Raw genomic sequence first — 72,089 nt, 5'->3', positions numbered from 1 at the left:
ACCCAAGATTAGGAGACAGATTCATCTGCATGCTCCAGTATGATGAATCAGGAGAGCTATACATGTTCTATGCTATTCTACCTGAGAGGGAGCAGCAGGAGTGATTTAGCTAGTTCATGCTCTTAGTACTTGTCCTCTCTCATGTCCGTATTGTCCTGAACTTAATTAATCTCAAATAGTGATTTGCTTGTGAACGCTTATAATATCATGACCATGTTGAACTCGATGATATCTTTGCTTCTGTTACAAGTGAATGTTTCTTCTTTAAGCTAGTTAGTGTTGGTGATGATTAGATAGCGGTAATGACTATGACGATTAAATAGTGGTAATTAATGACGACTACGATGATTTTTAGCTAGCTAGTATATATATATATATATACTGTTGTTGGTGATGATATGATGCAAGAGTTTATTTATTTATTAATATGTGATGATGATGATGAGTTGTTAATATTATATATATCATTTATGAAAAAACCGCAAATTAGTTTGAACTGGATGGATCCTAGCTAAGTGATCTAGTATATATATGCCATATCCATATTCATATCAAGTATAACAACTCATTATAATGAAAAAAAAATCCTAAATTAAATTGATAACACAAATTTAAATGAAAAATAAAAAATAAAACAAAAACCCACAAACATTTAGTACCGGTTGGCGTTACCAACCGGTACTAAAGGGCTCCCGGCCCCCCGGAGCTGGCTCGTGCCACGTGGTTGCCCTTTAGCACCGGTTCGTGCTGAACCGGTACTAAAAGGGGGGGGCCTTTAGTGCCCACACTTTAGTGCCGGTTACCGAACCGGCACTAAAGGGCCTTACGAACCGGTGCTATTGCTCGGTTCTGCACTAGTGATCGATTCATCTCGCCGGTCGACTGCTCAGACACACACACACCATCCGCGGCCGCCACCCCCTGCGCCTCACAGATCTGCCCGTCGGCCTTCAGCTCCTGCATCGGCGACAACGTTTGCTCAACAAATGGTGGTTTGCTCACCGTATAATGCATTAACCTATCCCAACACGGTCAATCTGCTAGCGGGGAAGAAAGAAAAATCAAATGAGAGCCGATACAAGTGCCTCAGATTCATACCGCACAATTAGCTGCATCAAGAACTCCCTCCATCTTCACCGACGGCGGACAGACTTGTGAGGGCCTCTTCCCAGATGAACTCTATCGCTAATGAAAAAATCGAGCAGACTGAGGTAGGGGACGAGTCCACCCAGAGTCCCAGACCGGCATCCCCGCATTTACTCTGGATCTGCCGCAATAACCGAAAGCATGGTCCCTGATCCACGGATCGGAAAGGGACATGACGTCATGAGCCACGGCTCTGGTTTTATCCATCGACGGCGGACGTTTATTCGTCATGGTCCTGGCCCACATCGGCGTTCGTATATCAGTATTTTCCCATTTACCGACGCATCAGTCCATGGCCCGTGAATTAAATGCAACCTATCCCGATGCTCTACTCGGCGGCCCAGATTAAGAGCACATATGTGCTCGTGTGCAGATACACCACGTCCGTGTTGGATCTATATATTGCTGGACATTTAGCTTGCTGGATATATAAGCCATGTTGTCACTGGATCAATATATTGCTGGATGTGTAGCTTGTTGGACATTTGGCCTATAAACCGAGTGTCCCAGGGACATGGCACCCGGCTTATAGGCATATTATGCCACGGGAGATGTGTAAGCCGAGTGCTCCAGGTGCCAGCACACGGCTTATATGCAACTTTATATAACAGTGGCTGGACTATAAGCCGAGTCTAGTAGGAGTTGGCACTCGGTTTACATAAACCGTGTGGCTCATTTCGGCACTCGGTTTATATAAAAACCGTGTGGCCTAAGCATGCTCTCGGTTTAGAGATAAAACGTGTAGTGCTCACCAGCACTCGGTTTATATATAAACCGTGTGGCTCCAGTAGGTACTCGGTTTATAGAGACGGTGACACGTGGCCGTTATCTCCCGGCTGCCGTGATGTTACTTTAATAAGCCGAGAGCCTTGTATAAACACACGGCTTAAATGTAAACCGAGTATCTTTGTGAGGGCACTCGTTTTATACCTTATAAGCCGATGGAGTGTAAACCGTGTCATATAAGCCGGGAGTTTTACTCGACTTATATATAAACCGCGTTCATATCAATATAAGCTGAGTGTATTGGGTACACGGCTTTAAAGTTTTTTTCTGTAGTGGGGACAGACAGTTCACCACAGAAATATTCCAGTAGTTTTTTTTTGCAGGGAATATTCCAGTAGTTGTTCAACAAAACCTTACAAAGTAAAACAATTTGTTTTCTTTGCGAAGAGGCCAACTGTCGTACAACCGAGGAATCACTTCATCGAAAAAAATAACCCCTGAGCAATCGGTTAACCCTTCAAAGAAGATGCTTATATTCGAACGAACAAGTGCTGGACAAATAATATTGATGTTTTTTTTCCCGCAAAAAAAAATATTGATGTTTTTCTTAAGATGTGTGGAAGTTACACATTTTGCAATTGAAGAAATCATTAGGATGCACATATCAATAGAGTAATTTGTCAATTCAGCTGTGCAAACTCCAATTTGTTCTAAAAACGAGCAGGTCCGTCTTCTCTATGGATCTTGGTAAAATATATAATACTACTATGCACTACTTCATGTCTATGTAATCAAGCTAGGTCGCTGATGTATGAAGCGCCGATTATATTAGTCGACGGTTGGATCCAGACGCTACATATACGTATATTGAATTGTTGGGCGCAAGTGGTTTCGGCCATATATAGTTAATCAGGTCAAGCGATTAGGGTCTCGTTAGATTAATCGGTAGTTAGCATCGATCCACGTCGTGTTCCGCTACCAGCTGATTGATCATTGTCTGTCTGTCAACTCAGAAAAGAACAAGAAAAAAAAGAACATTAGAATGGCTGCCGGCCGGCAGCTAGTTGAAGTGGACCTGTTGTTGTACGTAAGGTTTGGTGCATGATTGAGTACTATTCCTGATTAATTGCTGACTGTTAACATTCGCTGTACTGTACTCCTTCCGTCCAAAAAAACTTGTCCTAACCTTGTTCCTTAAATAGATGGATCTAGCACTTTCGGGATGGAGGGAGTACGTGTTTGTATTGAGAGCAGCCACAGTGATACGTGCTCTTGTCACAGGGCAAGGCCAGTAAATTGCATTGCTCAAAAACAGTCAGAACAGTGAGCCGGCCAGTTGGGGCGACCTTCGTTCCGAGTAAGAGCTGAAACTAACCTGGATGAGGCTGCTGATATGTTCATTTTCAGTTTGGTAATCCATGCATGCAAAAAAAAAAATATCAGTCGGATGTCTTGGGTATACCTACTGCCTGAAGAAGAGCAAATCAGCAGTGGAGAGAAGAGCCTCATTCAGCTGTGCATTCAGTTCCAGTTTCGGTTTCGGTTTCAGAACCAAGTACTGCCTCCATTTTCTTATACAAGGCCACTATGAAAAATAAAATTTACATTTATACAAGGCCACTAACAGTAATCGAGGTAAAAATTAATGATGTTTTCTCGTATTCCAACTTGTTTAATACTTGTATGCATGTAGTCGTAAGGGCATCTTCAATGGTTGTAAGATAGTTGTTGGTAGACTTTGTCAAATAGAATTTTTGATGATGTATCATACAATAAATGAGGAAAGAGAGGAAGGTTGTATGTACATTAACCAACACCCCTTGCACAAGCTCCAGTGTAGAATGAGAGAGCACCTTATTTATTATCTCAGAACCTATTGGGAAAACTAGATACAATCCATTGAAGTTGTTGTATGTTAAGGTGTTGATTGATGACATGACATATTTTACCAACAAGTTAACATACTCTCTCCTTTCATCTATATAGGACCTAATGCGTTTTTCAATACCGCTTTTGACTATTGATGAGATTAAATAATACATGAGATGCATAATGTGAAAATTATATCATTGGAAGCTCCTTTCACGTACGAATTTGACGGTGTGCATTGTGTAACTTGCATGTCATATATTATTGCTCTAACACTTGATCAAAGTTAGCCTTGAAAAACATATTAGATCCTATATAGATGGAAGGAGAGAGTACAAACTATTGAAGATGCCCTAATGACACTGTGGTACTTCCCTCTAATTCCTTCCTTGCATGCATGCGGGCGTATTAACGATCTCGGTTAACGAAAAAAATTAGCTTGCAAAATAATCATTAAATTTTATCTTGATACATGTAATTTGAGTTTGTGACCTTGTATAAGGGAATGAAGGGAGTACTATATATAGCTAGGTATAGCCCCGTGTAATCTGTACCGAACACAGAAAAATCAATAAGAAAAACACAGGATCTACACGGCCATGTTTACCATAACTCGGCGGAGTCTCGTGTGTGTTTCGAGTGATCAATCAGCGATCCGGCCACTAGTACGTAGCGTGTAACTAGCTAGTACAAGCCGACGGCTGCAGTGGGTAGTGGCATAGGTTAAGGACCAGTAGGTTGCGTGTTCGATTCTTGGTAGCGTCCCGCTCATTCCTGTCATTTTTACAGATTACGCGGGTTCATCGCCTATGACGCATAGCTCATTCACCGCCTCTGTCCAGGCAAAGAGCAGACGCTACGCAATTTTGGCTGGGCCCGTGCTGGCGGTGTGTGATCCTAGGCATCTCTCTAGAAGAGGTTTGGGGGGGGGGGGGGGGGGGGTGTTAGAAGTACTCTCCTCGAATATTTCTTTTTCTAATCTTCTGGTTTTCTTTTGCTCTGTTTTTCGCTTTCGATGGTTCACCTCTATTTTATCTTTTCTTTCATTAGTCTTTTTTCTAATATTATGGTTTTCTTTTGCTCTATTTTTTCGCTTTTGATGGCTCACCTCTATTTTATCTTTTGTTTTATTAGTATTTTTACAAATATTTTACTTTCTTATTTCTCTTTTTTCCATATTTCTTTTTCTAATCTTCTGGTTTTCTTTTGCTCTGTTTTTCGCTTTCGATGGTTCACCTCTATTTTATCTTTTCTTTCATTAGTCTTTTTTCTAATATTATGGTTTTCTTTTGCTCTATTTTTTCGCTTTTGATGGCTCACCTCTATTTTATCTTTTGTTTTATTAGTATTTTTACAAATATTTTACTTTCTTATTTCTCTTTTTTCTATATTTCTTCTTCTAATCTTCTGGTTTTCTTTTGCTCTGTTTTTCGCTTTCGATGGTTCACCTCTATTTTATCTTTTCTTTCATTAGTCTTTTTTCTAATATTATGGTTTTCTTTTGCTCTATTTTTTCGCTTTTGATGGCTCACCTCTATTTTATCTTTTGTTTTATTAGTATTTTTACAAATATTTTACTTTCTTATTTCTCTTTTTTCTATATTTCTTTTTCTAATCTTCTGGTTTTCTTTTGCTCTGTTTTTCGCTTTCGATGGTTCACCTCTATTTTATCTTTTCTTTCATTAGTCTTTTTTCTAATATTATGGTTTTCTTTTGCTCTATTTTTTCGCTTTTGATGGCTCACCTCTATTTTATCTTTTGTTTTATTAGTATTTTTACAAATATTTTACTTTCTTATTTCTCTTTTTTCCCGCTTTTGACAGCTCACCTCTATTTTGCCTTCTAATTTATTAGTATTTTTCTGACATTTTGCCTTTTATTGCTCTTTTTTACTTTGGGCGGTTCACCTCTATTTTGTCTTTTCTTTTATTAGTATATTTCTCTATTATCTAGCTTTTTATGTTTTTCTTCTTTATTTCTCTATTTTTTCACTTTCGATGGCTCAGATCCACTTTTTATTTTCTTTTATCAGTCCTTTGTCCTTTTATTTTGCTTTTTTATTGCTCGATATTTTCACTTTCGACCGCACCTCTATTTTTCATTTTGTTTTATTAGTCTTTTTTTATTTTTCTTTCTAATTTCTCTATTTTTTTCACTTTCTGTCGCTCACCTCTATTTTTCGCTTAGGTAGCTAGAACGTAGGGTCTCTGACAGGGAAGCTTCGGAGCTATTTGATGTAGCGGTAAGGAGATATGTTGATATCATTTGCGTCCAAGAAATTGAAGATATGTGGCATCTAAAGTGGGGCTTCAGGAGTTTGGTTAATTTGTAACTTCCTTGATTGCCTTGTAATAATTATCTATCTAATCTATATCAAACTGCTATGCAACAACACTGGCCTGAGGCTGCGGCTGCTTGCTTCAGAAACTACACTGTGCAGCAGAAGCAGCAGCAAAGGTGTCGTTTGGAGAAGTTCAGTAGAATGGCATATTTGGACTAGTATGGATGATGTGGATTACCTTGTGAAGGCAACGCAATGGATGATTTTGCTTATCATCGGAGATGGATGGGACCCATGGTAGGACTACTTTTGAAAATGATCCTAATCAGTAGTTACTGAGAAGGGCAATCCAGAGTAGGATGGCACAATGGCGGTGCAAGCTGGGAACAAGTTGCAAATGCTGGGAATGATTCTAGTAACTGGGAGAACTCAACGGACAAGAGTGATTCCACTGTTTGAATGGTCATGGCATCATCCAGGAAGCTAAGAGCAAATCCCAATTAATGCCGACGATGAAACCTAGTGCTTGCGCGTGTTCTCAAGAACTTGAGCATTCCTATATTCATCAAAGTTTTACCAATATCCGTGTCAAGGAACCTGGTAACACAACATACTACCATGATGAATAGTGATGGAAAATGCAGATGCAAAGGAAGACAACACTTTCTTAGATTTCACCTTAACGGGGCCAAGGAAACGAAATCTGGATGATCGACCGAGAGACATTTAGCACTCCGCTTCTAATGTTCTCCTTGATGTGCTAGCGTAACCCATTCATTGAAATGGTTTGGTATCTAGAGCATCAAGTAACAGGTCGGACTTCGGGAGCTCAAGAATCCATAAGGAACAACTTGTGGAATAGGTCAAACCAAATCCTCATGGAGAAGATGGTCAAATTGCTAAACAAGAAGCTACAATAATAGGTCTTCCGACTAGGTGTGTCAGCCAACATCAACCCTGTCGGGACCTACATCATAGGTCTTGGAAAAGTTCGAACCATCATATCTGCCTGAGATTCAGATCTGGTTGGTAACGGAATATTTCAGACAGCATGTCTGGAAAAGTAAGTTTGCAACACAAATCGACGAGATGACGTTGCAAGATTGTCGGGAATGAACTACGATAGCAAGCTCCAAAACACGAGTTGGTTCTGCTACATACATGTGAGCATGTTGTCCAAGACAAGAATGACCACATAGTAGTCTTATAATAAAACACTACCGAGTTCAGGTTGGGAACCAACATAGAAGATAGCAAAGTCCTTACTTAAGTCATGATTAGCTCCTAAGAAGGAACTTCTTCTCCTTGAACAAATCAATCAGCGGCTTGAGGTGTTAGGAATTACATATGGAGTGGAGGTAATTAATCTACCAAACCATAGAATACTTCACACGTATGCATGATTGATTTGGGATGATTCCAAGGGAAACAAAACAAACCTTTCTCAAATTCATGGCGGCAGCTTACACCTAACGTACGTGAACTTGGAGAAAGTCACGTCTTTCACCAAAACATATACCTCATGAGTGGAACACGAAGGCAATGCTTACAAAGTTTCCAACACTAGCTCAATGTTCAACATGAATCATGGAGGAGACAAGATGCTGCTGACGGGCTCAACAGCAACTCATCAGAATTTCCATATCACTGGAATTCCACCATTATGTGAACAATGTGATAGTATTGGTCAGACCCAAAAGATATAATGGTGTATGCTCGAGGGATTGACCACGAGTAAGACAACACTATGAACATCGTTGGTTCTGATCTGATTTGACGATAGCCCACACTCAAATCAGAGTTTGGACAAAACAATAGCTCCAGCAATTGGTCACGGAGATCAATTGATGAAGATGTCATCTTTCTTCAACACACATATACAAAGAGATATCCCTTTGGAAAGAACTAAGTCGGATATAGCATTTATCTTCCAACTCTCCAAGTTGTTGTTTAGCTTAACCAACTAGCTCAGGGTATCCAACACAGAATCTTGGAGAAGGGGTGGTTTATAAGAAAACCAACTTAATCACAAGCTCAACATAGCGGTCAGGTGACAACCTGGTAACACTTCCGAGAAGATATTTGGAAAGTCACGAACCACCGATATGTTACTAAGCTCGAGAACAATCTTGCTTTTCAGGGCAAGAGGATGTGATCAAGAGAGTGATGGATTGACACAATCCTATCTCATTGACCGAGGAGTGCACCAGGGAAAATGGACTAGGTCGCACGACAAATCTTAGGATGATGATTCAATAACCAACACACTAAGAATAAGATTATTGTCCATTAACTACCAAGCAACGGGGTTGCTAGGAGTATTGATTTCACACATCATAGTTCACCTGTCGGCATTCCGGTTGCAGCACCACGGGGGCCGACAAATGAATAATGATGGCGAGCAGTATCACTGTATCAAGAGTTCATAGGATTGTGTGCAATTCCCATGATATTCCTGATATAAAGATGGTACTACTCCAAGGTAGAACAGAGTCAAAAGCTGGATTGGCGTTTGACCTGTGGAATACAACTGCTTTGACCCAATCCTAGAAATGGACAAGGTACTGGAGTTTGTTTCTCCTAGTCATTCCAGAATAGAATGGCTCGACGGACCACAAGAATAATAGACATCGATGAACATGAATGCACTACTACTCCTAACTATCAATTGATAGATGAAGGCCAAAATACAACTAAAGAGAACAACTCAAAGGAGCATATAATTGTTTGAGTTGTGGACGCATAGATTAGCATGTCGAACGAGTTCAACATATTCCTTCCGGATAACCCATGCAGAAAGGTAGGACTGGCAGAGTCACAACATAGAATCAAGAACTCATCAAGAGCACTCTGGTTGTGATCTTTTGGTTCAGGAGAACTTTTGCCATGATGGTTCATGGTATTGGAAGAATGATATACCATGGACCTTGAGAATTATCACAAAGGTTACTAATATCCTAAAGGAACGAGCAAACACTATCAACATGAGGTAAGTGGAATGAATCTTGGGCTCAAGAACCCAGAAATAGAAGGCCTACTAACTAAATGGCATCACGGGATGCTTTCGAGGATGGTGGCCAGAATCATCACACTGGGAACACAAAACATGGCTAGATTACTAGGTGACTCCCTAAAACACCTAGGGTCATAATAATATCTCCAACATATATGTCGAGGCAATAGAGTAGCTCAACTCGGCTATTAATGTGGTTAATATGGCCCAAAGGAACATCAAGAATGGCAAGAAGGGGTTTGCAAATGCATCAGACTATTTTGAAACCCGGGATGACTCGGGCAGCATAACGGCTGTAAAAGCTCAAAAGGATTTGGGACATTCTGCAAAAATGGTGGCATAACCACTCAGAAGCACAATATCAAGGTTTCGAGATCAACAGTTAACATACGGAAGTAATAGAGACTGAACTGAGGCTTAAATCCATCAATCCTATAAGTCTATGGATTAGAAACACGTGATCCTGATAGAAAGAAGAGAAAGCCTAGTTCTTAACCCCGTAGGAAAGTTAAGATGACTCAGATCAGAAGGGCATGAGGTATAAGGAGTAAAAAGAGGCTTACGTTCCCATCCACAATCAATTCCCTTATATAACTAAAGAATGTCTAGACTCAACTTCGACCAGTTTGGCTTGGTAATCCTACAGGCAGTCAGGCTCTGATACCAAAGCTGTCAGGACCCCGATCCAATGCCACACCGACCTAGCATGTAACACCTCATATCACTTTGCGGCCTCACGCACGGTATTCCCACGGGTGACGCCTTACCAAGCCCGGGACCGTTTGCGCCTTTTGGCTCACGTATATGATAGTGTCGCTAGCATCCATATGACAATGAACCCGGGCTGACATGGCTAGTCGTGAACCCAAAGTGGCACTAACTTATAGGGACAGACATACATGACCCAGCAACGAATGTGTCGATCAACGGCGAGTGAATCCCAAGTTGTAGCAAGCTACAAGGGCTTAAAGGATCACCGTGTGACATTTTCTCGAAGGGACAGACACAGGAACGAAGAAGGACACATGCCAGCCAGCCTAAGTGTTCTGGAGTAGTAGCAACTGGGCTAGCAGGACTCCGGTAATCTGGGCTGTAGCAGGCTACCATGGCTCAGTGGAAGCACTAGGAGATATTTCCCGGTAAGAGAGGCTACCAAGGATAAACAACTAGATAGTCAGATCCCACACATACCAAGCATTTCAAACATACACACAATATGCTCGATATGTGCAAATACAACATGGCATCACAACAAAACTCTAAGACTCAGAGTATTTATTTATTAGGCTCCGAGGAGCCAAGTATTACAAACATGGGTCTCATGACCCAACATACAGAGCATACAAGCAACAAGCACATGGGGAAGCTTAACTTGTCAGAGTACAGACAACCACAAATGAAAAAGGCTGAAAAGCCTGACTATCTACAAGATCCTGCCGAGGGCACAAGATCGTAGCTGAGGTAACAAGCTAAACGTCGAAGTCCATGCAGAACTACTAGCAAGACTGAAGTCTCTCTGCAAAACATAAAATAAGCAAACGTGAGTACAAATGTACCCAGCAAGACTTACATCAGAACTATCTACATATGCATCAGTATCAACAAAAGGATGGTGGGGTTTAACTGCAGCAAGCCAGCTTTGACTCGGTGGCTATCTTGAACTACGACTACAAGCAACTCTTTTGAGGTGGCGCACATGAGTCCACATATTCACCAATCAATACACCACTATGGATCTGCTCCCATCTCACTACGAGAATGCCATCCATAGCACTCACGCTTATCTTGCGCATTTTAGAGTATCCACTTTCACTTGTCTATGAACTATTATAGGCAACCCAGAAGTCCTTTACCGCGGACGCGACTATTCGAATAGATGATGTTAACCCTGCAGGGGTGTACTTCTTCACACACGCTCTCACCACTTACCGCCGTTTACACGACATGTACTCCACAACCTTCAAGCTGAAGCCCAACGAGGGTGTCGTCCACGGCCTACCCAAACACTCAAGTCTCTACTCCAGGTTTATCGCCTATTCAGGTTCCATCCGTAGGGAGTCCGGCCGAGGTTTCCACATACGGCCCCGAACGATGTGTACAGGGTTCCGCGACACCAAACGGGCGCCCGGCACACCCGGCCACGTGCCTACCGCATCACAACCCACCCCTCGGGTCAGCGCTACGCACGGCCTCCAGCATACTACAAACACTAGAAACTATTTGCAACTCCTGGACAAAGGACAAGGGTGCTTAAGAAGCCGAGAGGGTCAATTAAGGATCCCAATGCATGGTAGTAGCTGTTCATGGATCACAAACACAGAACTCAGTTCCTAAGGACGGCTTCAATGAGACAACCCACCATGTACTCCTACATGGCCTCTCACCGCTACCTTTACCAAATTGTGTTCACATGCTTAGCTCACACAGTAGGACATGTTCACAACTTTCCAATTCATCCCCGATGAATCATACCTGACACAACTCTAAGCAGTAGCAGGCATGACAAACAAGCATGAATGAGTAGGCACATTATGGCTCAAACAACTCCTACTCATGCTAGTGGGTTTCATCTATTTACTGTGGCAATGACAGGTCATGCAAAGGAAAAGGGGTTCAACTACAGCAGCATGTAACAGTTGAACCGTTGTTGTCCTAATGCAGTAAAAAAGAGCAGGAGCGAGAGAGTGGGATTGTATCAGAATGAACAAGGGGGGTTTTGCTTGCCTGGCACTTCTGAAGATAGTATAGCTCTTCATCGGTGTCATCGAACTCATCCTCGGAACACGTCTATCGAAAGGGAACAACCACCGGCAACAGAGAAGGAACACAATCAATGCAATGCACAATATGATGCATGATCATGACATGTCAATATGCTGTGATTTGAGCTCATGCAACTAGCAACAGGTTAAATGGAGTTGGTTTGAACCCAAGATTCAAATTCAAACTCCATATGTGGATATTCAGATGCCATTTATATGTTTGGTCCTAAACAGTAGTCATAAGTTGTTCTAACATGCAGGAAAATGGTACAGATGGATAGATTGGATTTTTCTGATCATTTTTCATATATAAATTATTTCATTCTAAGTAATGGTTGAATTTCTATGAATTTTAGAAGTTTTGGACATTTTCTGAAATAAATAAATCATTTTTGATTTATTCAAAATCCAGAAAACAGATTACTGCGTCAGCATGACGTGGTGTGACGTTAGCATGTCAACTGAGTCGGCCAGGTCAAACCTGACGACCGGGACCCACATGTCAGTGTCTAACTAATTAACCTAAATTAATTAGCTCTAAACTAATACTAAACTAGACTAGTTAAGGCCCTGGGCCCACATGCCAGTATTAACAGGGCTAATTAAGTTTAGTTAGCGATTAACCTAAATTAGCAGGGGCCTGGGAGCACTTGTCAGCGACCCAGGAGAGGTCAAACAGGGGTCAAACCCGGGTCAGCGGGGTCAAACCCGCCGGCGACATGACGCCGGTGAGGCCAGATGCGGCGGAGAGCATCGGAAACGCTGCTCCGGCCACGGTTCGATGCGCGGGTGGGTGCTACGGGTAGCTGGCGGTGTGGCGCATCCAACGGTGGCGGTGGGTGGTGCTGGGGTGGCCGGAAACGACGACGGCGACGAGCCGGGCGGTGACCGGAGCTCGGGGGTCGGTGGTTTTGTTGCTGTGGCGTGCCAGCGGGTGAATGGATGCACTAGAGAGGCGCTACAAGGTGCGGTGAGTGCATTAGGCACCAGCGCGTGACCAAATGGTCACCGGAGCTACGTCGGCGACGAGCTCAGGCGGCGGCAGGTGCGGGCGAGCAAGGTGCGGTCGCCACGGTGCACGGGGAGGCAAACAGAGCAGGGGGAGAGGGTCAGCTGCTCACGGCGATTCCGACGGGCAGGTCAGCGAGGTGAGGGACGAGCTGGAGCAGGCGGTGCGGCGAAGGGGATCTCCGGCGGCCGACGACGAAGATGAAGATGATGGCGTTGCCTCGGGAATCCCGCGGGCGCGTGCTTCGTCTTGGAGCTCCGTGGCGGCGAGGCGGAGCCGTTGGACAGCACGGAGAGGCGAGGTGGTGGCTCTGGCCACGGCAACGACGACGAGGCGATTGCGGCTGCGTCGGCCATGGTGGGGGGAGCGAGAGAGAAGCGCTGGGGGAGAAGTGAGGTGTCGGGGAGGTCGAGGGCGATGGGCAGGAGTTCATCCACGCGTCCAGCAGCTCGGCGGCAAGCAGGTGGAGGCATGGTGAGCTCGGGCGCGCCGGCGCTCACCTCCCTGCCTGCCTGGCGGGAGGAAGCAGCTGACTGGCATGGGCCAGCATAGTGCTGGGCCGCCAGGTGGGCCTGCTAGTTAAGTTGGCCAGGTAAGTGCTTTTCCTTTTATTTTCTGTTTTCTTTCATTTCTGTAGGTTTGTGGCATTTCTAAAAAATACCTAAGCACTTTCAAAAATCACCAAACTGCTTATGCCCACTGTATGGAATATAACCAAATGCAATTAACATATAATTTAATTCACTGACCCTATGATGTCCTAGAAATATGTCCACCATTTTTGTCAATGATTCTAGAGCAAGGCAAAGATGATGAACATTTTAGAAGGGCATTTCCGGTTCATTGAAAAAGATTTTGGTAAACCCTAGTTGGATTAAGGGGGGTGCTGGGGGTTTTCTGTCATCCCCATTTCATATTCATTTGAAAATTTAAACATGATGCACACATGAAGCTAGCCTAGTGCACTGCCAGAAGCTAGGGACGTGACAAGAACTCCCAACAAACAAAAGAAGAATGAGAAATCTTTTTGGATTTTCTTTTAATGCTACAACCTACTTAACAAATAAACAAAAAGTAAAAGACAAAAAGAAGCGGGAAATATTTTTGGATTTTCAAACTTTTTCAAACACACAAGAAGAAAGCAAAATAAAAGCTAACAGATCAATCAGTGTCAGTCGCAAGTACGAGACGTACACGGACATAGACACATATACATATATGAGACGTACACTATGTCGTGCTTATTCCTAACAGATCAATCAGTGTCAGTCGCAAGTCTGAAGGTAAGTCGACGTATGAGCAGGAGACCACCTTTTGTTGGTTGCAGAAGTCTAAATACCACAAATAATACCACTGGGCCATAATTAACCGAAATAACCAGCATGAGTTGTGTTGGTTTGTTCTTCAATACAACTGATGCTATAGTCTCCAAGTAAAAGGTCAAGTCAACCTCCACGCAGATACCATTTTCAGTGTTGTCAGCTTCCTGTTTTTGCTAGTCCCTTGCTGCCAAATTATAGCATATCTTGCGTCTTACAGGTCTCTTAGGATGGATGTCCTCCAGAACACTAGCAGGTCTCTGAATATCTTCACCAGGAACACTAGCAAGCTGTGCACAATGAAGTCCAAAGCACAAGCGTTCATGTCCAGGTACAAGTCTGCAAGGAATATGATATTTTTGTTGCTTGTCTGTCCATCAGGATTCAGAACACTCATGGTACAACATTTTATACGTTCAGACTGGGGTAAATAGTTTTTAGCGAAGATTTTCGGCAAATGTGTTAACAAAAGGACCTTTGGAGGATAACCATAATTTGCAAAATGAATGATAGTCCCTCCAATACAATCTTCTGTTAGAGTACCCTTGCTGAATCTATCTATTATATATAAGAAGTAAAATACGATGAACCACGAGGCTAGATAAATAGTTAAAAAATTCCACGTTAATCAGAATATACTGGCCCTTGATTTGATGGATCTCTTAGAATTAAGAATTTACAACCGTTCAATCTACGTAACATATGTAACCATGAGGCTAGATAAATAGTTAAAAAATTACGATGAACCATGAGGCTAGATAAATAGTTAAAAAATTCCACGTTAATCAGAATATACTGGCCCTTGATTTGATGGATCTCTTAAAATTAAGAATTTACAACCGTTCAATCTACGTAACATATGTAACCATGAGGCTAGATAAATAGTTAAAAAATTCCACGTTAATCAGAATATACTAGCCCTTGATTTGATGGATCTCTTAAAATTAAGAATTTACAACCGTTCAATCTACGTAACATATGTAACACAACTACGAGGCTAGATAAATAGTTAAAAAATTCCACTTTAATCAGAATATACTGGCCCTTGGTTTGATGGATCTCTTAAAATTAAGAATCTACAACCGTTCGATCTACATAACATATGTAACACGGTGGGCCTCAGAAAATTACGTGACATATGTACATTTACGTATGTGGACTCCTTGGTGAGCCAACGTCCAGCCCCCAACGTACAACCTAGAATTTTCTAAAAAGAACGTACAGCCTAGAAAAAACTTAATTTTTTTTTTGCGGGATAGAAAAAACTTAATTATAAGGTTGGTAAGAAGAAGTTTGACTCTATGAGTAAAAGTAACAATTTAGATGTTCCACCTTCCTCCCCCACGTACAGCCTATGCCTATTCAGATATTATATAAAAGTTGGACTCTACAGTAAAATAATTAATGTCCTACTAAAGAAAAAAAAGGCTGTCACGTTATTTGGACAGCACATGTACGCACACAGGGTCCTTCTACAAAAAATAAAAATAAAATGCATATATGTATGTACTCACGAAGTCATACATTATCATGTGTAACAACATTATATATGGTTATAATGAAATTTTTTGGGTAGTTAGGCATATAATAATGGAAATTTTTCGGGTATCTTCACTGGGCTAACTTGGTATGAGTGGCTGAAGGTTTTAATTGAAATTTTTGTTTTTTAAACATAGATTACAACATATTGCACACATGCACACGCTTGATAAATTCTAGCCACACAAATTTAAATTTGTACTCATGATTATTCCTGACGATAATATGTCAATAGCTTTTTACAATGGGTAAAATGTCCGGGTCATGCTCTAAGCTTTATTTATACGTACTAATAAATATTACGTAGACTATTAAATACCGCATGAACTGTTAGCTCGACATCCAAACTTGACTCTCTTTTTTTGCGATGACCAAATCTGACTTCTTTGTCCTAATCTAATATCCAAAAGTAATTATTTTGTCCGGAGACACGACATAGATTATATAGATTATACAGAATAAACAGTGCTACACATACTAAATACGTACAGTTAGTCATATGTAATAACGGAACTCTTTTTGGTATCTTCTCAAATTACTAACTTGATATTAGTGGCTTGCAGTATAAATTGAAATTTCAAAAATAAATAAATACAAACACGGATTAAGACATAGTGTGCACATGAACACACTTCATCACTTTTATCGCCTCGAAAATTTAGATTTCTACTCATGATTATCTCTGACAACAATAATTCAATGGCTTTGTACAAAGGATAAAATGGCTAGGTCACATTCGGAGCTTTACCTCTACGTATGAATATCATGTAGACAACTAAATGTCCTTTTTTGCGGGGAAGACAACTAAATGTCAGATGAACCAATAACCTGTTGTCGCAGCCTCTACTTCACTTCATTGTTATCATCATCCAACAAGAATTGACTGAATGTCACATGAACAAACCAGCTGTTAGCTCAGCATCCAAATTTGAATTCTTTCTCCTAATCTAATATCCAAAAAACTAATTTGTCCGGGACACCACATATACTAGCTTAAACACGTACAGGCAGTTAGGCATACAATAATGGAAAATTTTCAGGTATCTTCAAATGACTAACTTGATATTAGTGGCGTAATATTAGTGGCTTGCAGTTTAAATTAAATATTTTATTTTATTTAGGAAGACTGATGACAATATAGTGCGTGCATGCACAGACTTCGTCATTTTTAGCGCCACACAAATTTAAATTTCTATTTAGGAAGACTGATGACAATATAGTGCGTGCATGCACAGACTTCGTCACTTTTAGCGCAACACAAATTTAAATTTCTATTCATGTTTATATCTGACAATAATAAGTCAATAACTTTGTACAGTGGGTAAAATGTCTAGGACATGTTCTGAGCTTTGCTTTTACGTATTGATAAGTATCACTTGAACCAATCTACTGTTACCTCAGTATCCAAACTTCACTTCTTGCTACCAATCTAATATCCAAATATAATTGTTTTCTCTAGAGACATAGCATATACTATATAGGTTATACTGTATAAATTGTGTGAGAAATATATGTAAATGTCTATACAAAACTAATTGGAGGACAAAAATACCATCAATTATAGTACAATGAAATCTACAGTATAAATGTTTTGAAAAAAATAGTTTATGAAAATTTCCACCCAAGAATACAAATATTATATTCTTACGGGAGAAAAAGCTCGAAAAATAAAATCTTTTTACAAATGTCATCTATTATATAGTAAAAGTACTTAACGGGATAACTAGAAAAAAGATAATTCTTCAAGAAAATTTCACGATAATTGGAAACATCTGGCGATTATTTTAAAGCTCTCTAAGATAACAACAATTAGATTTCTATAATATCTCTTTCTCATCGAAGTTGGACAAAACCCATGTACGCCATTATAAAAAAATGTTTCATCTCTTTTAGTTTTCCCTAAATTTAGTTCTCCAATCGCTTTCATGTTTATATGGAAATATTATGTTCTTCGTCGGTCCATGCGGTGTTATTTCGGGTGTTCTCCATTAGTGCAATAAAACAATATGCAATAGGCTAAACAACATACAAATTAATTAGACCACTTTTTGTTAAAAATCTTGAGGTTGTAGTAAAAAATGTGATGTCAATAAATCGCTTCATTTACCATAACTTTGTTTACAAAAAAACTGAAGTATTGAAACAATATGTTATCATTACTGAACCTTATAAAATCCTAGCCCGCGCATCGAGCGGGCCACTTTTCTAGCTCCTCTAATAAGCACAGTGATCTCAATGTCCCATTCCTGAGCCTTGTTCCAACTTGATGTAAATAAATCATAATCGCTGACTTCTCAGTTGTCATTGATTTGTTTCCCATTGCACAAAATATCCTACGAGTGGTAATGATTGGATAAAGAGGCTGCCACACAGTTTCCAAGTGGAGTTGTTTGGAATGGTATAAAAGAGCAGCAGGTAATTTCTCATAGCTGTACTGAATGTCATCCATGAAGTAAATCAAACTGGTGTCCACATGTGTTGCATCAAGCATCTTTAATGACAAGTAAGGTCCAGGTAGTCCTTGCAGGCACCTTATACTAGCATCAGACTCGCGAATCAACAATGGTTGTCTTACCAATATCACAGCTCGTTTCTTCCTTGAGATAAACACCTGACCACTGCACTCCAAGGATGGCAATGGTAGTGGTCGCCGACAATCACCTTGCAAAATAAAAATTCCATCTCCAATTACCCTCTGAAGCTTCACTATCTTTTGCCAATAATTAGATACACTTCTCACGACAATATTTTGGAATTCTGATTCATTATAGGCGTCTCACTGATGCAGAGTGGAAACATGTTGAGGAGCGATTGGAGATACGGTTGAGCAGTTGGAAAGGCAGGTTGCTCTCCATTGGAGGACGACTAGTTTTGATCAATTCTATCCTCACAAACATGGTTCTCTACATGCTCTCATTTTTCCAACTTCCCAAAGGGGTTCTGCAAAGACTGGATTACTTCAGGTCCAGATTCTTTGGCAAGGAAACAATGAAAAAAAAATATGCTAACCAAATGGAGCATTGTTTGTCGACGGAAAGACCAGGAAGGATTAGGTGTTCAAGACCTCCAGATTAAGAATGATGCCTTACTTAGTAAATGGCTGTTCAAGCTACTTTTTTTTTACTATTTACTGTAGAGCAACAGCCCCACAGCCCTTTTTATTCCAGAAATTTTTGCCCAGGCCTATTTAAATCCGCTCCCACCGGGAGTCGAACCCAGGACCTGGGGTGCTACTAAGGTCGCTGCAACCATTAGGCTATAGGCCCGTTCGCCTGTTCAAGCTACTTGCCGAGGATGTTGTTTGGCAAACTCTGTTGCGCAACAAGTATTTAGGCCAAAAGGCGTTAACCCAGGCATATTGAAGCCCTATGACTCGCATTTTTGGGCTGGACTGATTGTGGTCAAGAAACATCTTTTCCGCTTCAGATCTTTCACGATAAAGGACGGCTCAGAGATACGTTTCTATGAGGACAAGTGGCTAGGAACTGCCTGCATTGTACGCGATAAGAATGGTACTCTTGCGCATGTGATGTGCTCTTCCCCATCAGATATATCATTTAGGATGGATTTGATTGGCCCCCGTCTTGTGTCATGACAACATCTGCTATCTCGTTTGGATTCAATTAACTTGACACAAGGACGGGATGTGTTCTGCTGGAATCTTACTACATCTGGGTCCTTCACAGTTGACTCTATGTACCGTGTAGTCTCGCATACAGAGAATTCAATGGACAATTATAAACAAATATGAAAATCGAAGGTGCCACTAAAAGTTGAGATTTTCATGTGGTATCTTCGAAGAGGAGTTGTGCCAACTAAAGACAATCTCGCTCGACACAACTGGAATGGAAGCAAGAAGTGTAATTTTTTTACTCATGATGAGACAATTAAACACCTCTTCTTTCAATGCAAGTTTGCGCGTTCTACATGGTTACTCATCCAAACAGCGTCAAATTTATATCCACCAACAAGTGGTGCCAATATATATGCCACTGGCTTGATGGAATACCAAATACGTTTAGCATGCTAATACGTCCCATGCTGCACTCTACCTTGTCGGTGGCCGGACCAACACTGAGGAGCGCGGTCGGCCACCGAACATGGCCACGATAGAATCGGGCGAGCTCCTGTTAGATTAGATTTCACGTTGCATGTAATAATATGAATTTGAGGTTTCTAATTTGAGGTGTTCGGTTAAACAATCAAACATTTGAGGGGTGACCGGGCAGTGTCCGCGAGCGCTTGAGGAGTCAGATTTGCGCATCGCAGCTGTAGATGCTCTTAGCATTGCTGATTATTTCTGACCCACCACGGACTTGGCTAATCTTCCTACGCCACCCTACCCTCCGGCCATGAGAATTATTGCTGATTATTTATATATACACGACCGTACTGCTTCTGCACAACACAAAGTTGCCGAATATTATATTTTTAAGCAAAAAGTTAATCTCATACTGCATCCTTTCATAATGTAGTGCGCTCGTATTTCAGTGGTATAATTTCAGCTGCCGCCGTAGTCTGTCTCGTTAGTTAAATTTATGGTTAAATTTAGATCTTGGAAAGTCGGGACGCACTACATTATAGAATGGAGAAAGTACTATACGTTTCTTTGCAAGCATAACCCACTAGGTCTTCATCACGTGTTAACTAATTTATCAATCGAACGTGGTTTATCGGTCCATTTCTCCTATTTATAAGCGAAGACGTGGTCACATGGTCCTGTGAAGTAGGAGTAATATGAAGAAGATAATGGAAATTTTTGGCGTGCCACACAGTAGAATTCAAACAAGTGAGCACATTGGCGTTGCACGCGCCTTTTCGATCGGCCAGGGTGTGTCATCCATTGTGTCTAGGGACCTCTTCGAGTGGCTCTTGCTCAACCGCAACATTGCCAAGAGGCCTGCGGGTACACATATGACTCCTTCCGAATCACTGGGAGCACGGTGGTGGGAGGTAGCAGGATTCCTTGGGATGACCTCCAACGAGACCACCGGAGGGTGGCTCACGTTCCCTGATGGCCCGTACTCCTGGGGCTACTGCTTCAAGCAGGAGCAGCGCTCGCCGGGAAGCTACTACGAGTCATCGTCAGAGTGACCATGTGCGTCAGGTGAAAAATACTACGGTCACGGCCCCATCCAGCTCTCATGGAACTACAACTATGACCCCGCGGAGCGTGCCATTAGGGTGGACCTGCTCAACAACAACGACCTAGTGACCACGGACCCGACGGTGTCGTTTAAGACGGCGGTGTGGTTTTGGATGATGGCGCAGTCAAATAAGCCATTGTCCCATGCTGTGATCACAGGCCAGTGGACCCCATCAGGCGCGGGCAATGCTGCTGGCCGGGTGCTTGGGTATGGCGTCATCACCAACATCATCAATGGCGGGCTCGAGTTGGCAGGGGGCAGGATGAATGTGTTGCTGACCGGATCGGGTCCTACAAGCGCTAATATGCTGTCCTCGGAGTTTCCTATGTTAGGATGATCTCCATCGTGTGGGCCCAACGGCCCACCGGGCCCTTAGATCTGCGCCCTGACCGGGGGCGCTCAGCCCACTATGGGTGACGGGCCCCTGTCACCTGCACTATATAAAGAGGTGGGGGCCAGCGGCTCGCAACACGAGGTTCGTCGCGATGCCTTTCACCCCACCTACATCTCCTACCGATCTAGGGTTAGTGCAGTGCTGACGGGAAGCACCGCCATCACCTTGCCATCTCACTGCAATCACCGCCGCCACACCACCACCATGGCTGCTGGTTCGAGCTTGCCAAGCCAAGGAGAAGGTAGTCAAAGAGAAGGTAAATCACCGATTGATCTAGCCTACATCGATCAAGAGTTCTATCAGCCTATGGTAACAACCTCGACTGCTACAACCAGACGTTCAGTAGTGGGCTCTTGGCGGGGCTTGCATATGAGTGACAACATACTAAGGCTGTTAGTGAGTCCTTCATGTATGGATTTATGACTTGATCACCCATAAATAAGCTTGACTATCTGAGTAAAAAAATGGGTGAATAAATTTGCCATTATTGTGTGAGTATCTCTCGACTCGCTCGATGTAGAGGTTGAAAATACTTGGATCTTGAGCATGTTTCGTGTTGGATATATTGATATATTTTTAATATCTATGCATCCATGCTTTCAATTTTCTTTTGACCTTGGAAGTAAATTTTGTCAGACATAACTGAGGAATAGAAAGTTGAATTTTATGATGGTCAACACAAGTTCGTCATCTTCTAGTGAATTAGCAGCGTTTGCCTATTTGGATACACCAAGTGTCAGCGAGGCTGGATTTGAGTCAGATGGTTTTATTTTGAGATAACACTAGTATGATCGTCATAGCAATGTCGTGCGATTCTAAAACCTTCTACTCAAAGGATGAGAGACGAGAATACCTTCCCCTCTACCTCACAACACCAGAGCAAACAGTGGAAGCCGAAGGGGGAGAGGAGTCTTACCTTGTGGAGGCAACAAGCATCACCGAGACGAGATTGGAGCAAGATGGTTTTATTTTGAGATGAGACCCCCATCATCATCATAGCGATGTCGGCACGATTCTAATGTTAGAGTTATATTAGTGATGTCTTTTGGCCTTTTGCATTGTAGTCTCTTGGCATTCTTTTGTAGTCTTTTGGCATCCTCATGTATGTGTATATATGTTGCCTTTGGCCTCCTAATAATATAAGTTGCTTCTTCTCCTAACATGGTATCACGAGCTAAGGTTTTTTCCGCACACACAACTCGTGCGATCCGATCATAATTCATGGCCGTGCTATCTCCTCGTGTGCCGGCGTTGCTCTTCTGCGCCTCCACTGCAGGTCAACCCTGCTGTCCACTCGTGCCACCCGCGACGCCTCTGGTCGCCCGCGTTTCAGCCGAACCACCCCGCTGATGTTCATCTTCGATTCGACTTCGTCCGCTGCTCCTCTTCAATTTGATCGTCGCCGCCCCCGCCGGATTCCGCCTTCATCCGCGTTCCTCGCTGGATCTCCGCCGCCAGTCACCAGATCCCGCCACCTCCGGCTGGATTCAATCCCCGGGCTGCTACTCGTCCCAGCGGGACTCTCTGGTCGTCGAGCATGAGCGCTCGCTCGACCCAATCCACCGCTGGCCGATTCAGCGCGTGAGCGTTTCGGCTGGTGCTGCTTTGTTCCGCCTCATCCCACTGGCTGGTTTCCCCAGGAGCCCGTCACCGTCTCTTCCGCGTGGCTGCCTGTTCGGGTCCCTACCCAGGTGCCGGATTGCGCTGCCGCCGACCGCCGATTCGGTCGTCGTCCGCCCGTTCGCTGGTGCGTGTTTTCCTCGTCTGAGCCGCTCCGTCCGTGTCGCCGGAGATCACGCTCGTCCACCCGTCGTTTGCCATCTCCACCCATCCGTCTCCTCTGATCTGCTGCTGATCGGGTGGTTTCCCGGTGTTCTGATTGATTACAATTACAATCGGGAAGGATTGGATCGTGTTGATCTGGCAGCTTACTTTGGGCCTCGTCTGGTGTATCCGGTACCATTAGAATTCAGATTGGTACGTGAGCTTAAAAAAAGAGAGAGAGATATTATGTTGCCGGTCTCCGCTCATCGCCGTCCTGTGACTATCAATGGTGTTCCCTATATTGATCCCATGTCGCATATGCGTCGCTGCTCGGTGCTTGGTGTTCGTCCGTCTTTGATGTTGCCCTCTATGGCGTCTTCAGCAGGCTGTGATAGTCGTTGTTCATCGACTATTTTCGCGGCTTCTGTCTGTGGTGGTGGTGGTGCCTGCTCTACACCGACTTCCCTTGCCGCTTCCACACGCATCGGTGACCGCTCTACGTCGACTCGCTACTCTCAGTCGACTCTACACACGGCTTTCACAGGTGGTGGTGACCGCTCTTCGTTAGCAGATGGTTCTACCTCGACGTCTGCCACTTTGTCTCTGTCTGCGCATGAGATTGTGCAACTCCGATGCCTTCTTGATACTTGGGATTCTTCACCAATAGGTTCTGCTGATTCTGCGCCTGAGTTTTCAGGCAATGATAAACCACCTTCTACTCATTCAGGTACATCCTCATGGATTTTTGATACTGGAGCATCTTTTCATATGACTTATGATTCCTCTACTTTGACATCCGTTCGACCTGTCGAGTCTCATGTTCGTGTTCATACTACTGATGGTACTCCCCTCCCTGTCGCTAGTCGAGGCACTCTTAGCACATCTTCTTTTCTTGTTCCCTCTGTTGCTCATGTTCCTCGACTTAGCATGCAACTCTTTTCAGGTAGTCAGATTGTTGACTCTAATTGTAGGGTCAATCTCAACTTCGATTCATGTTCTGTTCAGGATCGCTGCACAGGGGCTCTGCTTGGTGCTGGCCCTCGATGCCATGATGGTCTTTGGGAGCTTGACTGGCTTCGTCTTCCCTCTGATGCCACCGCCGCCAGTTTTGTGGCCCCTGTTGCCGCTTCTGCTAGCTCTTTTCAGCAGTGGCATCATCGTCTTGGCCATTTATGCGGTTCTCGTCTCTCGTCTTTAGTTCATCGTGGTGTTCTGGGTCTGTCTCCAGCAACGCTTCGTTGGATTGTCTAGGTTGTAGGCTTGGTAAGCAGATTCAGCTACCCTATCCTCACAGTGAGTCGATGTCTAAGCGTCCTTTTGATCTCATTCACTCAGATGTTTGGGGTCCTGCTCCCTTCACTTCGAAAGGGGGTCATCGCTACTATATTCTCTTTATAGACGATTTTACTCGCTACACCTGGATCTGGTTCATGTCTTCTCGTAGCGAGGTCTTATCTATATACAAAAACTTTGCTGCCATGGTTCGTACCCAATTCTCCACTCCTATTCGTGTTTTTCATGCAGATTCTACTGGTGAGTATATTTCTCGAGCGTTGCGAGGATTTCTTGTTGAACAGGGTACTCTTGCCCAGTTCTCTTGTCCAGGTGCTCATGCTCAGAATGGTGTGGCTGAGCGCAAGCATTGTCACCTTCTTGAGACGGCGCGTGTGATGATGATCGCTGCCTCTCTTCCGCCTCACTTTTGGGCTGAGGCTATTTCCACTTCCACCTATCTCATCACCCACTACACTAAGGATGACAGACGAGAATCCCTTCCTCTCTACCATAGAGCACCAATGCTACATTCGGAGCCGCAAGTGGCGGCTATGATTTATATATCAAAAATGCTACACCTAGGTAAAGCTACGTAACCAACCTACGTAATCTTCCTATTTGAACTCTCCACCCCCTTTGATTTCAACTGGGAGGGGCCTCCTCCCCTAATCTGTCCAAAGAATAAATGCCACCTGGCGATTACGTTAATCACGTAAAATTGAGTACGTAGATGTAGCATTGCTCTTTATATATAAGGGGGCGTTCTCTCAAAATTAGGGGTAGAGCAAGTATATAGTGGTTGGGATGAACCCAACAAACTTCGGCAAATCCCTCTACACTTACCGCTTATGTACTGATTACTACTAATAATTCTAGGTTTACCATATAGTGAAACAAATATACCAAATCATGAAATTTTCTAAATGATGTTAGTGAAGGAACTTCTAGTCTTTATTTTGGAACCAAGCCGCTTTGCTGACAATAGAACATAACATACAAGGTGCCCACAAAATCACTAGTACTAGTGCAGAACCGGGCAATAGCACCGGTTCATAAGGCCCTTTAGTGCCGTTTTAGGAATCAGCACTAAAGTTTCGGCACTAAAGGCCCCCCCCTTTAGTACCGGTTCAGCACGAACCGGTGCTAAAGGGGAACCACGTGGCACGAGCCAGCTCCGTGCGCCGGGAGCCCTTTAGTACCGGTTGGTAACACCAACCGGTACTAAATGGTTGTGGGTTTTTGTTTTATTTTGTATTTTTCAATTAAATTTGTGTTATCAATTTAATTTAGGATTGTTTTACGTTATATGAGTTGTAGTCGTCGTCATCATCATCATCATCGCATATTAATAAATAAATAAACTCTAGCTAGCTAAAAATCATTATAGTCGTCTAATTACCACTATTTAATCATCATAGTCATTACCGCTAGCTATCTAATCATCATCAACGGTGGCTAGCTTAAAGAGGAAACATTCACTTTGTAACAGAAGCAAAGATATCATCAAGTTCAACATAATCATCACCAACATCGAAGTTCAGGACACGGACATGAGACAAGTACTAATTAAGAGCATGAACTAGTAGCTACTGATCCTGCTGCTCCCTCTCAGGTAGAATAGAATAGAACATGTATAGCTCTCCTGATTCATCATACTGGAGCATGCAGATGAATCTGTCTCCTAATCTTGGGTTTGCGCTTCTCCTTGCTGCCCCCTAGTACTTCTCTGCGATCGTTAACAATTTTGCTCCAATCTTTCACTATTAAGCATTCTTCGCTTTCAAAAATCCTGAATGCACTCATGTGCAATGTAGGAAATCTTGGTCGTAAGCTAACATTGACATGCGACCTTTTGTCTCGATCCACTGAGGCACAACTGTCATCGGAAGTCCCTGTTGAAAAACATCGTATAGTAATTAATATACTAAGCAATGAAAGTTTAGCTTCAAAAATAATGTATGCAAAAGATGCACTAATTAAGGACAAATATTTAAAATCTTACCATCTTTCGATTATATATGTGACCGTAGTTCGATACGATCACCATTGGTCGCACGTTTTGAGTACTAACATTTCTAAGTTTAGGAAAAAAATTTGTCTTGACAGTATTAAGATCCTCAAGCCATGAAACATAATGACTTATCTCCTCGCAGTTTAGTTGAGCCCCGGGGCAGTAGTAGGTCCTGTCTACCAAGCGCCGGACATGTTTGCTTGAACCGAAATAAGCTGACAATACAAATTAGTTGTCAACTATTTTTGAATAAACTGTATGAAAGACATAAACATATGCATGCATGGTTGAGAAAAACTCACCAAATGGTAGAACTGGAGGCGTTTGCACATCGACCCAGATGTCTATATTACCTTCAATATCATCTTCCGGACGAATATCAAAGGTGATAACCATATCAGGCTCAAATGCATAAGCCTTGCATGGTGCTTGCCAAGTTTTGTATTCAAAATGGGTGTATGTGTCTCCATTATATAATTTGACGTTGAAAGTATACACATGCTCCATCTTCAAATAAACTCTCTTTACCTCCATATCATCTATAGCACTAAAACCTATCTTATCCAAGACAAAAATTCTTGCATGGCAGGGGATGCGCTAGTAGAATAGTGAAAATTTAAAATTATAAGTTGAAGCAAATGAAGCATAAGTTTTGCATTCAAATAATAATTGACAAAGTGACTTACTGTATCAACTTCGAATGTCTCATCCAGCTTGATGTTGAAGCGCCTACCATCAACAAGGAAATTTTGGTCGCACAGGCCGCGCTGGTCTTCACAGTGTTCGCACATAATGAAATCTTTTTCGTCGTCAGATGACATTTCCTATGTTCATATAGGTGAAATATTAAACACCTATATCTAGCCAAATATATATTCATCTAACATTTGACATTAATATATCTAACTATATTCATCTCTAACAATTGACATTACTATATATTTAACTTTTCTATCGAATTCATCTAACATTCGACATTAATGTAACATTTATATAAACTAAAAATATATAAAAAATTAAATAAACAGAAAAACTCATTAACAAATAATATTTTAATTAGATCATCAAATCTCAGATACCTAAATTTTCTTACTAAAAATAAACTAGTTATATTAATTATTCAACTAGTTCAAATCTCATATACCTAAATAAACTAGTTCGACAATTTTCTTACTAAAAATAAACTAGTTATATTAATTATTCAACTAGTTCAAATCTCATATATATACCTAATTAATATCTAGCTATATTCATCTCTAACAATTGACATTAATATATATTTAACTTTTCTATCTAATTCATCTAACATTCGACATTAATCTAATATTCGATCATCTAATTAACTTTTCTAAAAAACAGAAAACAGAAAATATGTAAAAAAAAATGTGTGTGTGTGTATGTGTGTGTATGTATGTGTGTGTATGTGAGTGTGTATACTGCAGTGCCGCCTCGTACGCCGCCGCCCCGTACGTACGAGCGGGGACGCCGGCGTACGGGGCGGGGGCGGCGGCGTACGTACGGGCCGGTGCGCGCGGCGCGGGTGCGAGAGAGACGTACGGCCGCGGCGATGACGACGGACGGCGGCGGCGTTCGGGGCGGCAGCGCGAGACGACGACGACGACGGGCGGCGGCGGGGACAGCGACGATGACGACGGACGACGGTCGACGGGCGGCGACGACGGGATCGAGCGGCGCGCGCGGCGATGTCTCGCGAGAGGTTGGAGACGAAGTGGGGAGATGAAACTGAAATTTTCGTAAGTGCTATATATATAGGATGGGCCTTTAGTACCGGTTCGTGGCTCCAACCGTTACTAAAGGCCTATTTTCGCCAGGCCAAGCGGCGGGAAACGAAGGCTTTTAGTACCGGTTGGAGCCACCAACCGGTACTAAAGGCCCCCCCTTTAGTACCGGTTGGTGCTACTACCCGGCACTAAAGGGGGTGCGCTGGCGCAGGTGCGGTGCGAAATGTTTAGTCCCACCTCGCTAGCCGAGGGGCATCCGCACTGGTTTATAAGCCCTAGTGCGGTAGCTCCCTCGAGCTCCTCTCTAAAGCAGGCCTACTGGGCCTAAATGTTCTGTGCTGCCCTGTGGGCCTGCTGGGCCTTTGCGGGCCTGCATCCTGGCCCAACAACAGGTTGGGTTTCTAGTCGTATGCAGGCCGCTGTGGCGCAGTAGGTGGGCTTTTTTTCTTATTTTTTTTGCTTTATTTATTTTTGTTTGAGTTGTTTTTTTTTGCTGTATTTAGAGTTTCTTTGTGAATATTTTTGCTTTAGGTACAAAAAATTACAAACTTTCTGTTAGTACCAGTAGTTTACAAATTTGAATAGTTTAAATTTTGATTTTTTTGAAATTTGTGTGAATCACTAGTTTGTGTATAACTAGTACCGGTTGGAGCCACCAACCGGTACTAAAGGCCTTGCGCTGCCACCCCAACTTTTATTTTCTGCATTATTTATTTTCTTCTATTTGTTTTCTTCTGAAAATTGAATGCTGCATACTGAACAATTAGGTAAATGACCGAAAAACAACAAATGATGTCAGAACATGTTGGAAATTCATGACATCGCTTTAAATGCTGGATACTGAACACAAAAGAAGTCCGGAGTTCAAATAAGTTTAAAAAACATTGAAGTGGCCATGTAACAGATGAAGTGCGTCCAGTTTTTGCCGTGACCCTCTCTACTCTTTCGCGCATGCTATGCGGGTGATATGATGATACCATGCCAAGTTTCAACATTTTCAGGATTCATTTTGTAGTGATTTTCAATTTCACGGTCATTTAGCTCTCTGAACAATTAGGTAGATGACCGAAAAACAACAAATGATGTCAGAACATGTTGGAAATTGATGACCCTCTCTACTCTTTCGCGCATGCTATGCTGGTTAATTTGCTTCAAGCCATTCGGAATAGTGTAGACTGCACTGCACATAGCTCAGTGCAATCTATGCTATTCCGCAAGGCTTGAAGCTAATCAACATGTAGGTGAGCATTACAACTCTTCGTCATTGTCTGTGCACTCACGGCTTATAAACCGCTCATACTGCCTCTCTCTTGGCGAAGATCACAAGATAGTTTGGTTAAATTGCATTACTTGTAAGTCCAGTTAACATGGATGCTTATGATGCAAGAGCAACAGCAAAAGTGAAAAAATTGGCACAAATAGGTAGTTGTGTAACTAAAATAGGTAGGAGGAGAGATAGCTCTTATGTCACAAAAAAGAAGTTGTATCAAACCTTTTATGTCGGATCTAGAACAAACCAATCGGTATCGCCATCATACAGCCCAACCGTGGCTCGTGATGCATATATATGCATATCAAATGCAGGGTTGGACGTATGATGGCGAATCCGAATGATTTGTATTCAGTCGATGAACTGGTAGATGTATGCAGTCGATGAACTGGTAGATGTATGTAGTCGATGAACTGAAAGACTTATGCAGGGAAGGCGAGAGGTGGGCTATATATAGGGTCGTCTGGCTCAAAAAAAGTGATTGTGTGGTAGTTTCGATCCAACGACTCACATGAGCTAGGAAGAAACACACCCTTGATCCAACGACTCGCAAGAGCTAGAAAGAAACACACGATCCGTGTGATTCTTCCTGATTGGTGGGATGCACATTAGTACCCACTCTGGGCTTCGGTGAAAGTTGTAGAGGGGCTAGGGTTTCGCCATAGAGGGGCTCCGGAGCATCGGGATGGCACGAAAAGCTAGGAGTTGGCATACCATGTGTTTAAAAGTGCTCTTAGGGTGGTACATGCCAAATATTCACTCACTCCTTGTGTAGGGTCTTCACCGGCATCGATTCCTCACTCCAAGTCTAAGTACTTATAGGCTGAAAGTACCATAACCGACGAACATGAGGGAATCTTGTGTAGAGGTGGTTCATGCCATTGTTTTGGGACTTCCTAGGGACCACCCTAACAAAACCAAGCAAAGAGTTGCACATTATTACCCACTCCGGACTCCGAAACCCTGATACTCGGAAAAAGTTTGTCCAGTTTATACACGAAGTGCGTCCAATTTTTGCCGTGACCCTCTCTACTCTTTCGCGCATGCTATGCGGGTGATATGATGATACCATGCCAAGTTTCAACATTTTCAGGATTCATTTTGTAGTGATTTTCAATTTCACGGTCATTTAGCTCTCTAAACAATTAGGTAAATGACCGAAAAACAACAAATGATGTCAGAACATGTTGGAAATTGATGACGTCGCTTTAAATGCTGCATACTGAACACAAAAGAAGTCCGGAGTTTAAATAAGTTATTAAAAATAAAAAAGAGGTGCAATGCTGGTTAATTTGCTTCAAGCCATTCGGAATAGTGTAGACTGCACTGCACATAGCTCAGTGCAATCTATGCTATTCCGCAAGGTTTGAAGCTAATCAACATGTAGGTGAGCATTGCAACTCTTCGTCATTGTCTGTGCACTCACGGCTTATAAACCGCTCATACTGCCTCTCTTTTGGCGAGGTGGGACTAAAAACAGCTTGCCATAACCTCATTAGTACCGGTTCGTGGTACGAACCGGCACTAAATGGTGATGGTGGGGCCATAGCCTGACCGCAGGCTGACACAGCCTCTTTAGTACCGGTTCGTGGCATGAACCGGTACTAAAGGTTCGCCACGAACCGGTACTATTGATCGCCGCCACGAACCGGCACTAATGTACACATTAGTGCCGGCTCTAATTCAAACCGGCACTAATGTGCTTCACGTTTGACCCTTTTTCTACTAGTGTAGAGCAAGAGCCGAAAGAGTTCTGTGTACACGCACACCACAACCCAGCAAGATTTAGCTAATGGGGGGCTCCGCTACTGTCGTTGGCCCTCGAAAAAAACCCCAGCAAGATTAGTCCAAACAAAGACACGTGACTTCATTTCAGTTAGTTCGAGTGGGCCGAGCCTGCGTTTTTTACAAAGGGTGGATTTTATTTGCTGAAAGAGGAGCATCAAGACGATACAAACCCAAAGAGCACACACCCGACCTCCCTAATGCACACAGCCAACACCAATACATAAAAATCATGCGAGATAGCAAACTCATATAAAAGCAATGCTATGTGTAGGCGAGTAAAAGAAAAACCCAAAGTGATTAGATCCACGATCGGCAAACTACAAAATAGACCATATCCGCACCAACCATCTCATGACACTAGACAGACTATGAGGTTCTTCAATAGCAACGCTTCCAAGAAGGGAGCGACACTCAAGTGTTGTCGTCACCGGATCCAACCACCAAGGCCCAAATCTAGGTTTTCACCCGGAAAAAATAATCAAAGCATATCCGAGCAATGCCTTCAACAAGGTAATGAGTGGGCCAAGCCTGTTAACTGCTCATTTTTATTGCTTGGATGCATCACCAGAGCTAAATCTTGCTTATTGCCAAACCAATGGTAGGGTCACCTCCAGAGCTGGAAGTTGTGGGACAACCCATTTAGCTCACTTGTGTGAACCTTCTATGCCACTTTGCATGGTTTGAGCAAGGTTTTGTGTTGGGCTTTTTTCTGGGCAGTATCTTAGCCGGTTTTCTGTTTTTTTCTTTTTTCTTTTATTTTCTTTGTTCTTCTTTTGGTTTTATTTTCTGGGTTTCTTTCCTTTTCCTTCTCTTGTTTTCTTGCCGTATATCATAGCTAACTTTTGTGTTGCTTGATGGGTAACTCTAGGCTAAGTGGGTATACACTTTGCTAAAGTGGATTGGCATTTACTACAACACAGGTTATTCCTAGCACTTACAAGCGACTTGTATTGCTTGACCACTGTGGTAAAGGAATGCATAGAGAATCAAATAACTATGTTTATCTATCAAGGAAAGTGGTTTCAGTGGAACCACAAGGGACACTGACAGTGGCCATAGAATCCTATGGCAAGTCTGGTCGCTGTATTGCTCGAAAAGGTCACATCGGCTTTCCTGTTGAACACCACCAAACAAGAACACGTTTTTGTTCATCTGGGGATGCCACAGTGGAGGTTGTCATAGCTTCGTCCTTTCTTGTTAGTGAAAAGGTGTACGTTTTGCTCTATTGATTACCCAGCCATATATAGTAAGAAGGATATATATGTAAGATGTGAAACTAACTTTTGTGTAACATCATCAGGTCTAGTCAAGCTTATCTTAGTCATATAACTAGCTATCGTACTAACAAGAACTTGTATGTTGTGACTCGTTGTGGTTTGTTAAATTCTGAGTTGGATTGTAACTCTATCTTTTGATCTGATTGTTTTACTTCCTTTTGACTATTATTTAAGTTGTTATATATGTCGTGTCTTTTGCCGAGGGTGTGCAAGTCTCTTTTGTATTCCTATGCATGTTTGTACACTACTTGGTCCACATAGACAGAGACATAGCAGAAACACGGCCAGCTTTGCTTAGGCTGGAAACTATAACTTCTATTTACTATGGCCTTGATAGATCTAAGCTGATATTGAAGGAAAGAAAAAAGAAACCCAATGGGACAACCATGCCCTCTAGAAACCTCTATCGCCTTCAGAGAACTAAGCCATGATATTTAAGAAAACTAAAGTAGATACAAAATTCATACATATAATTGTACTTCATCTAAATGGAATAAACTTATCTACAAAGACATCCAACTTTCTCCCTTTTCCGATATATAAAAACACTAAAGGCTTAGGCAATGATTTTGAAGTGACATTATCTGAAAAATAAATAATAATAATACTATGTGTTTGGGTTTATAATCCCTCAAAAAATAGTGTTTGCTGAATGTAATAGAAAATTGAACCAGTAAGACTATTCATGGAAAATGAGTTTTAACAATAAAAGGTAAAAATGTTTAGTATAAAATGGCCCAACCAATTTTGCACAATTTCTATGTGTGGGCACACAGAAAAATAGTGGACATATAAAGTTACTACTCCCTCAAGGAATGGATGTATTTAGATGTATTTTAGTTCTAGATACGTCCATTTGTATCCATTTCTACGACAAGTATTTGCGAACGGAGGGAATACATGGGTATAATTCTGCTCCGAGCTAGCTAAATTGAATCAAAATACATGGTCAAAACAACAAGCGGAGAGGAGGCAACGGAGATCAATAGACTCTTCATCACCAACAAAGCCTCCAATTCAGATCAACAACAACAACATAAGTCTTCTTCTTCTACTTCTTCTTCTTCTTCTTCTTCTCCTCTACCTTGAACCTTCAACTCAGACTCTCTTTCCATGTTGCCCCTGCCTGATACACACACAGCAGCAAAAAACCACTCATCAGGCTCACTTCAGTTTCATCAATTACTAGTGTTTGGGATGCAATGCACAGATATAAATCAATGTTGCAAGCCAATGTGCGCCATCGTCCATGTATACATAAAAAAATTACGCTTGTTTTAGGGAACTACAGACCTACGACATCTCACACTAAAACGACTCCATCGCAGCAGGCAAAATGAATGCAAATATAGCAGGGGCAATGTGCACTAGCCAAACAACAGGTAGCATAATCACATGTTAAAAAAAAGCGTCCATCCCATCTCAACATGGAAAATACGTTGGCCTGTGGGGAGGCGAAACTACTGGGTATATATATATACTAGATCAGAAGCACGCCTTGGCGCGCGTTTACCGGCTGAGCATGATGACCCACCCTCTAAAACTTCAATATAACAAAGCGTTTTAGAACATCCAAATAGAATAACCGCTCGGAATAAACGTGTTCAATATATATCACAGACACTACAAAGATATATCAAGAGCAAGAGATAGATGCTGCCCAGGATAGTTGATTTTAATATAGGGCATACAAATCAAATATATACCAAAAGCAAAGTGTAGTTGTTGCCCAGGATAACAGCAATTTCACTACAGATCATAAAAGCAAAATTTCTACCAAAAGCAAGGCACAATGTTTGTCAAGGACAACTGATTTGCATCGAGTAGTACAAAACATGAAGACATAAATTCTATAAATATAGCCAAGTAGTTCATATCAGCAAGTTTAAGAATAAGTGTTACAGGAGATGTTTTATCTGCTCATAAACACAATGTGACAGCAGACAATTGGAAACGATGCTCTGGAAACATCGATATCTACGGTACCTTATAGATAATCATTATTGATAACTCTACTTTCTCTTTCCAAGTTCTGAGGCAAAGCTAATGCAATTAGTAGTGGACAATACTTGACAGGCTTCATCAACCTAATGATAATACGAAAGATCTATAAATAATATTAGAATTAGCTCATGAACTTAGGCACTATACAAAATTCGGATAGATGGCATACTGATTGTTCTTCTATTAAGTTAAATAAAAGGCTGAAGAGTGTTCTTGTAAGCTTATCAAAGAGGAAATACGGTGGTCTCAATGCTATCCTAAGAAGGAACAGTCAACTCTTATGGTACTCCCTCTGTCCCAAAACTGATTCTAGGGAGCTTAGCATCATTGAAGAGAAGGAGTTCAATAGTTTATATCAACCAAAATGTGCATTTCATTTATAGTTGAACACCCTGGATGCATTTATGTGAGTGTGGCAGATGACCTGAATCGCTAATGTCGGCTGCTGGTTGCTGGTTCAACTGGCAACCAGTCGATGTCCAAGTAGGCTGATACTGTTCTAGTTGGAGATGGCATCTTCATCGTTGTATGGGCAGCAGTCTTCAGGTGTTAAATTTCATTAACTGTTGCAAAATAAAAAACCTACTGTCATTTCCAAAGGGAAACAAAAACCCACAAAACAAAAAAGAAAGTACTTTCAGCAAGAGAGTTGACATAGCCAGACACACGCGTACTGCTCATCAATTAAATATGAAAAGAACATTTAATGTGAATAAGCTGGTGTGGTATAGATCTGTTCACTGTTCATATCTATCTATACTTGAAAGTAAGTTCCGCGGATAGCATGGTACACTTTTTAGACTGAAATAATATAGCCATCAACGTTTTGCCAAATTCAGAAATCATTCCCTGAAACTACCTTCTCATGTAGGAAATAAAAATAGGATAAGTTGAGTAATAATTTATAACTAATCTTGAATTTAAAACAAATACATACCTAGACAAAGTGGTGCTCCATCTGGAAAAGGTGCATAGACTATAAACTAAAAAGTAAGAAAATACTTTCTGACGTCAAGGAGCATGAAGATATAAGAGTAATAGAAAAGGTCAGGAAACACCACTGATAAAATTAGAAAAACTATCAGAAGCCACAATCAGGACGCACGCAACAGCCGTCCACGAGTGCGACACACGTGGGGCCGCCGATGGCAAGAGAAAACAGAGTTAAACATGATTGTTTGCCGTGATTTGCCCCTTGGGCCTTGCCATGAATATATACTGGACGATACTTGATCATCAAGATTACATCGAGATGTACGGGATCCCATTAGGATCAATCTACGATTACAATAACAATGGCTATCCTTAATTACATGATTCTCTAGGGTTTACATTGATTAACAAGCAGCACTGCCATTAGCTCTGCCAGAAAAATGCTACTACTTCCATCAAAGATAGGAGGATACCTTAGAGAACAACAAAGCATTACATAGAACTAAGGCGCATATATGTGAAATATTTGTACTAAAGCCAAATTGCAGTTACTTCTTCTAATGATTGTTTGACTGCAGATATATGTTGATTTTATATACAAGCAGTATGGTATGCAGAAATAGATATACACAACAATATCCCAGATGTAGAGTACTTGAATTCTATAATAATCAGGTATTATACCCCAGAACTAAAATTTCCAGAGAAACTATGCCCAAATTTGGTTTGGATTTGTGCATAAATCATGGTGCCCTGGCTCCATGGAGCACCAATTCAATGTCCAATATATACTGTATTAGTAGTGTTCTCCCTTACTGTTTGAAAACAACAGATTGAAGTTATGACGGAGACGTAGTTGTGAAATGAGCAGCAGGGAGAGTGTCCAAGAATCAAATGGAGCATCTGAATTACCTGGGTGCTCATTGAAACAAATTGTGCAGAGATTAGTTCCACAGGAGCCATCGCACTACCAGACTTGAGTATGGTTATCCTGCCATCAAAACCAAATGGTTACTACAGGAGCATAACACTATAGAACACCTAAATGACAAAAAATGGGCAGTGCCAAACTTCTAGAGAGTATACTACTTATACTTGGTAAATATATAATGCATTTCTTTGGATTGAACAATAATATCATAATCGTACCAATTTTTCTGCTGGTTAGCCTATTTCAGATTGTAAGCACATAATTGGTGAATCTATAATGCATTTCTTTGGACGAAAACAACCTATACTTTGATCCTAAGGGTACAACATGAATTACTTCTAGATAACTGATGCAAAGTACCAGTAGTTAGTGATATTTATACACATGGTCCGCTTATTCCTGTTCTTTTTCATTCATACATAATGAAATTTCAGCTACAAAGTACAACAGATCCCAAGAAGAAAAATAAAAATGCCACGAAACTGCATGAACCATCTTAACTAATATAGATATAAGCCAAAAAATAATAGATGTACTGACAATGTCTAAATTAGCAGGTCGCACAATATTCAAAAGGATAAATATATAGCAATAGATAAGGCAAAGCACCACTGAAAAAACACCATTACAGTATAGCAACTAAAAACAAGAGGAAAATGAAATGCTCAGGAAAGGAAAAGGTCATTACCACACCTAATTGATGGTCTGCAGCATGAGTTCCAAGTGGATCCGTGAGGGATACACGGATTGCATTAACCAAGCCATCCTTCAAGACAGCAAATAGAATATATCATGGAAGAACCAGAGGCATCAAATCACATAAAAGGCATGGCATCAGCTTTCAGTCCACAAGGAGATCGAGATTGAGACGGAGACGGACCTGTAGGGCATTGCCAGTCATGACAGACCTATATGCCCAGCTCTCTTGAATAAACTTCTTGGAACATAGTGTTTCTAAAAAAGCCACATAGATTTCAAGAATGAGTAGGCCTTGACATCAAACCAAGAACAATTAGAAAATAAATGTTCTCATACCACATTGGAGTGAATGGTCCTAGGAACATGCCACATATTGAGCAAATCCAAAGAATGAGTAGCAGGCATGACAAACAAGCATGAATGAGTAGGCACATCAGGGCTCAAACAACTCCTACTCATGCTAGTGGGTTTCATCTATTTACCGTGGCAATGACAGGTCATGCAAAGGAAAAGGGGTTCAACTACCGCAGCATGTAACAGTTGAACCGTTGTTGTCCTAATGCAGTAAAAGAGAGCTGGAGCGAGAGAGTGGGATTGTATCGGAATGAACAAGGGGTTTTTGCTTGCCTGGCACTTCTGAAGATAGTATAGCTCTTCATCGGTGTAATCGAACTCATCGTCGGAACACGTCTATCGAAAGGGAACAACCACTGGCAACAGAGAAGGAACACAATCAATGCAATGCATAATATGATGCATAATCATGACATGTCAATATGCTGTGATTTGAGCTAATGCAACTAGCAACAGGTTAAATGGAGTTGGTTTGAATCCAAGATTCAAATTCAAACTCCATATGTGGATATTCAGATGCCATTTATATGTTTTGTCCTAAACAGTAGTCATAAGTTGTTCTAACATGCATGAAAATGGCACAGATGGATAGATTGGATTTTTCTGATCATTTTTCATATATAAATTATTTCATTCTGAGTAATGGTTGAATTTCTATGAATTTTAGAAGTTTTGGACATTTTCTGGAATAAATAAATCATTTTTGATTTATTCAAAATCCAGAAAACAGATTACTGCGTCAGCATGACGTCGGTGTGACGTCAGCAGGTCAACTGGGTCGGCCAGGTCAAACCTGACGGCCGGGACCCACATGTCAGTGTCTAACTAATTAACCTAAATTAATTAGCTCTAAACTAATACTAAACTAGACTAGTTAAGGCCCTGGGCCCACATGCCAGTATTAACAGGGCTAATTAAGTTTAGTTAGCGATTAACCTAAATTAGCAGGGGCCTGGGAGCACTTGTCAGCGACCCAGGAGAGGTCAAACAGGGGTCAAACCCGGGTCAGCGGGGTCAAACCCGCCGGCGACATGACCTCGGTGAGGCCAGATGCGGCGGAGAGCATCGAAAACGCTGCTCTGGCCACGGTTCGATGCGCGGGTGGGTGCTACGGGTAGCTGGCGGTGTGGCGCATCCTGCGGTGGCGGTGGGTGGTGCTGGGATCGCCGGAAACGACGACGGCGACGAGCCGGCCGGGCGGCGGCCGGAGCTCGGGCGTCGGTGGTTTTGCTGCTGTGGCGTGCTAGCGGGTGAATGGATGCACTAGAGAGGCACTACGAGGTGCGGTGAGTGTGTTAGGCACCAGCGCGTGACCAAATGGTCACCGGAGCTACGTCGGCGACGAGCTCAGGCGGCGGAAGGTGCGGGCGAGCAAGGTGCGATCGCCACGGTGCACAGGGAGGCAAACGGAGAAGGGGGAGAGGGTCAGCTGCTCACGGTGATTCCGATGGGCAGGTCAGCGAGGTCAGGGATGAGCTAGAGCAGGCGGTGCGGCGAAGGGGATCTCCGGTGGCCGACGGCGAAGACGAAAATGATGGCGTCACCTCGGGCATCCCGCGGGCGCGTGCTTCTTCTTGGAGCTCCGTGGCGGCGAGGCGGAGCCGCTGGACAGCACGGAGAGGCGAGGTGGTGGCTCTGGCCACGGCAACGACGACGAGGCGGTTGCGGCTGCGTCGGCCATGGTGGGGGAGAGCGAGAGAGAGGCGCTGGGGGAGAAGTGAGGTGTCGGGGAGGTCGAGGGCGACGGGCAGGAGTTCATCCACGCGTCCAGCAGCTCGGCGGCAAGCAGGTGGAGGCGTGGTGAGCTTGGGCGCGCCGTCGCTCACCTCCCTGCCTGCCTGGCAGGAGGAAGCAGCTGACTGGCATGGGCCAGCACAGTGCTGGGCCGCTAGGTGGGCCTGCTAGTTAAGTTGGCCAGATAAGTGCTTTTCCTTTTATTTTCTGTTTTCTTTTATTTCTGCAGGTTTGTGGCGTTTCTAAGAAATACCTAGGCACTTTCAAAAATCACCAAACTGCTCATGCCCACTGTATGGTATATAACCAACATGAAACATTTCAATTTAGGATTATTTGGACATTTAAAATATTTATAGTATTTAAATGCGCAAATGCAATTAACATATGATTTAATTCAGTGACCCTATGATGTCCTAGAAATATGTGCTCCATTTTTGTCAGAGATTCCAGAGCAAGGCAAAGATGATGAACATTTTAGAAGGGCATTTCAGGTTCATTGAAAAAGATTTTGGTAAACCCAAGTTGGATTAAGGGGGGGTGCTGGGGGTTTTCTGTCATCCCCATTTCATATTCATTTCAAAATTTAAACATGATGCACACATGAAGCTAGCCTAGTGCACTGCTAGAAGCTAGGGACGTGACAAGAACTCCCAACAAACAAAAGAAAAACGAGAAATCTTTTTGGATTTTCTTTTAATGCTACAACCTACTTAACAAATAAACAAAAAGTAAAAGACAAAAAGAAGCGAGAAATATTTTTGGATTTTCAAACTTTTTCAAACACACAAGAAGAAAGCAAAATAAAAGCTAACATGGATTGTACAATGAAAAAGGATGATCACCGACAATTGGAATAAATGTTCGATCAACTTCTTCCGGCGAGAACTTACGAACACAAACGAATCGATGGATAGCCAAAGGCTCGCATCGAGCCTTGCTTCACTTTGTATTGCTTTGATCGGTGATGCAGGTTAACGTTTACAGGGGTATCTATATATACAACTAGAGCCAGCTACCTTAGCAAACCTAGTCGGCTATGAGCTCTAGTACTACACGGACACAGACACATATACATATACGAGATGTACACTATGTCGTGCTTATTCCTAACAGATCAATCAGTGTCAGTCGCAATTCTGAAGGTAAGTCGACGTATGAGCAGAAGACCACCTTTTGTTGGTTGCAGAAGTCTAAATACCACAAATAATACCACTGGGCCATAATTAACCGAAATAACCAGCATGAGTTGTGTTGGTTTGTTCTCCAATACAACTGATTTTTTTTTTTAGAAAAGGAGGATGACCCCCGGCCTCTGCATCTGGAAGATGCATACGGTCACTTTATTGATTATTCTCGAGGACCTTACAAAGTGTTACAACAATAAGCCTGAATCCACCAACTAGGCAACATATGCCGCTACTCCTATCCATATGATGAAGGGTGCTAGCTGGGCCACCACCCAGACCACTCATCTAAACCTAACATCAAAAGCCGGAATCCCCAGCCTAGCCACATACCGGGTCTGGGGCATAAACCGGTCTGATGCACTCACAGGTGTCGTCTCCACCATCTTCCACTGGATGCTATAGTCTCCAAGTAAAAGGTCAAGTCAACCTCCACACACATACCATTTTCAGTGTTGTCAGCTTCCTGTTTTTGCCAGTCCCTTGCTGCCAAATTATAGCATATCTTGTGTCTTACAGGTCTCTTAGGATGGATGTCCTCCTGAACACTAGCAGCTCTCTGAATATCTTCACCAGGAACACTAGCAAGCTGTGCACAATGAAGTCCAAAGCACAAGCGTTCATGTCCAGGTACAAGTCTTCAAGGAATATGATATTTTTGTTGCTTGTCTGTCCATCAGGATTCAGAACACTCATGGTACAACATTTTATACGTTCAGACTGGGGTAAATATTTTTTAGCGAAGATTTTCGGCAAATGTGTTAACAAAAGGACCTTTGGAGGATAACCATAATTTGCAAAATGAATGATAGTCCCTCCAATACAATCTTCTGTTAGAGTACCCTTGCTGAATCTATCTATTATATATAAAAAGTAAAATATGATGAACCACGAGGCTAGATAAATAGTTAAAAAATTCCACGTTAATCAGAATATACTAGCCCTTGATTTGATGTACTGGCCCTTGATTTGATGGATCTCTTAAAATTAAGAATTTACAACCGTTCAATCTACGTAACATATGTAACCATGAGGCTAGATAAATAGTTAAAAAATTCCACGTTAATCAGAATATACTAGCCCTTGATTTGATGGATCTCTTAAAATTAAGAATTTACAACCGTTCAATCTACGTAACATATGTAACACAACCACGAGGCTAGATAAATAGTTAAAAAATTCCACGTTAATCAGAATATACTGGCCCTTGGTTTGATGGATCTCTTAAAATTAAGAATCTACAACCGTTCGATCTACATAACATATGTAACACGGTGGGCCTCAGAAAATTACGTGACATATGTGCATTTACGTATGTGGACTCCTTGGTGAGCCAACGTCCAGCCTCCAACGTACAGCCTAGAATTTTCTAAAAAGAACGTACAGCCTAGAAAAAACTTAATTATAAGGTTGGTAAAAAGAAGTTGACTCTATGAGTAAAAGTAACAATTTAGATGTTCCACCTTCCTCCCCCAAGTACAGCCTATGCCTATTCAGATATTATATAAAAGTTGGACTCTACAGTAAAATAATTAATGTCCTACTAAAGAAAAAAAAGGCTGTCACGTTATTTGGACAGCACATGTACGCACACAGGGTCCTTCTACAAAAAATAAAATAAAATGCATATATGTATGTACTCACGAAGTCATACATTATCATGTGTAACAACATTATATATGGTTATAATGAAATATTTTGGGTAGTTAGGCATATAATAATGGAAAATTTTCTGGTATCTTCACTGGGCTAACTTGGTATTAGTGGCTGAAGGTTTTAATTGAAATTTTTGTTTTTTAAACATAGATTACAACATATTGCACACATGCACACGCTTGATAAATTCTAGCCACACAAATTTAAATTTGTACTCATGATTATTCCTGACGATAATATGTCAATAGCTTTTTACAATGGGTAAAATGTCCGGGTCATGTTCTAAGCTTTATTTCTACGTACTAATAAATATTACGTAGACTATTAAATACCGCATGAACTGTTAGCTTGACATCCAAACTTGACTCTCTCTTTTTGCGATGACCAAATTTGACTTCTTTGTCCTAATCTAATATCCAAAAGTAATTATTTTGTTCGGAGGCACGACATAGATTATATAGATTATACAGAATAAACAGTGCTACACATACTAAATACGTACAGTTAGTCATATATAATAATGGAACTCTTTTTGGTATCTTCAAATTACTAACTTGATATTAGTGGCTTGCAGTATAAATTGAAATTTCAAAAATAAATAAATACAAACACGGATTAAGACATAGTGTGCACATGAACACACTTCATCACTTTTATCGCCTCGAAAATTTAGATTTCTACTCAATGATTATCTCTGACAACAATAATTCAATGGCTTTGTACAAAGGATAAAATGGCTAGGTCACATTCGGAGCTTTACCTCTACGTATGAATATCATGTAGACAACTAAATGTCCTTTTTTGCAGGGAAGACAACTAAATGTCACATGAACCAATAACCTGTTGTCGCAGCCTCTACTTGACTTCATTGTTATCATCTAATATCCAACAAGAATTGACTGAATGTCACATGAACAAACCAGCTGTTAGCTCAGTATCCAAATTTGACTTCTTTCTCCTAATCTAATATCCAAAAAACTAATTTGTCCGGGACACCACATATACTAGCTTAAACACGTACAGGCAGTTAGGCATACAATAATGGAAAATTTTCAGGTATCTTCAAATGACTAACTTGATATTAGTGGCGTAATATTAGTGGCTTGCAGTATAAATTAAATATTTTATTTTATTTAGGAAGACTGATGATAATATAGTGCGTGCATGCACAGACTTCGTCACTTTTAGCGCCACACAAATTTAAATTTCAATTCATGATTATATCTGACAATAATAAGTCAATAACTTTGTACAGTGGGTAAAATGTCTAGGACATGTTCTGAGCTTTGCTTTTACGTATTGATAAATATCACTTGAACCAATCTACTGTTACCTCAGTATCCAAACTTCACTTCTTGCTACCAATCTAATATCCAAATATAATTGTTTTCTCTAGAGACATAGCATATACTATATAGGTTATACTGTATAAATTGTGTGACAAATGTATGTAAATGTCTATACAAAACTAAATTGGAGGACAAAAATACCATCAATTATAGTACAATGAAATCTACAGTATAAATGTTTTGAAAAAAAATAGTTTATGAAAATTTCCACCCAAGATTACAAATATTATATTCTTACGGGAGAAAAAGCTTGAAAAATAAAATCTTTTTACAAATGTCATCTATTATATAGTAAAAGTACTTAACGGGATAACTAGAAAAAAGATAATTCTTCAAGAAAATTTCACGATAATTAGAAATATCTGGTGATTATTTTAAAGCTCTCTAAGATAACAACAATTAGAATTCTATAATATCTCTTTCTCATCGAAGTTGGACAAAACCCACGTACGCCATTATAAAAAAATGTTTCATCTCTTTTAGTTTTCCCTAAATTTGTACACATAGATGGGCCACCAGCTATAGGTTCGATCTTTCCCTCAAGAAAACAAAGCTATACGATCGATCACATCTGGAAAAACATAAAGAAACGTGAGAACAAACCATTCTGAAAACCCTCTCACATCTTTCGTCCTAAAAAAGACTCACGTCAGCTACTGCTCTCTGCTCCCATCCATGGGATGCATCACATCATGGTTTTCGCCCATGATTCCACACCCCTTGCAGTTCCGTCTTTCCTCCTCACCATTGTCACGACATCCTGATGGCGGAGTAACAAGTATCTTCCTCGATGCCACCTTCATTTCTACAGATCCCATGTTGGACATCCTCTTCAACAACTCAGTCCCTGGCTTGTGGTGATTTACCTCTTCATCCGGTTCTTCTCTGCCCCAGCCTATGGAGATTATAGGTCTCCTACCAAGCCTACGATGCTTTCATGTTTATATGGAAATATTATGTTCTTCGTCGGTCCATGCGGTGTTATTTCGGGTGTTCTCCATTAGTGCAATAAAACAATATGCAATAGGCTAAACAACATACAAATTAATTAGACCACTTTTTGTTAAAAATCTTGAGGTTGTAGTAAAAAAATGTGGTGTTAATATATAGCTTCATTTACCATAACTTTGTTTACAAAAAATGAAGTATTGAAACAATATGTTATCATTACTGAACCTTATAAAATCCTAGCCCGCGCATCGAGCGGACCACTTTTCTAGTTCCTCTAATAAGCACAGTGATCTCAATGTCGCATTCCTGAGCCTTGTTCCAACTTGATGTAAATAAATCATAATCGCTGACTTCTCAGTTGTCATTGATTTGTTTCCCATTGCACAAAATATCCTACGAGTGGTAATGATTGGATAAAGAGGCTGCCACACAGTTTCCAAGTGGAGTTGTTTGGAATGGTATAAAAGAGCAGCAGGTAATTTCTCATAGCTGTACTGAATGTCATCCATGAAGTAAATCAAACTGGTGTCCACATGTGTTGCATCAAGCATCTTTAATGACAAGTAAGGTCCAGGTAGTCCTTGCAGGCACCTTATACTAGCATCGGACTCGCGAATCAACAATGGTTGTCTTACCAATATCACAGCTCGTTTCTTCCTTGAGATAAACACCTGACCACTGCACTCCAAGGATGACAATGGTAGTGGTCGCCAACAATCACCTTGCAAAATAAAAATTCCATCTCCAATTACCCTCTGAAGCTTCACTATCTTTTGCCAATAATTAGATACACTTCTCACGACAATATTTCGGAATTCTGATTCATTATAGGCGTCTCACTGATGCAGACTGGAAACATGTTGAGGAGCGATTGGAGATACGCTTGAGCAGTTGGAAAGGCAGGTTGCTCTCCATTGGAGGACGACTAGTTTTGATCAATTCTATCCTCACAAACATGGTTCTCTACATGCTCTCATTTTTCCAACTTCCCAAAGGGGTTCTGCAAAGACTGGATTACTTCAGGTCCAGATTCTTTGGCAAGGAAACAATGAAAAGAAAAAATATATGCTAACCAAATGGAGCATTGTTTGTCGACAGAAAGACCAGGAAGGATTAGGTGTTCAAGACCTCCAGGTTAAGAATGATGCCTTACTTAGTAAATGGCTGTTCAAGCTACTTACCGAGGATGTTGTTTGGCAAACTCTATTGCGCAACAAGTATTTAGACCAAAAGGCGTTAAACTAGACATATTGAAGCCCTATGACTCGCATTTTTGGGCTGGACTGATTGCGGTCAAGAAACATCTTTTCCGCTTCAGATCTTTCACGATAAAGGACGGCTCATAGATACGTTTCTATGAGGACAAGTGGCTAGGAACTGCCACTGTTTGAGTACAGTACCTAGCCTTATACTGCATTGTACGCGATAAGAATGGTACTCTTGCGCATGTGATGTGCTCTTCCCCACCAGATATATCATTTATGATGGATTTGATTGGCCCCCATCTTGTGTCATGGCAACATCTGCTATCTCGTTTGGATTCAATAAACTTGACACAAGGACGGGATGTGTTCCGCTGGAATCCTACTACATCTAGGTCCTTCACAGTTGACTCTATGTACCGTGCACTCTCGCACACAGAGAATTCAATGGACAATTATAAACAAATATGAAAATCGAAGGTGCCACTAAAAGTTGAGATTTTCATGTGGTATCTTCGAAGAGGAGTTGTACCAACTAAAGACAATCTCGCTCGACACAACTGGAATGGAAGCAAGAAGTGTAATTTTTTTACTCATGATGAGACAATTAAACACCTCTTCTTTCAATGCAAGTTTGAGCGTTCTACATGGTTAGTCATCCAAACAACGTCAAATTTATATCCACCAACAAGTGCTGCCAATATATATGCCACTGGCTTGATGGTATACCAAATACGTTTAGCACGCTAATACGTCCCATGCTGCACTCTACCTTGTCGGCGACCGAACCAACACTGGGGAGCGTGGTCGGCCACCGGACATGGCCACGACAGAATCGGGCGAGCTCCTGTTAGATTAGATTTCACGTTGCATGTAATAATATGAATTTGAGGTTTCTAATTTGAGGTGTTCGGTTAAACAATCAAACATTTGAGGGGTGACCGGGCAGTGTCCGCGAGCGCTTGAGGAGTCAGATTTGCGCATCGCAGCTGTAGATGCTCTTAGCATTGCTGATTATTTCTGACCCACCACGGACTTGGCTAATCTTCCTACGCCACCCTACCCTCCGGCCATGAGAATTATTGCTGATTATTTATATATACACGACCGTACTGCTTCTGCACAACACAAAGTTGCCGAATATTATATTTTTAAGCAAAAAGTTAATCTCATACTGCATCCTTTCATAATGTAGTGCGCTCGTATTTCAGTGGTATAATTTCAGCTGCCGCCGTAGTCTGTCTCGTTAGTTAAATTTATGGTTAAATTTAGATCTTGGAAAGTCGGGACGCACTACATTATAGAATGGAGAAAGTACTATACGTTTCTTTGCAAGCATAACCCACTAGGTCTTCATCACGTGTTAACTAATTTATCAATCGAACGTGGTTTATCGGTCCATTTCTCCTATTTATAAGCGAAGACGTGGTCACATGGTCCTGTGAAGTAGGAGTAATATGAAGAAGATAATGGAAATTTTTGGCGTGCCACACAGTAGAATTCAAACAAGTGAGCACATTGGCGTTGCACGCGCCTTTTCGATCGGCCAGGGTGTGTCATCCATTGTGTCTAGGGACCTCTTCGAGTGGCTCTTGCTCAACCGCAACATTGCCAAGAGGCCTGCGGGTACACATATGACTCCTTCCGAATCACTGGGAGCACGGTGGTGGGAGGTAGCAGGATTCCTTGGGATGACCTCCAACGAGACCACCGGAGGGTGGCTCACGTTCCCTGATGGCCCGTACTCCTGGGGCTACTGCTTCAAGCAGGAGCAGCGCTCGCCGGGAAGCTACTACGAGTCATCGTCAGAGTGACCATGTGCGTCAGGTGAAAAATATTACGGTCACGGCCCCATCCAGCTCTCATGGAACTACAACTATGACCCCGCGGAGCGTGCCATTAGGGTGGACCTGCTCAACAACAAGGACCTAGTGACCACGGACCCGACGGTGTCGTTTAAGACGGCGGTGTGGTTTTGGATGATGGCGCAGTCAAATAAGCCATTGTCCCATGCTGTGATCACAGGCCAGTGGACCCCATCAGGCGCGGGCAATGCTGCTGGCCGGGTGCTTGGGTATGGCGTCATCACCAACATCATCAATGGCGGGCTCGAGTTGGCAGGGGGCAGGATGAATGTGTTGCTGACCGGATCGGGTCCTACAAGCGCTAATATGCTGTCCTCGGAGTTTCCTATGTTAGGATGATTTCCATCGTGTGGGCCCAACGGCCCACCGGGCCCTTAGATCTGCGCCCTGACCGGGGGCGCTCAGCCCACTATGGGTGACGGGCCCCTGTCACCTGCACTATATAAAGAGGTGGGGGCCAGCGGCTCGCAACACGAGGTTCGTCGCGATGCCTTTCACCCCACCTACATCTCCTACCGATCTAGGGTTAGTGCAGTGCTGACGGGAAGCACCGCCATCACCTTGCCATCTCACTGCAATCACCGCCGCCACACCACCACCATGGCTGCTGGTTCGAGCTTGCCAAGCCAAGGAGAAGGTAGTCAAAGAGAAGGTAAATCACCGATTGATCTAGCCTACATCGATCAAGAGTTCTATCAGCCTATGGTAACAACCTCGACTGCTACAACCAGACGTTCAGTAGTGGGCTCTTGGCGGGGCTTGCATATGAGTGACAACATACTAAGGCTGTTAGTGAGTCCTTCATGTATGGATTTATGACTTGATCACCCATAAATAAGCTTGACTATCTGAGTAAAAAAATGGGTGAATAAATTTGCCATTATTGTGTGAGTATCTCTCGACTCGCTCGATGTAGAGGTTGAAAATACTTGGATCCTGAGCATTTTTCGTGTTGGATATATTGATATATTTTTAATATCTATGCATCCATGCTTTCAATTTTCTTTTGACCTTGGAAGTAAATTTTGTCAGACATAACTGAGGAATAGAAAGTTGAATTTTATGATGGTCAACACAAGTTCGTCATCTTCTAGTGAATTAGCAGCGTTTGCCTATTTGGATACACCAAGTGTCAGCGAGGCTGGATTTGAGTCAGATGGTTTTATTTTGAGATAACACTAGTATGATCGTCATAGCAATGTCGTGCGATTCTAAAACCTTCTACTCAAAGGATGAGAGACGAGAATACCTTCCCCTCTACCTCACAACACCAGAGCAAACAGTGGAAGCCGAAGGGGGAGAGGAGTCTTACCTTGTGGAGGCAACAAGCATCACCGAGACGAGATTGGAGCAAGATGGTTTTATTTTGAGATGAGACCCCCATCATCATCATAGCGATGTCGGCACGATTCTAAAACCCACTACACTAAGGATGACAGACGAGAATCCCTTCCTCTCTACCATAGAGCACCAATGCTACATTCGGAGCCGCAAGTGGCGGCTATGATTTATATATCGAAAATGCTACACCTAGGTAAAGCTACGTAACCAACCTACGTAATCTTCCTATTTGAACTCTCCACCCCCCTTGATTTCAACTGGGTGGGGCCTCCTCCCCTAATCTGTCCAAAGAATAAATGCCACTTGGCGATTACGTTAAACACTTAAAATTGAGTACGTAGATGTAGCATTGCTCTATATATATAAGGGGGCGTTCTCTCAAAATCAGGGGTAGAGCAAGTATATAGTGATTGGGTTTTGATGAACCCAACAAACTTCGGCAAATCCCTCCACACTTACCGCTTATGTACTGATTATTACTAATAATTCTAGGTTTACCATACAGTGAAACAAATAGGCCAAATCATGAAAATTTCTAAATGATGTTAGTGAAGGAACTTCTAGTCTTTATTTTGGAACCAAGCCGCTTTGCTGACAATACAACATAACATACAAGGTGCCCACAAAATCACTAAAGCAAGAGCCGAAAGAGTTCTGTGTACACGCACACCACAACCCAGCAAGATTTTAGCTAATGGAAAGGTCAGTGGGGGGCTCCCCTACTGTCGTTGGCCCTCGAAAAAAAAACCCAGCAAGATTAGTCCAAACAAAGACACGTGACTTCATTTCAGTTAGTTCGAGTGAGCCGAGCCTACGTTTTTGACAAAGGATGGATTTTACTTGCTGAAAGAGGAGCATCAAGAGGATACAAACCCAAAGAGCACACACCCGACCTCCCTACAGCTAGGATGCACATAGCCAACACCAACACATAAAAAACATGTGAGATAGCAAAGTCATATAAAAGCAATGCTATGTGTAGGCGAGTAAAAGAAAAACCCAAAGTGATTAGATCTACGATCGGCAAACTATAAAAGAGACCATGTCCACACCAACCATCTCATGACACCAGACAGACGCGAGGTTCTTCAATAGCAACACTTCCAAGAAAGGAGTGACACTCAAGTGTTGCCGTCACCGGATCCAACCACCAAGGCCCAAATCTAGGTTTTCACCCGGAAAAAATAATCAAAGCATATCCGAGCAATGCCTTCAACAAGGTAATGAGTGGGCCGAGCCTGTTAACTGCTCATTTTTATTGCTTGGATGCATCACCAAAGCTAAATCTTGCTTATTGCCAAACCAATGGTAGGGTCACCTACAGAGCTCGAAGTTGTGGGCAACCCATTTAGCTCAGTTGTGTGAACCTTCTATGCCACTTTGCATGGTATGAGCAAGGTTTTGTGTCGGGCTTTTTCTGTGCAGTATCTTAGCCGGTTTTCTGTTTTTTCTTTTCTTTTCTTTGTTCTTCTTTTGGTTTTATTTTCTGGGTTTCTTTCCTTTTCCTTCTCTTCTTTTCTTGTCATATATCATAGCTAACTTTTGTGTTGCTTGATGGGTAACTCTAGGCTAAGTGGGTATACACTTTGCTAAAGTGGATTGGCATTTACTAGAACACAGGTTATTCCTAGCACTTACAAGCGAGTTGTGTTGCTTGACGACTGTGGTAAAGGAATGCGTAGAGGATCAAATAACTACGTTTATCTATCGAGGAAAGTGGTTTCAGTGGAACCACAAGGGACACCGAGAGTGGCCATATAATCCTATGGCAAGTCTGGTCCCTGTATTGCTCGAAAGGGTCACGTCGGCTTTCCTGTTGAACACCACCAAACAAGAACGCGTTTTTGTTCATTTGGGGACGCCACAGTGGAGGTTGTCATAGCTTCGTCCTTTCTTGTTAGTGAAAAGGTGTGTGTTTTGCTCTGTTGATTGCCCGGCCATATATAGTAAGAAGGATATATATGTAAGATGTGAAATTAACTTTTGTGTAACATCATCAGGTCTAGTCTAGCTTATCTAGTCATATAACTAGCTATTGTACTAACAAGAACTTGTATGTTGTGACTCGTTGTGGTTTGTTAAATTCTGAGTTGGATTGTAACTCTATCTTTTGATCTGATTGTTCTACTTCCTTTTGACTATTATTTAAGTTGTTATATATGTCGTGTCTTTTGCCGAGGGTGTGCAAGTCTCTTTTGTATTCCTATGCATGTTTGTACACTACTTGGTCCACATAGACAGAGACATGGCAGAAACACGGCCAGCTTTGCTTAGTCTGGAAACTATAACTTTTATTTACTATGGCCTTCAGAGATCTAAGCTGATATTGAAGGAAACAAAAAAAGTAACCCAATGGGACAACCATGCCCTCTAGAAACCTCTATCGCCTTCAAAGAACTAAGCCATGATATTTAAGAAAACTAAAGTAGATACAAAATTCATACACATAATTGTAATTCGTCCAAATGAAATAAACTTATCTACAAAAACATCCAACTTTCTCCCTTTTCTGATATACAAAAACACTAAAGGCTTAGGCAATGATTTTGAAGTGACACTATCTGAAAAGTAAATAATAATAATAATACTATGTGTTTGGGTTTATAATCCCTCAAAAAATAGTTTTTTGCTGAATGTAATAGAAAATTGAACCAGTAAGACTATTCATGGAAAAGGAGTTTTAACAATAAAAGGTAAAAATGTGTAGTATAAAATGGTCCAACATTATTTTAATTAGTAGATAAAGCCCATACATATAATTTTAATTTATGTAAGTGGAGTAAATTAATCTACAAGGAATATGACGGCGCCGAGCTCTTTATATGCATGGACCGACTAGGGTTAGTGGCTTAGGCTGGTGAATGGGAAATGGACCGAGCTCCATCCAATTCACGGGCTCGGCGGGCCGGAGTCCAGTAGGATGGTCCTTGGCGGGCCTTAGCGGTAGCCCACATATGCAATTGGACAAGGAAATAACTGCAAACAATGAGCTTACCATGATTTTTTGGTTTCCTTGCAAACGCACTTTGGAGTTAAATCTTGAAGATGGTCCAACAACCCACCCGATATCCAAACTGCATATAAGGGACAACAATGTTAGGTAAACAGGGAAATTAAGAGGAAGGACTCATATTTAAACAGAGAGACATAACGTACATTAAAAGAAAGAAAGAATATTATCACATAATTCATCTGATAAATAAGTGCATTACTAGTTGCCTTAATGTTAACAAGACACTGCTTTCAGATATGCAGTAGCAAAGGAGTAAAGTCAACAAGCTTGCAGAAAATCTATAAACTATAATGACAAGAAGATACTCCATTCGACTATCACATTCAAATGCTGACTATAGATCTGAAAGAGTTAACATGAATTGATTCTAAAGAAGTCAAAGCCTATTAAAGATGAGCCTCAAAGGAGGACAGGAGGAGGCAGGGGAGGGCCTCCCACAGACGGCACAATGCCTACTTAGTGCTTTTTTTTTGCGTGCGTCCAGCGAGGAACAAGGAAGAGCTAGCAAAAGAGAATGAGTCACCTTTAAAATCAAACTCAGAAGCTGGGAGGGGGGGTTCGGTGCCCTACTTCATCTTGCAAAGGAACAGAGGGAAGTAGTCCCCTTGTACTAATAGCAGGAGGAGTTTAGGAGGGGTTGCAGAAGAAAAAATCCCGTCACCTGCCTGCTGCTTGGCTTGGCCTGCATCAAAACCAAACAGAGATGAAAGCTAATGAGATGCTGCAAGGAATAATGTTTAAGGGAACATGTTGTAACATAGAATCATCTCAAACTCAAAGGAGGGTGGGGGCACGACCAGCAACCAACCTAGGGTTGGATAGAAGCAAGCACCCAAGCACAAGGAAATGACAAGGAAACCAGATCCCCAATGTATATGATGAGGAAGGTGAGGGGGAGGGGGCAGCACACCTGACTGACTGCTGGTTAGCGTTGGCTTGGCGTCGAGGGGGAGGAGGAGCCGCTCTTCTCCTCTCTGTCAAGGGGGACACTAGCTCGAGCGGAAATGACGGCGGGTGCTGTGGAGGGACATCGGCTAGGTTAAGCTTCGGGTGGTGAATGAATGGGAACTGGACAGTGGACCCAAATGTGTAACACGTACCTGGGCTACGTTTCGGAGGCGGGCCGGAGCCAGCAGGATAGGATAGGATGGTCCATTCGCAGGCCTTAGCGGTAGTAGCCCGCACAACCACTCGCGTCGTGTCGCCATGAAGAAGAATCTGTAGCTTGGATTGCACGACGAGACGACGTGACCGCCGGCTGAATCTCATGGTTGCTGATGCGGAAGGAGATGACTCGTAGGATCGGCCGGCGAACCAAGGGGCGTCAGACCACCACCGGCGATGGACGTGGCGAACGGATGATACGAGTGAGAGAGATTAGATTTCTGGAGGAGGGAGGGAGGTTGGATGCGCAGCAGAGAAGAGGAGGAGATGGAGATTAGGTTAAGGGTGGGTGTTTATATAGTACCATGGAGGCGGAGGTGGAGGTGGGCATTAATCACCGTGGGGCCCCGCGGGTTAGCGTGTCACAATCTCAGATCTGATCCACCTTCCCTCTCGCACGCGACAAAAGCAGGAATGCGTGCAATTACCGACGCGTCATACATGCATTCAAGTAATCGATTACCGAGGAGAGGCGCCAAATAGTACTACTCCTGTGCCAGCCTCCCCGAGATGCAACCTCCCCCAGCAGCGCAGCACAGCGTGATGGATGGATGGATTGAGAAACAATAATTACTACTACTCCATAAATAGTGCTATTTATGCAAACCCCCCTCCCCGAGATGCAACCTTCCCCAGCAGCACAGCAGCAAGTTTGGTCGTTTCTCGTTCCTTTTTCATTTTCATTCATGCAAAGAAAAGGAAAGAAAATAATAAAAATAAAAGCCTGCCTATACTTTCACTTTCTTTTTCTAATCATCTCCAATGGATGGATGGATGGATGGATGGATTGCCCTTCCTTCTTGTTGACCGCTTAAGCACGTATGCGGTACAGCTCAGCAGAGTTTATTTTGCACATAAACCAACACAGTTTGTTTACTAAACTTGTACTACTATATATATATGTGCAAAGGAACGTCCATTGACACATGCATCGCCTCCTTGTCATAGTTTTCGCCACTCAACCAATTTTGCACAATTTCTACTTGTGGGCACACAGAAAAATGGTGGACGTATAAAGTTACTACTCCCTCCGTCCAAGGAATGGATGTATTTAGATGTATTTTAGTTCTAGATACGTCCATTTGTATTTATTTCTACAACAAGTATTTATTTCCGGACGGAGGGAATACATGGGTACAATTCTGCTCCAAGCTAGCTAAATTGAATCAAAATACATGGTGAAAACAACAAGCGGAGAGGAGGCAAAGGAGATCAATAGACTCTTCATCAGCAACAAAGCCTCCAATTCAGATCAACAACAAAAACAACATAAGTCTTCTTCTTCTTCTTCTTCTTCTTCTTCTCTACCTTGAACCTTCAACTCAGACTCTCTTTCCCTGTTGCCCCTGCCTGATACACACACAACAGCAACAAACCACTCATTAGGCTCACTTCAGTTTCATCAACTACTAGTGTTTCGGATGCAATGCACAGATATAAATCAATGTTGCAACCCAATATTGTGCGCCATCGTCCATGTATACATAAAAAAAATTACGCTTGTTTTAGGGAACTACAGACCTACTACATCTCACACTAAAATGACTCCATCGCAGCAGGCAAAATGAATGCAAATATAGCAGGGGCAATGTGCACCAGCCAAACAACAGGTAGCATAATCACATGTTAAAAAAAGCCTCCATCCCATCCCAACATGGAAAATACGTTGGCCTGTGGGGAGGTGAAACTCCTGGGTATATATATACATACGTGTCGTGTCCGTTGAATTTGTTAAGTTGACAAGTTTTCCTTCATGGTCACATACCTTCCTACTTGGGTGCCAACCAAAAAAGAATAGGATTTACGTTCTAACCTATACTTGGGTCACCATCAACTACTGACAGCTGTTACTGTGCTCCTTGAGCTCAAACCCTTTCCAATCAAAAAACCATATACGGCTCTGTCTACCTGGGCTGGGCTGGGCAGTACATGCAAGCTTTTAACCAAACAAGACCAGAGGAAAACAATCAAACATCATCATAAGCCAAATGTTGCCTGGTATCAAGTCAAAGCAATTCACTTTTCCTCACTACCTGGCTGACAGCAATGTTTCATTGAGTTACTTACTACAATCTGGTCAGAGTTTGTCATAAATCAAAACATTATTCATGCTTAATTTTAAGAAAGCCAAAGGAGACCATGGGAATCTAACTAGTACAGTGTCTTGGTCACTCATTGTGGCAAAAGAACACTCATGTGACAAGGCAACCATTGGCATGTTGATGTATTCCAGTCAACATACCTTACCCATGATGCTGGGTTGTCGGCTCAGTCCAACCCATTCAAAGTATCGAATCGTGTGTACCTGAACAAGAATAACAATATTTTAGTTAAGAGATGCACCTGTGACAAACTAGCATTTGATGCTCACACAACATGATGAGGTGTTGTAGCAACAGATAGAAATGGTTTACTGAAGTTCAAAAGACGACCAAGTCAAATATCATGAATTTTCAATGAGCTGAACACTGTTAGCACCATACACATAGTACTTGGCAAGTAAACTAGCCATTCCGTCAACATAAAGGCAATAAATATTCGATGATTTGTGTATTAATCAAAGACTTGTTCCGCTAGTGGTACTTGCAACAGAAAGTCCAGTTTCTACCAATGAAGCAAAAGAACAAGAGAAACTAAATTTTATTGTCAAGTAGGAATTATCCCATGTAGCAATTAGTAGTATGTTGATCAGGCACTACAGGTTATCCCTTCAAGATTTTGGATGCATCACATCAATATTTTTAATGTTATCATGTTACAGTTGACAAGGTCAGATTCAAAGGAACTGTATCAAAGCAAGCAAACCCAGAAGCACTCATACTATGTTCGGTTAAACCTCTGCTTGAGAGGATTGGGGAGGTTTGGACGGGATTGAGGTGGATGTTAGCTTATTGGGGATTGAATCCTCACCAATCCACTCCAATCCTCTTCAAAACTCATGCAACCCAACAAGCACTCAGCTATTTTAATATGCACAAATCTTTTAGAATAGGATTTTTTTTCTGACAAATACATATCAGAAAGGTATAAGCTATGAAAAAGGAATATGAAGTCATCAAGTGCGTTTAAATGTCTCGCCAAACCAATTGCAGATCAAGATGTCCAAGGTAATACTATCCCACTAACACATTAAAGTTTGGCAATATATACCAGAACTTAAGCTGCAAAAGATGATAATAAGCACCCTTCATTGTCAAAGATGGCAATACGGATACAAAAAACATAACTTCTCCCAAACAAGATGACCAGATCTCACCTCCGTTAGCTCGAAGTCAATCAACAAGACCCAAAGGAGAGGGTGATTCCTTATCATTACAGCCTTGCAAGGGAGGATGCTAAGACCTTTAATTTGTCAACCTGCAAAATTTACCACAATGTATTTGTTATTACAATCCATGCCTTTTTCAACAAGTGAACAATATAAGAAGCGTTCATGCTGAGTGTCTATCAAGTCAATATCAGAAGTCTAAGCTGAACAAAACGGTACATGGAAGCTGACTCCACCATGATCTCAAGCACAATGGTGACTGGTCACTTGTACACACAAAATATGCATGAAACCTTAGCCCAAAAAATCAACTTCTATGGCCATCGCGTCCAAGTGTCTAACAAGGGTAGTAGTGCATAGGATACAACTATTCAATGGCGAGATGTAAGGAACACATGAAAACACATCTCATGAATCATCAGTTCAATTCTTTCAGTGACAAAGTCTACAAATGAAGTTCCAGGAACAAAAAGGAAGTAGAAGTATGTATGCATAAAATCTGCAGCGCATAGCACTGAAAGATATTCCTATTAGTGATCTAAAGTATTATGGGAAAGGTATTATTCAGTCATTTTGCAAGAAGTTTCAGAATGTGAAAATTTCCAGCTTAAAAATGATATCCATAAAGATCACATGAATACATGCCTTCTTGAAATGAACCTCCGGGGAATCCCCAGCGTTAATTGATCTTTTCTTCTGCTCTTCAGCATTATACAATCTTACAATAAGGCATCATATAACATGAGCAATAGTCAATACTAGAATAACACCTAGTACCCGTATTCCACAAGCCTCTTTTGCAGAATCAAAGGAAGCTTAATTTGTATTGTGTACTCCAGTGCCCGGCGACAAGGTCGCAATATCTTACGCAAACAGCCAATCACCCATGTCGTAAGTCCTAACATAGGTTTATGTTCCAACAAGGCTTAACAAGTGTGGTAATGAAATTGATTAAGCTACAGGACAAGTCCAGCATACACGAGGGTTTGTGTAACAGGACTGCTCCCAAACTGAAGAACAGAGGAGTTGGAAAGAAGAAAATAAACACATTCCCGCAAAATTTGGGTCCACCTGCTCTGGTCCTCATGCATTGGTACTGATTTATCCACGCTATTCAACTTTGGTCTTACCGGCTCCTATAACATTGTAGTCTATACAAAGATGACGTAATAACCATACAACTAGCCATTTTATTTTTACACGAGGCATTGGCAAAACCCAGACAAGTAAATGAAAGCCTCAACCGTCGGCTGAATGCTTAATAGAACAATTTTTCCTACAGTGCAACTAGCATGACTCATAGGAAAAGCATTAATTGTCAGCCCCTGTTGACAATCACCATTGTCCACCTCATCACGATAAAATAAGGTAAATACTAAGTATAAATTTAGATATTGACCATTTGAACTATTGGGAAACAATGGAAAGCCATACAGGGGTGGACTAAAACCGCCACTCTCTAGTCGATTTACTTTTACATGTGGCATCAGGCAACCCAGACACGTAAATGAAAACCTGGTCTGGAGGCTGAACACTTAATTAACAGAACATTTCCCTACAGTCCAACTAGCATGGTTCGTAGAAAAAATTAAGCATACGATTAGCTGTGTTGCACATGACATGGCCAACCCATAGAAAAAAAATGAAAACCTCAACAGCAGGCTTAACAGTGCAAGTAGCATGGCTCATAAACATTAATTGTCAGAACCCTGTTGAGAATGAACTATTTAGGAAACAATGGAAAGCCATACAGGGGTGAACTAAAACCACCACTCACACGTGGCATCGGCCAGCGCAGACAAATAAGTGAAGACCTGAACAGGAGGTTGAACGCTTAATTAATAGAACATTTTCGTACAATCCAGCTAGCCATGTTCCACGTGGCATCAGCCAATCAAGACAAATAAATGAAAACCTCAACTGCAGGCTGAGCACCTAATTAATAGAACATTTTCTTATGGTGCAAGTATGGCCCATAGAAAAAATGAATTGACAGCTCCCAACAACAATCACCACTTTTTAGCTCATCAATCATTGTTGCATTCCAAGATAGATAAAGTAAATACTCAAAACCTAAATCAAGATATTGGAGTATTTGGTAATAATGGAAAGCCATACAATGTATGTTCTATGTCAACCTGGTGGCACGTGCGATGGCAATCGACTCACGCAAGCAACCGTTATAATGAAATAATAAATATGCAAAGGCGGTAACAAGTGCGAGGCGAAAGGTTATACCTCCTTATCCCCCTATTCCCCTCATCCTTGAAAGCGCCTCAGTCGAGATCATCATACGAGCGACCGCTCGCATTCCCATCGTTTTTGTAGTTGCCATAGCCAGCAGCGTCCTGGTCGCTGCCCTCCGCCTACTGAGCTCCAAAAGCGGCCCTGAGAGGCCACGGCTACGAGATCCTGAAACTCCTCACCATGACCCGAGGCGAAGGGCCGCCACCCGGGGCTGCAGGTGCTGCCGCCGCAGCGGCAGCTGCCTAGCACTGGTGGACATAGATGGCGGCAGACAGGGACGAGCTGTGGAGGTCAAGCCATGGCAGGATGCAATCCTTGTGGAGGACATGTTGGGTGCCCCCCATCGACGGCGACATCAGGGAGGGCGGCAACCGCAGCCTTGGCGGCCGGCAGGGTGCCGTAGCGGCTGGGGTCGTTCTCAGCGAGCTACTGGATGAGCTGCTTGAGGCCGGATCCCATGAAGTAGTCCACGAGGCTGACCCCGCCGACGCCGGGGGTGGGCGAGGAGACGAATCCGCCGGGGAAGGAGGAGCCCTCGAGGAAGATCTGGATGGTGGCGCCGCCGGAGAGGAGGCCGCCGAGGTGGACGTCGAACTGGTTGCTGGGGTTGGAGGAGGCAGCGGCGGTGGGGTCGCGGAGGGGGAGGGCGGGCCGAGGAACCACCACGAGGTTGCTGGGTTGCAGAGGTCGAGGAAGCTGGAGAAGGGGAAGAAGGGAGACGGGTGGGGCTGGTGGTGGGGGATAGGGTTTTGGGGCTCCTCCTCGCAAGGGGATTAGGGTAACTACAGACGGCCGACGATGACATGGCGGCGGCGGCGGTGGCGTGGTACTGCAGACGGAGGAAGGGGCGCCGTCGCGGGAGCGGGGGGTGGGGGCGCCGGCGGCTGAGAAGCAATCAAAAGGGGATTAGGGTTAGCTGGATGGTAGACAGATGGGCTTTGCTGCGATTTGTTTTGGTTAGTTGGGCCTGAAATTTTTGAACACAAGCGCCATTGAACTGGAAATTTTCACGAATCCCAAATAGAAAAACACAATGGCGTTCCGATGCTTCCATAACATCCACCTGCCGAGAAGGCATTTAGCGCGCAAAGACTTGCGGTAGTGGCTCGCGTTGCCATCCTGCCTAGCGCACCACTGACCCGAGGTTTCATTTTGTCGTGGTTCCAACTCCATCCTCCCAGTGATTGATCCTAGCCAGTGTCAAACTTGTTTGACGAACACACAGTCAATTAGTGAGTGTTGCATAGTCTCCTCATGTTGGTTGCACAATGGGCATGCATACTGGTGGGGTAATCCACGTCGAGCAAGCCTGTCAGATGTTCATCATCGATTTTTGAGTGCTAGCCAAGCAATAAAAAGGGCATTGGAGGGGTGCCTTAGACTGCCAAGTGAATGAGTTCGTCGAGGATAACACGAATCCCATGTACCTAGATGCATATGCTGAGCAGGCCGAGAAGTTACCATTCGCTTCCCAAGCCCACGTGACTGAATCTTCCACTCCATTCGTTAGTTGCCAGGCAGAGATTCGTGGCCACAAATGTATGAACTGGCCCAAAGCATGTTGGGTAATGTCAGGGCCAATGTCCCCTCCCCAATTGTCCTCCGCGAGCGCGTCAGCAACAAGTCTGCTTTTCTTGACTCTCCTCAGGATCCTTTCATAAATATCTGGTGCATTCTCGCAAATCCGTAGACCGTTGATCCACCGATCCTCCCGAAACAGCGTTGCTCTCCCATCACCGAAGGTCGTACATGCGGTCGCCTCACTAGGGCACAAGATTCTGGCGGGGACATTGATCTGAAATTTCTTCAATGGTCTGTCTTTAACAACCTTTTGCAGCCATGGGCAACGCGCTTGTAGCGCCTTGTTCAACCAGTGAAGATTGGGGATTCCTAAGCCACCATCCCACTTCGTCGTGCAGACCACCTCCCAAGCTACCGCCCCGTTTTCCACCTCGTGCTTCTTTTTTGCCACACCACAGAAAGCCTCTACAAATCTTTACTAGGGCCGACATGGTTTTGAAGGCAGTTCCAACGCTATCATAGAGTGGACGGGAATAGCGCATAGCACAGATTGGATTAGTAGGAGTCGGCCGTCTTTTGGTACCATGGCCGCCTTCCAAAGAGGGAGACAATCGACAACTCGATCCACCAGACCTTGCAATTGCGTTGTTGTTTGTTTTCTGATCGGCAATGACATGCCCGGGTATTTGCACGGAAACGGCAAAGTGGTGCAGCCCAAGGATGCCGAGACAACCTCCATCTCGTCATGTGAGCATCTAACGGACATGGCCACGCACTTACTCATGTTCACCACCAGGCCCGAAGCCTGCCCAAACAGCCTCAAGATCGCTCCACACATGCTCGTCTCAGTCTCATTTCTTTTGAAGAACACCACTACATCATCCGCAAACACGGACAACCTTTGTTTCAAGCTAGGCCTCGCCAAAGGTGCCAACAGCCCTCTTTTCGTAGCATATTCGAAAAGTGCCCGAAGGGGTTCTATACATAGGATGAAGATCATGAGTGAGAGGGGGGCTCCTTGCCTTAGACATTGACATGCTAGGTTTGGTTTTCTGGGAGCACCATTGACCATGACTCTCGTGGATGAGGTAGCCAGCAGCACAGAAATCCAAGAGATCCATCTTTCGCAAAAACCAAGCCTCCTCAGAACCTCCAAGAGAAATGGCCATTGTAGTGAATCAAAAGCTTTGGTGATGTCCAGCTTAAACATGACTGTGGGTACTTTTAAGGCGTGCACCCGCCTCGCCGTACATTGCACTAGCATGAAGTTGTTGTGTAGTGATCTACCTCTGACAAACGCGCTCTACTGATGCCCCACGAGTTTTGGTAAATCATCCGCAAGCCTCGACATAGGGGTCTTGTTGAAATTTTTGATTGATCCACTAACAAGACTAATTGGCCTATAGTCCTTAATATCCACAGCTCCGGCTTTCTTAGGCAGTAGCGAGACGATCGCTTTATTGATTGTTGCCATACCTCAGACATCTCCTCGGCAAAAATGCTCCAGTGCATTCATAAGGTCACCTTTGATGATAGGCCAACAAGTCACATAGAAGATGTCCGTGAAGCCGTCAGCCCCTCGCGCCTTATCGAAGGGCATAGCTTTGATGGTCTTGAGCACCTCCTTTTCCGTGAACAGTTCTTCCAAATGCGTGAGGCCAAGGGTGGTAAGTCAAGCACGTCCAGATTAATCGAAGCTTCTCGGGTCGGGGCTGATCCAATTGATCCGCATAGTATCCGTCCACCACTTCGGCTATGTTATCTTGTCCCGTGTATATCCCACCATTGTGATGTAAAGAAGTGATAATGTTTTTCTTTGTCTATGGCGTGCTTGCTTTTGGAAGTATGCAGTGTTCGCATCCCCTTCCTTCAGATGAAACAAACGGGATCGTTGTCTCGCTAGCGTCCTCTTCAGCGAATAGAGGCCCAACAATTTTTCTTGAGTAGCTTGCGTAGCCCATGCTCTTGGTCCGAGAGAGTCCTACTCTCTGCCGCCACGTCCAGCCTACCAATAACTTCCATTGCCATGGAGAGTTGAAGGCGAATGTTGCCGATCCAATGATCGCTCCAGCTTTGTAGGGCCTTGGCAGTGGTGTGTAACTTAGTATCCAGGACTATAAAATGGTTTCCTTGGGAAGATATGGATTGCCATGCCTGCTGGACCGTGTCCGCGAATCCCTCAACCTTGGGCCAAAAACTTTCAAACTTGAAACGCCGGCCCATCTCTAGTTTTGCTCAGGATCCACAAGAAGAGGACAATGATCCCATACCGCCGAGCCCAGAACCGTCAATAGGTTTTTGGGGGTGTATATCTTCCCAAGAGTTGGACACAAAGATATGTTGGATCTTCTCCATTATGGGATTGCGCCTTTCATTACTCCACTTGTACCATCTCCCATTTATGTATAGCTCCATGAGCTCAAGCCTATCGAGAAGGGCTCTGAATCTGGCCATCATCCGCCTGTTGAACGTGGCCTTGTTCTTATCTTCCGGGTTGACAAGCAAGTTGTAGTCTCCCACTAAGGCCCACGGCCCAGCATGCAAATCCTGGACGTCACGAATCTCTTGCATGAAGTCAACTTTCACCTCGTGGCCCATAGACCCCTGTGAGCCACCACAATGGAGCCCCTTCATGCTTTGACTAGGGCAGTGAGCGTGTTCACCGTACGGTGTAGGCTCGTGACAGAAACTACCAAGAAGATCCCGCCACGGGTACCCATCGCCTGGACGTAGTAAAAAATTCTCAAATTTATTGCCGAGACATTGGCTTACAACATCACTCGAGATCACTTGTTTTGTCTCCTGAAGACACATAATGCTCACACTGGACGCCGCCACTACTTGAAAGACCGTACTCCGACGTGCTGGTGAGTTCAAACCAGTGCCGCCAAGAGCTGCCCAAAGGTCCGGCCGTACACAATGACCTGCAGGTTGTCGAGCGCGTCGTGGAGAAGGTCGGCGGCGCCGCCGTAATGCTTAGGCATTGGTCGAACCGCACGCTGCGCGACTAGTCGGTGTCGGCGGCGTCATCAGTCTCGAGCTCCACCAGGCACCATATCGCCGATCTTGGACTCCATGTTGGCGGCATGATCGACGACGATCCTTGTGGCGAGCATCGCATGCCTTGGATCACCTGGCCGAGGAGATGGAGGCCTCAGCGCTGCGTTGATCCACGTCGAGGGAGGGAGCGCACCCAGTGGTCGCAGTCCACAGAACAAAGTAGGCAACCATGGGACCCACATGCAGGTAGTTAACTCACCCCAATCCCGTCATTTCCCAAGCGACGTAGGAATCCCGTGTTTGGATACGATCTAAAGGTCAAAAGCAACCGGGATGAAGAAAAGGTTTTGCCTCGCCATTGCGCACACCGGTCGTTCTGTCCCGCATTTGCAACCCGCAGCCAGCCACCGTGGAGTCGGGTAGCCGCGCGCGTGTCAGGTCGTGGCGTTGCAGCTGCCCATCTCATCTGGTGCGCCGTGCAGCACAAGCTCCAGTTCGCGCTCTTGGACTGCGGCCTGGTCACGCCGTCCGTGGCGGGCTCCCTTGCACCTCAGCCTCTGCCCGTCGCTCCGGCCGCGACCAGGATGCGCCTCGCCGCACCCTGTCCACCGGGTCCAGGTGGCACGCAATCCGTCGCTCGCCGCTGACCAGGGAGAAGATATGCACCGTCCGGCCGGACCGGCCGTAGTTGTCCTTCATGCCGCGCCTGGACACCCAGGCGAACTGCAATGCGTCCCCGCGGTGGCCACGTCCATCAGCGGCGGCCTCCACCTTTTGCAGGGTTCTTGAGCACGCTGCTCTGCTGCGACGGTCACCTTGGCGCAAACCTCCAGCTTCCTCTTGCACCGGCCGCGGCAGTGTACTCTGACTTGTCCAACTGCGACAGGCCGTGCGTGGGACTCATTACGCACGCTGTCGGGTGTCTTGATGCAAGCCGTCCAGGAGGAGCCCGCTGCCGCTGCCACTGAGCCTGAGCGTGAGCACGAGCACGAAGCCGCCATACTCGTAGAGCTGGTTCATCGTCGATGGACATGTAGTCCCTGACCTGACCGTGAAGTAGTTCCGCGCCGTGTCCTCGATCGCCGCCCGCGATAAAGGTCCTTGTCGGCGAGGCTAGTCGGGAGGGACGCGCGCGTACGTCGGTGTGATGGATGGATGGTCTGGACCACACGCCGTCGTCGACTGGACTGGCCGCTTGGCGCTTGCCTGCTCTGCTTCTAGTACTTCAAGCCTCAAGGAGAAGCCCACACACACCATGGACGCAACCATCGAAGAAACCGGGCAGGCTCCAATCACGAGCGAACAGCTGTTCTGGTGGAGCCCGCAACTAACTTTTCTTTCTATATAATTTTATTATTTACTCCTGAATACAAACTAGTAGTAGTAGTACATTTTGCCTTGCCTTATCCCCATGCCTACGTGCGACGCCGGCAGCGATAGGATTCTGACGCGGTGAGGTTCGTCGCCTCGGACCGTACGTGGCCAGCGGTAAGATGGAAGCAGTCGTTGATAAGATGGAAGCAGTCGTTTTGATTGAATGAAAAATAGGGAAGAATGGATAGCTCGTGTACTTCAAACTTAACTATGGAGTTTGCGTCGAGCCCGCATCTTCAACTTTGACGGCACCGCACCGCACGCACGACCTCCAGTCCCGTGGCATCTTGATCGATCGCACGTGCTGCACTTCCATCTTCGAACGATGGCCCAGGAAAGCAAGATGTCCATCTGATTTCTCTGCGTCGGCCGACGTGCCATTATTCGCATCCAGGCGGCCGTGCTTACTGCTTAGTATGCAAATTTTTAACAAGCAAGACGAGGCTGGCGTTCCCACGGTCTCGTCTCTGCATGGGTTTACATCAAGCTCAACGGGTACGACTTCAAGTCTGTGCTCGAGGATGACGATTTCGTTCCTGATGATGCTTAATTTATTATATTATACACCTATATATAATACTCCTATCTGGGAGCAACATAATCATGGTCTTGACAAGGGCATCTCCAACTTCAACTCTCAAATTTCCTCTCGCATCGCGTGGACACGGATGCGCCATCCAACCGTAGCCGCATACCTTTCAATCTCTTTTTCAACAAACCGAATGTAATTCATGCAAACAAGGCCAGATTTCATACAAACGGGACAAAAATGGTTATATTTTGGACATTGTTTCAACTAAAAAACTAAAAGTATGTGCACGTACGGTCACGCGGAGCTCCACTCCACCACGCTCACCTGCAGAGCTATGTGTTACGAAAAAGGGCTGCGGCCCAGCCAATCCATGGCAAATACAGTGAGGGGTTGACGCTATACTGGGCCGTGAGTGCAAATATAGTGGGCTTTCTTCCTAGTGTAGTGCCCCGCCCAGATTTATTGATGTAGCTCCGCCATTGGCCACACTGATATACTAAACTATCTACGGCCGGCCGCGGCGGATTCCTTTGTCTTCCCCGTGTCCGGGAGCCAGCTAATCAAACTGCCGAAAGTCCCGGAGGCATATTATTCCTCCGTATATTCCCTATGTCCAGCTGTGCCGCTGATCGGAGAGGCAAAAGGGTGCATCAGTCGGAGGAGAAGGTGCTTTCTTGGAGCTCAGGCGGGTGCCCAGGATGGTCCGAGATAAAGGAGAACCGACCGGATCATCTACAGTGACCTTCTTGTCTATTATTCTACTTCTCCTCGATGACGGCGGCGGGCACGGACATGTTCGCCGCCACCTCATCTACGTCCGCGCAACCGACTTCTTTTCTCTGCCTGCATGGCGTAGCTACGCGCGCGGCGACGACCTCTATTATTCTACTTCTCCTCGATGATGGCGGCGGGCACAAACATGTTCGTCGCCACCTCGTCGACATCCGCACAGCCGACTTCTTTCTCTGCCTGCATGGTGCAGCTACGTGCGCGTCAACGACGGTTGGCACGATCGCAGGCGGTGGAGGCACGACACAACACGGCGTCCTTGATGGAAGCAACGATGCTCGTGCCACCGTGCTCCCCGCGCGTGCCGGGATGGAGCAACTCGCCACTTCTCCCCGACCTGGCGTGGAGCGCGAGTTGCTGAACCACGCGCCAGCTTGGGGGAGGCAACTTGCTCCGTCAGGCTAGACGAGGGACGTGGAGCAACGAGGTGCCTCGCTCGTAACCGCCGAGCTCGGTGGGCCACGTAGCTGGCTTTTATGCCGAAGAACTACTCTTCTGACTCGTCGAATGTCATTGAAAGATTGGAGAAAATGGTGGAAGGAGGAGATGGGGAGCGGTAAGATTCTTGCGCGTCGTCTGGCCTGGTTTATATAGAGGACGGATGGGAGGAGCCTGCCCGGCGTTGCGTTTAACGCTGGCCCGCTCGTGGTCGGTGTAGGTTCATCTGCTTCCACGCGGGTTTAATGGATGTGTTTGAATGTGCCGAGGAGGCTATTCAGCCGGGCGTGCAGCGGGTGGCGCCCTCGGCCTGCGCGCTGCTTCAATGGCGGAGACAGTGGGAGGTCGCATCCGTCCTGAGCCGTCTTCAATGTGGAGCTGCATGTTGTACAGCAATATGAATGCGGGCAACTGGCGTGCGAGAAGCGTGCGGGATGGTAGAGGGATTTTTGGCGGACCAGGACGGTAAGCAGGCGTGACAACGGTCGGACTCCTGCGTTTGTCTCCAGTTTGCGGAAGAAAACACGTTTAGACCGTGCCGTGGACCGATATAGGTCCACATTGGATGATTTTCACAGTCCAGACAGCGCGGTCCAAACGATTGTGAGGATCAGTGTTGGAGATACGCTAAGCAAGAGGAGGATTTGCTGGACCGTGATGCACAAAATTGAGCTACCACGTATCCTAGCCGGTTGATGGCTTCATTAATTTGAAGTCGGGCCTTCGTGCCTTTTTTTCTAAAAAAAAAGGTGAACCTTGGAGCTGACCTGGCTGCAGTTGCCAGTCGAGTCGCTGGTAAGACCACTAGACCGGACGGGGCCGCAGGCAATGCTCGCATGCGTCCATTCTCCATCCAACGATCAGATTAAATATTCTTCCCCACGTCTTTTTTTCCAGAAAGAAAAAACTACCAAGTGCCCCGTACATTTTTCAGTCTTTGGATGGGTTTGTACGTATTTTCTTTGGGCTCGGCCTGCTTGCTTTACGGCGCGCTGAGGAGCCCAATTGTGTCCGGTGCAACTTCCTATCGCTGCCGTAGCACGTGACGCGCAGCATTCGAAGTTACCTCCCACATCAAACTGAGGATCACCAGCACTGCTCTGCTACATGTTCCGGCCACCTTGTTATGTAGACGACCTCACGCGGGTTTGCTCTGCTCAACTCATCTCTCGCATCGACGCATGGCGCTTGTTGTACCGGGCATGCCGCTATGCATCAATGCATGCCACAACGTCGTCCGTGCCAGCTCGACTCACACTCACCGCAGCATCGAAACGAGGGCCGACAGTGCCGCTCTGCCAGCAACACTGTTGTGCACCCCACGGCCATGAATGACTGCGTCGTCCTCGCGTGGGTCAAGTCACCTCCGGCATTCACGGCCGCCAGAGACGCCCCGTGCCGGCCATGTCGTTGTTCATGTCGCAGTCGTAAATACGCGGTCCGTGTAGACGAAAATACGATGGCCATGGGGAGAATACATGGGAATTTATGTTTTCCTTTAGCTGAAAAGAAAAAAAAAACTGACGTGGGGAAGGAGATCTGGTCTGGCTGTTGGATGAAGAATAAACGGAGGGCAAAAATCACAAATCTGACATGTGGACGAAAGTATTTCACAAAGTGAACCGTGTTTGAAAAAATTTCACACCACTCACCATTTTATGTAGCGTCCTATAGTGAGGCGCTGCACCCTAATGTGCAGCGCCTTAATGACAAGCGTTGCACGCCTGGCCTGCGGCCCCACACCTGGCCATGCAACGCCTTACTGACAGGTGTTGCACACCTAGCTGTTAGGAGGAGAGGAAGAGAAGCGTTGGATATGCGGGCGATGCGAATGCGAGAGCAACCACCTTCCCCTCCTCGCCCCCCCCCCCCCCCTCCGTCTGGTTAAAATATGAGAGTGTGGCATTGCCTTTTCACTCCTCGTGGAGCTATCTGCTAGGCGCTGCACTATCAGGTGTGGAGCGGGCCTGTACCAGGGTTGCCACGCTGGCCAGGCGTGCAGCACCTGGTAGTAAGGTGCTACTCAGTAGGATGCAATGCTTGGCTGTCGGGCGCTGCACGAAAGGTCACCTGAGTGATTTGTTTTCAAACACGATTCAATTTGTGAAATACTTTTGTCCACATGTCAATTTTGTGAGTTTTGCCTAAATGGAGGGGAGCACGGATGGGAGCACAATGACGGAGCAAATAAGTCTCGTCCAGACTGGACCAGCCCGACATGAGAGCGGTGGCGCTGGCAAGGTCAGCCAACACGTTGTTGGCCCAGCTATAGTCAGACCGGCCGAAGGCACACAATCTCCATTGATGGCTCTTCTCGGACTGACAAGGACTCTCTGGGCAAGGCCATGAAACATCAAGCCGCGCGCAATTTGGACTCTGCACCACGTATATCTTCCGCAAAATCTTTTCATTCCTTCTCGGATTCTCACATTTCCTTTACTTCAAAGAATGTTGGAGTATCTATTGGAAAGAGTGATCATGAAATAAAGTTGTTAGTTGGGGTGCTCAAACGTATGGAGATAGACCATTTAAAGGTTTCTTCAAAATGTTTGAATACCCTTCCTAACCCCAAGACGGGGAGGAGGAGGAGGTGGTTGCCACATATGATGGTCCACTTCTTTCGCACTTGGTTGGTGAGGTTACCAAGGTTAGAATGGATGAAGTGTTTTATGACTACACGGTGTCTTCACGTAAATCAAAGTCACATTCCTCTAAATAGAAACAAAAACCGCCCAAGAACGCCAAGTCATCCACATCAACACGAGTTTCCACATGAGAGACATGTTTTGGAATAGAAGAGGTCTAACAGAATTGGCTAAACATAAACACGTAACAGAATTGGCTAAACATAAACACGTTGGTGATTGTGTACAGGAACTTGGGCTAGATTTTGTGGCTATTTCTGAGGCTGGTAAACGAGACTTCCTTGTGACCGTCTTGGATCACCTTGCGGGTGGTCACTTTTTCATATGGTTGACGACCATGTGATTCGACCATCACAGGCGACCTTAATGCAAGGAAGGAACATACTTGATGGAGTAGTCATTTTTCATGAGACCGTTCACGAGATGCATCGAAATAACATGAGTGGGATTGTCTTCAAAATTGTCTTCGAAAAGGCCTATGATAAAGTAAAGTGGTCATTCCTTCAACAAACCCTTAGAATAAAAGGTTTCTCTGAAAAATGGCATGAATGGGTCCAAACTTTTATTTTTGGAGGTAGTGTGGAGATTAAAGTCAATGATGACCTAGGACTACGTCAGGGTGACCCACTTTCTCCAATGTTGTTTAACATTGTTGCTGACAAGCTACCAATATTGATTGAACGTACTAAGCAGGACAGATAAATTGCAGGAGTTGTGCCTCACCTTGTCGATGGGGGCTCTCCATTTTGCAATATGCCGATGATAAGATTCTCTCTATGGAACATGACCTAGATAAAGTTAGGAATCTGAAACTTTTGCTTTCAGCCTTCGAGCAAATGCCTGGTCTTAAAATAAACTTTCATAAATGTGAATTATTCTGCTTCGGAAAAGCCAAAGAGGCGGCTGCACAGTACGCATATTTGTTTGGTTGTGAAGAAGGCCAATTCCCGATCAATTATCTGGGAATTCCGATTCACTATTGGCGTCTCACTATTGCAGACTGGAAACATGTGGAAGAACGCAAAGAAAAACGATTGAGTAGTTGGAAAGGTACGTTTCTCTCTATTGGGGGATGATTTGTTTTGGTAAACTCAGTTCTCACGAACATGGTTCTCTATATGCTATCGTTTTCCTAATCCCTAAAGGGGTCTTGTAGAGGATGGATTATTTCAGATCCAGAATCTTTTGGCAAGGAGATAGCGAAAAAATATCGGCTCACCGAATGGTGCGTGGTTTGTCGACCGAAGGACCAGGGAGTTCTCGGCATTCATGACCTTAAGGTCAATAATGATGACTTACTAAATAAATGGCTTTTCAAGCTTATTACTAAGGAGGGTGTTTGGCAAACTCTGCCACGCAATAAGTATCTAGGTCAAATAACGGTGTCCCAGGCATATTGGAAGCCAGGGGACTCAATTTTTTGGGCAGGCCTAATGTCAGCAAAGAAGCATGTTTTCCATTTCGGGTCTTTTGCGATAAAGGACGGCTCAAAGATTTGTTTTTGGGAGGATAAGTGGTTAGGAAGCACCACTCTTTGAAAACAATATCTGGCCTTGTACCGTATTGTCCGTGATAAGAACGATACACTCGCACAAGTGCTCGGCCCCAACCCCCAAATGTATCTTTTCGCGGGCCTTGGTTGCCTCCCACCTCATGTCATGGCAACAACTGTTATCTAGATTGGAAACGGCCAACCTGATAGAAGGACAGAATGTGTTTCGTTGGAATATCACCACCTCAGGATCTTTCACAGTTAACACTATGCACTGTGCTCTCATGTATTATGAGATTCAAGTCGATAATAATAACCAAATATGGAAATCCAAGATACCACTAAAAATAAAGATTGCCATGTGGTATCTTCGGAGATGTGTCGTGCTAACTAAAGACAACCTCGCTCGACGCAACTGGCAAGGAAGGAAGTAGTGTAGTTTTTGTGCCCACGATGGTGCAATCAAACACCTCTTCTTACAATGCAACTTTGCGCTTTCTACTTGGCCAGTCATTCAAATTGCTTCAAATTTGTACCCGCTCACAAGTGTTTGCCAATATATATGGTCACTGATTGGACGGAATACCAAATAGCACACTGGTAAGGGTGGGAGCGTCTGCCTTATTATGGTCGCTTTGACAAAGTAGAAATGATTTTTGTTTTTCCAATGGCACACTCTCTTCTTTGTTGCAGGTTATTTTTCACGCATTGACTTTGTACGTGGCCGATGTTAAACTGTATGGATTACCAGCCGTTGTTCAAACCCGTGTGTACGCGGTTGGAGCAGGTGGTCACAGAGGTTTTCACTCAACATGGGTGGTCGACTACTCCTTTGACATAGGCATATTGTCAGTCTTATAGCGCTTTACTAATGTCTATATGTCGTTATGTTATATTTTTAGTCGGACTCGTTATTCTTGGCTGTGTGCATCCTGAATATGCAGAGGCCGGGTGTCGCTCATGATGTGTTGTATCTGCTTGATACTACATACTGAGTTAATAAAACTCCCTTTATCAGAAAAATGCTTAATAATTAAGTAAAGGCTCGATAAACAATTTTTTTGTTATACCCTTGAGTCCATCATTTTTGTCATACACTTGTTCCGCGACACAATTTCTCGATCCAACCGACCCTCGTTCATGACAACTAGAAATTTCGTTTTAGGGAAGCTTGAACATTGTGGTTGTTTATTTTGGAGTGAATTCCACATTTTATCCCCTAGATATGCATTTGTGATGCTAATTACTCTGAGTGAAAAATCGTCTAGAATACTAATCCACTTTAATCCCCTGAACTCACCATAAGGATAACTAGCTTAACCCGCGCGGCGGCACGCCGCGCCCGTCTGTACATCATGATAGAATCATGAACCATTATTATAAGCTAAAGAAAATATATGTGGTGGCTTCACATGTGTTACATGCTATTACATGAAGAAAAGCTCATTGAAGAGCCTTGTGTTGATTATTTGGCTAATTGATTGGTTGTTTATGTTAGTTGATGTGTTCTCCAAGAGTTTTTCAGGTTCGTGTGAGTTTAACTGTATGTTTTTTGTCACATTTTGTTTGGTTTTCATCTTCATATGCAGCTTCATGTGCTCGGATTTAACTCTTTTTTTTGGTTTGATTATTCCGGTTTTGTTAATTTCATGTGAGATAGATGATAGTTGGCCTAAAGTATACCTAGGAAAAATTTCTAATTTCCATCCAAAATGGAGAGTAGCATTTTCTTTGTTCTCCAAAGAAAGCACATCCTGATCTCTTCTCTTTTCCACTGATTTTGAAGAGAACAAAAAAAAATACACAAATATATGAATAGAGACCCTTGGGTATGTGTATAACTATGTTGTAATCTGAGCAATGCTACACGCACGGGCACCTGTGTATAACTATATTGTGGAGACGACACATGTGAGTGCATCAGACCGGTTTATGCCCCAGACCCGGTATATGGCTAGGCTGGGGATTCCGGCTTTTGATGTTAGGATTAGGTGAGTGATCTGGGTAGTGGCCCAGCTAGCACCTCTTCATCATATAGATAGGAGTAGCGACATATGTTGCCTAGATG

The 72,089-nt window shown here is 43.6% G+C and overlaps 1 long non-coding RNA gene and 3 pseudogenes across 2 annotated transcripts; 2 read left to right on the top strand and 2 right to left on the bottom strand.

Annotated features, from left to right (window-relative positions):
- Nucleotides 1-20,413: 20,413 nt before the first annotated feature.
- LOC147988065 (26 kDa endochitinase 1-like) lies at nucleotides 20,414-21,114 on the top strand (annotated as a pseudogene).
- Nucleotides 21,115-35,591: 14,477 nt separating this feature from the next.
- LOC125532047 (uncharacterized) lies at nucleotides 35,592-37,291 on the bottom strand. Of its 2 annotated transcripts, XR_015617780.1 has the most exons (4): nucleotides 37,236-37,291; nucleotides 36,889-37,154; nucleotides 36,182-36,260; nucleotides 35,592-36,084 (listed from the first exon to the last, which is right to left on the bottom strand). It is a non-coding gene; the product is annotated as an uncharacterized LOC125532047 (long non-coding RNA). The 2 variants fall into 2 exon arrangements; XR_015617779.1 differs by having other exon boundaries at nucleotides 36,889-37,285.
- A 9,510-nt stretch (nucleotides 37,292-46,801) lies between these two features.
- On the top strand, nucleotides 46,802-47,502 carry LOC147988064 (26 kDa endochitinase 1-like; annotated as a pseudogene).
- Nucleotides 47,503-58,349: 10,847 nt separating this feature from the next.
- On the bottom strand, nucleotides 58,350-62,735 carry LOC125532298 (E3 ubiquitin-protein ligase RING1-like; annotated as a pseudogene).
- Between the last annotated feature and the right edge of the window lie 9,354 nt (nucleotides 62,736-72,089).

This window comes from Triticum urartu, chromosome 2A (assembly GCF_056163025.1).
Source record: "Triticum urartu cultivar PI428250 chromosome 2A, HENAU_Tu73, whole genome shotgun sequence".
In the NCBI taxonomy this organism is placed as follows: Eukaryota; Viridiplantae; Streptophyta; class Magnoliopsida; order Poales; family Poaceae; genus Triticum; species Triticum urartu.
The sequence above is the reverse complement of the archived record's forward strand: the minus strand, read 5'-3'. Positions and strand labels throughout refer to the sequence as shown.